A 58,334-nucleotide genomic window follows, 5' to 3' on the forward strand; every position below is an offset into this window, starting at 1 on the left:
CTAGCAGTGGGTAAATATTTGAAAGCTCCATTGTATAAACAATTGTATTTATCCTGTGTGCATGTTTTACATCCATGTTGGATCCACTGATTTCAAACAATTAGAGAATAGTTGTCCTTATCACATCTTCCTCAAATTCTGTCTTTAATTCTGTCCTGGATTTACAATCAAAACAACTTGGCTAACATTATGGTTGAGATGGAAACCTGTTCTTAAATGAATAGATGAAAGCCTTTCTATTTGGGAAATACCAAATATAACTCCTGTTACTTTAACACTTTCACCTTTCTGGGTGTAACGTTGTGAAGTTCCAATCCTGACGAGTGGATTGACAAAAATAGAGGGTTTTAGGGTCTGGATGACGATGACAGATTTACATGTTGAGGTGCGAGGATAGTTAGAAACCAGATGTTCTCTACTCTCAGATTTACATGTTGAGGATAGTTAGAAACCAGATGTTTTCTACTCTCAGATTTACATGTTGAGGATAGTTAGAAACCAGATGTTCTCTACTCTCAGATTTACATGTTGAGGATAGTTAGAAACCAGATGTTCTCTACTCTCAGATTTACATGTTGAGGATAGTTAGAAACCAGATGTTTTCTACTCTCAGATTTAGATGTTGAGGATAGTTAGAAACCAGATGTTCTCTACTCTCAGATTTACATGTTGAGGATAGTTAGAAACCAGATGTTCTCTACTCTCAGATTTACATGTTGAGGATGGTTAGAAACCAGATGTTCTCTCATGTCAGATTTACATGTTAAGGATAGTTAGAAACCAGATGTTTTCTCCTGTCAGATTTACAAGTTGAGGATAGTTAGAAACCAGATGTTTTCTCCTGTCAGATTTACATGTTGAGGATAGTTAGAAACCAGATGTTCTCTACTCTCAGATTTACATGTTGAGGATAGTTAGAAACCAGATGTTTTCTACTCTCAGATTTACATGTTGAGGATAGTTAGAAACCAGATGTTCTCTACTCTCAGATTTACATGTTGAGGATAGTTAGAAACCAGATGTTCTCTACTCTCAGATTTACATGTTGAGGATAGTTAGAAACCAGATGTTCTCTCCTGTCAGATTTACATGTTAAGGATAGTTAGAAACCAGATGTTTTCTCCTGTCAGATTTACAAGTTGAGGATAGTTAGAAACCAGATGTTCTCTACTCTCAGATTTACATGTTGAGGATAGTTAGAAACCAGATGTTCTCTACTCTCAGATTTACATGTTGAGGATAGTTAGAAACCAGATGTTCTCTCCTGTCAGATTTACATGTTAAGGATAGTTAGAAACCAGATGTTTTCTCCTGTCAGATTTACAAGTTGAGGATAGTTAGAAACCAGATGTTTTCTCCTGTCAGATTTACATGTTGAGGATAGTTAGAAACCAGATGTTTTCTCCTCTCAGATTTACATGGCGAGGATAGTTAGAAACCTGATGTTTTCTCCTGTCAGATTTACATGTTGAGGAGCGAGGATAGTTAGAAACCAGATGTTCTTTCCTGTCAGATTTACATGTTGAGGAGCGAGGATAGTTAGAAACCTGATGTTTTCTCATGTCAGATTTACATGGCGAGGAGCGAGGATAGTTAGAAGCCTTCCACAAGCTTCCCACAATAAGTTGGGTAAATTTTGGTCCATTCCTCCTGACAGAGCTGTTGTAACTGAGGCAGATTTGTAGGCCTCCTTGCTCGCACACACTTTTTCAGTTCTGCCCACAAATGTTGTATGTGATTGAGGTCAGGGCTTTGTGATGGCCAGTCCAATACCTTGACTTTGTTGTCCTTAAGCCATTTTGCTACAATTTTGGAAGTATGCTTGGGGTCGTTGTCCATTTGAAAGACCCATTTACGACCAAGCTTTAACTTCCTGACTGAAATTTTGAGATTTTGTTTCAATATATCCACATAATTTTCCTGCTTCATGATGCCATCTATTTTGTGAAGGGAACTAGTCCCTCCCTCCCTTTGTGAATTTATGTAACCTGTGCTGGTGGAAAAATATTTCTATGTGGGGCGCCGTCCTCAAACAATCGCATGGCATGCTTTCGCTGTAAAGCCTATTGTAAATCGGACAGTGCAGTTAGATTAACAGGAATTTAAGCTTTTATTCGATATAAGACACTTGTATGTTCCTAAGTGTTTAATATTCGTTATTTTTATGATTATTTATTTGAATTGCGTGCCCTCCAGTTTCACCAGAAGATGTCCTGCTAGCGGGACACCTAGCCTGAAGTTTTAATGAGTAACTTAATTTATTTCACCCTTCCACCAGATAACACACAGACTGTACAAAACATTAGGCACACCTTACTAATGTTGAGTTGCACCCCCTTTTGCCATCAGAACAGCCTACATTCGTCGGGGCATGGACTCTACAAGGTGTTGAAAGCGCTCCACAGGGATGCTGGTCCATGTTGACTCCAATGCTTCCCACAGTTGTGTCAAGTTGGCTGGATGTTCTTTGGGTGGTGGACCATCCTTGATACACACAGGAAAACTGAGCATGAAAAATTACTTAACTTTTTATGGCTGCAGGGGCAGTATTGTGTAGCTTGGATGAAAAGGTGCCCATTGTAAACGGCCAGCTCCTCAGTCTCAGTTGCTAATATATGCATGCTATTATCATTATTAATGCTTTGTGTGCTGGGCGCTGTCCTCAGATAATCACATGGTGTGTTTTCGCGGTAAAGCCTTTTTGAAATTGAACAATGCGGCTGAATTAACAAGAAGTTAAGCTTTTAAATTATGTATGACACTTGTATTTTCATGAATGTTTAATATTACGATTTCTGTAATTTGAATTTCGCCCTCTGCAATTTCACCGGATGTTGTCAACATGAGACGCTCGCGTCCCAGTGATCCGTAAGAAGTTAATGGACCCCAGGAGGAGTAGCTCCTGCATGTTCAGTAGGTAATGGACCCCAGGAAGAGTAGCTGTTGCATATTCAGTAGGTAATGGACCCCAGGAAGAGGGGCTGCTGCATGTTCAGTAGGTAATGGACCCCAGGAAGAGTGGCTACTGCATGTTCAGTAGGTAATGGACCCCAGGAAGAGTGGCTACTGCATATTCAGTAGGTAATGGACCCCAGGAAGAGTAGCTGCTGCATATTCAGTAGGTAATGGATCCCAGGAAGAGTAGCTTCTGCCTATTCAGTAGGTAATGGACCCCAGGAAGAGTAGCTTCTGCCTATTCAGTAGGTAATGGACCCCAGGAAGAGTAGCTTCTGCCTATTCAGTAGGTAATGGACCCCAGGAAGAGTAGCTTCTGCCTATTCAGTAGGTAATGGACCCCAGGAAGAGTAGCTTCTGCCTGTTCAGTAGGTAATGGACCCCAGGAAGAGTAGCTTCTGCCTATTCAGTAGGTAATGGACCCCAGGAAGAGTAGCTTCTGCCTGTTCAGTAGGTAATGGACCCCAGGAAGAGTGGCTGCTGCATGTTCAGTAGGTAATGGACCCCAGGAAGAGTGGCTGCTGCATGTTCAGTAGGTAATGGGCCCCAGGAAGAGTAGCTGCTGCATATTTAGTAGGTAATGGACCCCAGGAAGAGTAGCTGCTGCATATTCAGTAGGTAATGGACCCCAGGAAGAGTAGCTTCTGCCTGTTCAGTAGGTAATGGACCCCAGGAAGAGTAGCTGCTACATGTTCAGTAGTTAATGGACCCCAGGAAGAGTAGCTGCTGCATATTCAGTAGTTAATGGACCCTTGGAAGAGTTGCTGCTGCATTTTCAGTCGTTAATATTTCAGTGCACGGTCTAGTTTCCTGAATTTCCGCCTGTCTGACGTGCCCAAAGTAAACTGCCTGTTACTCAGGCCCAGAAGCTAGGATATGCATATACAGTGCCTTGCGAAAGTATTCGGCCCCCACTTTGCGACCTTTTGCCACATTTCAGGCTTCAAACATAAAGATATAAAACTGTATTTTTTTGTGAAGAATCAACAACAAGTGGGACACAATCATGAAATGGAACAACATTTATTGGATATTTCAAACTTTTTTAACAAATCAAAAACTGAAAAATTGGGCGTGCAAAATTATTCAGCCCCTTTACTTTCAGTGCAGCAAACTCTCTCCAGAAGTTCAGTGAGGATCTCTGAATGATCCAATGTTGACCTAAATGACTAATGATGATAAATACAATCCACCTGTGTGTAATCAAGTCTCCGTATAAATGCACCTGCACTGTGATAGTCTCAGAGGTCCTTTAAAAGCGCAGAGAGCATCATGAAGAACAAGGAACACACCAGGCAGGTCCGAGATACTGTTGTGAAGAAGTTTAAAGCCGGATTTGGATACAAAAAGATTTTCCAAGCTTTAAACATCCCAAGGAGCACTGTGCAAGCGATAATATTGAAATGGAAGGAGTATCAGACCACTGCAAATCTACCAAGACCTGGCCGTCCCTCTAAAATTTCAGCTCATACAAGGAGAAGACTGATCAGAGATGCAGCCTGCTGATGGTCTGGTCCTGGTGCTGGCTGCTGACGGGCTGGCTTCTGATGGGTTGGTCCTGGGGCTGGCTGCTGATGGGCTGGTCCTGAGGCTGGCTGCTGACGGGCTGGTCCTGGGGCTGGCTGCTGACGGGCTGGTCCTGGGGCTGGCTGCTGACGGGCTGATCCTGGTCCTGGGGCTGGTTGCTGACGGGCTGGTCCTGGGGCTGGCTGCTGCCGGGCTGGTCCTGGAGCTAGCTGCTGACGGGCTGTTCCTGGGGCTGGCTGCTGACGGGCTGGCTGCTGACGGGCTGGTCCTTAGGCTTTCTGCTGCCGGGCTGGTCCTGGGGCTAGCTGCTGCCGGGCTGGTCCTGGAGCTAGCTGCTGACGGGCTGTTCCTGGGGCTGGCTGCTGACGGGCTGGCTGCTGACGGGCTGGCTGCTGATGGGCTGGTCCTGTGGCTGGCTGCTGACAGGCTGGTCCTGGGGCTGGGGCTGGTTGATGACGAGCTGGCTGCTGACGGCTGGTCCTGGGGCTGGCTGCTGAAGGGCTGGTCCTGAGGCTTTCTGCTGCCGGGCTGTTCCTGGGGCTGGCTGCTGACGGGCTGGCTGCTGACGGGCTGGCTGCTGATGGGCTGGTCCTGTGGCTGGCTGCTGACAGGCTGGTCCTGGGGCTGGGGCTGGTTGATGACGAGCTGGCTGCTGACGGCTGGTCCTGGGGCTGGCTGCTGAAGGGCTGGTCCTGAGGCTTTCTGCTGCCGGGCTGTTCCTGGGGCTGGCTGCTGACGGGCTGGCTGCTGACGGGCTGGCTGCTGATGGGCTGGTCCTGTGGCTGGCTGCTGACAGGCTGGTCCTGGGGCTTGTGCTGGTTGCTGACGAGCTGGCTGCTGACGGTTGGTCCTCGGGCTGGCTGCTGAAGGGCTGGTCCTGGGGCTAGCTGAAGGTCAATCTCATCCTCTTCTTACAACTCACTGTCAGACTCCGAATTGACAGAGACATGATCATCATATTCTTAAAAATCTTAATCTTGCAAAGTGGAAGACGCTCCTTCCACACTAGCATCTCTATCTGCAAAGATGATTTCTAAGGCCCTCTGAGCAGAGATTATTTTTGCCATACTGATTGATTGTGGAAAGGAGCCACACATGCAAAGCTATTGATTTGTTGTGTTCCTCCTCCAATTTGCACCGGGCCGGGGTAGAGTGTTTTACAATGTATTGGAATAATGTATTGAAGTAATGTATTGTAATAACATCGAAAAGGTTCCTGCAAGACATTGTGTAGTTTCTCACACTACAACGGGTAAAGAGTGTGAGAAAAACGGTAGACCAGCAGACAAGGCAGGGAGACAAACAGACAAGGCAGGGAGACAAGCAGACAAGGCAGGGAGACAAGCAGACAAGGCAGGGAGACAAACAGACAAGGCAGGGAGACAAGCAGACAAGGCAGGGAGACAAACAGACAAGGCAGGGAGACAAACAGGTTCTTGGTGCTCTGTTGAAACAGCAGGCCCAGGGAAGAGGAAGACAGAGTGTCGGCACACTGCATACATTTGTTTCATTTGTACTTGTTTTCACCTACATACACACACACACACACACACACACACACACACACACACACACACACACACACACACACACACACCTACACACACACACACACACACACACACACACACACACACACACACACACACACACACACACACACACACACACACACACACACACACACACACACACACACCTACACAAACACACACACACCTACACACACACACACACACACACACACACACACACACACACACACACACACACACACACACACACACACACACACACACACACACACACACACACACACACACCTACACACACCTACACACACCTACACACACACACACACCTACACACACCTACACACACACACACACACCTACACACACCTACACACACACACACACACCTACACACACACACACACACACACACACCTACTCACACCTACACACACACACCTACACCTACACACACACACACCTACACCTACACACACACACACACACACACACACACACACACACACCTACACACACACCTACACACCCACACACACACCTACACACCCACACACACACCTACACACACACACACACACACACCTACACACACACACCTACACACACACACACACACACACACACACCTACACACCCACACACACACACACACCCACACACACAAACCTACACACCTACACACACACCTACACACACACACACACACACACACACACACACACACTTTTATTACCCTCTGGTCCAGTGGACCCAAACACCACATATGTACTATAAATGATCAGAATGTTTTATTTGAATTAAAACGTTTTATTTGTCACAGAAAATGACAAAAATATATATAATTGTGTAATCTTTCTTCTGGTAAAAATTGAAAATGGGTCAGACAGACCCGAACACCACACAAGGGTTACGCATCCTCATCACCATCTCTACACACCCTGCTTTCATGCTAACTTTTACTGTGGTTTCAACCACATGGAATGCAGCCCAGCAGATGCTGTTAAAGGAGATCTACCTCTACATTGTTATTGTCAGAACATTAAAGTCTCTCCCTACTATTATAATTGAGACAGAAAGGCCTAGCAGGGTGCAACGTACTTCAATTCCTTTACATACTATTATAATTGAGACAGAAAGGCCTGTGGGGGTTCAACTTGTCAAGAAGATACATGCCTGTGGGCAACACCCAATCATGCGATGTCATGCAAATATAACACTGGCTTACAAACTTCTACATGTCAACTTCAACCTGAAGAGGAGCAGAAATCTACCGGGTTAGTTGACAAAGTCCTGGTACTTTAAACACAGGTTCCTGTTATTCGTAATATCATGTTACAGCGATGACATTATATATTACAGAGATGTTACTAGTGGTGGGCACCAATATTGATCCTTCTGTAACAGTGGGGACCAGAATTACTGGATCCCTTGATAAAGATGAACTAAAAAGACTGTATGAAATAAATAATACCAATACTGCTCTATATTCTCTATGTTCTCTATATTCTCTATGTTCCCTATATTCTCTATATTCTCTATGTTCTCTATGTTCTCTATATTCTCTATATTCTCTATGTTCTCTATGTTCTCTATGTTCTCTATATTCTCTATGTTCTCTATGTTCTCTATATTCTCTATGTTCTCTATGTTCTCTATGTTCTCTATATCCTCTATGTTCTCTATATTCTCTATATTCTCTATGTTCTCTATATTCTCTATATTCTCTATGTTCTCTATATTCTCTATGTTCTCTATGTTCTCTATGTTCTCTATGTTCTCTATGTTCTCTATATTCTCAGCTCCAAGTGTATTTTTTATACATTTGCTTTGAGAAATACATTTTGTTCAACAAGAAATAAAGACCAATCGAATAAAGGTAGGGGTCATAATGATTGTTACCCCTTGTTTACAATAGTCTAGCACCCTCCCCTTGTGAGGATAACCCCACTGAGCCTTGTTTTCAATAGTCTAGCACCCTCCCCTTGTGAGGATAACCCCACTGAGCCTTGTTTTCCATAGTCTAGCACCCACCCCTTGTGAGGATAACCCCACTGAGCCTTGTTTTCAATAGTCTAGCACCCTCCCCTTGTGAGGATAACCCCACTGAGCCTTGTTTTCAATAGTCTAGCACCCTCCCCTTGTGAGGATAACCCCACTGAGCCTTTTACTAAAATGATTGTTACCCCTTGTTTTCAATAGTCTAGCACCCTCCCCTTGTGAGGATAACCCCACTGAGCCTTGTTTTCAATAGTCTAGCACCCTCCCCATGTGAGGATAACCCCACTGAGCCTTTTACTAAAATGATTGTTACTCCTTGTTTTCAATAGTCTAGCACCCTCCCCTTGTGAGGATAACCCCACTGAGCCTTGTTTTCAATAGTCTAGCACCCTCCCCTTGTGAGGATAACCCCAATGAGCCTTGTTTTCAATAGTGTGTTGCCAAAGAGCTCTATTTTCCTCTCATCTGTCCATTGAACCTGGTTCCAATCCAATGACGTTTATCGAACTCCTGGCCTTTACATGTGTTGGTTGATCTCAATGAAGGCTTTTTCCTCACCTGGCAACCCTTCCAAATAACCTATTGGCACGGAGGTGGCGTCTAAATGGAGATTTGTAGACGCCACGATACAGCAAACCTTCCGTCCTCTTCCAGGCTAGTTTACCTCTGTTCCAGTGGGTTTAAACTGCTCTATTGTTGCCCTGATAATAGTGGTTAGTGTTTGATTCAGTAGTTTTTCTGTTCTCAGTCAACAGCCATTTGTTTCCTTCCATGTGTTCTTTGTCTTTCACATACAAAAGCTGAAGAACACATGCACATCCAGGTGCTTTCAGCAGGTGCTGGATTTGTAGGTGAACTCATGGAAAACAGAAAGGAGAACGCAGCACACTGCTGCTCGTGGTCCCAGGTGCTGGAGTTGTAGGTGAACTCATGGAAAACAGAAAGGAGAACGCAGCACACTGCTGCTCGTGGTCCCAGGTGCTGGAGTTGTAGGTGAACTCATGGAAAACAGAAAGGGGAACGCAGCACGCTGCTGCTCGTGGTCCCAGGTGATATTTATTTACAACGTTTCGACCCTGTAGGTCTTCATCAGGCGTCCATATCCCAGGTGGGGGTGGAAGTTCCTATATATAGGAGCAGTACTCAGTGACATCACTTCCTGAAACAGGAGGTAAAAATGTATAACGTAGTTTCACGATATTAACATTCAACGTATCGAAATATATGATCGTACACGGAGAATGTGATCAATATTTATAGTAATATACACACACAATATTTGATCAGGATACAAAAACAGTATTTAGAGTTATTGAAACTATAAGAACGGTTTCTTTGTCTTTCCCCATGGGGATGGATCAGTGATGGATTTTACATGTGTGTTACCTCATTTTTATACCCCAGTGAAACAGGAAGCCATGAAAGGCCACAATACAGTTCCTTCAACTGAGATTAAGAGTTGAATGTTAATCCAGATAACATTTTGTTGGATTTAATTTACATTAATTGTTAGGAGTGCCAATATTTTCAGATCTGACTGTAATTATTTAAGGTCCCAGCTAGCACATTTGGTTCCTTGTCAGTTGTGGGAACGTTTGTTTTTGGTTTTACATTGGTTGTGGGAACGAAGCCATACGTTTCCTGACTGGAAAAACAGAACGTTTTTAAACGTTCTGAGAACAGAAGTGAACACATCACCTGTTCTGGGAACGTTAATTTTTAGGTTGCAGGGAGGTTCTGAGAACGTCTAACTATGGTTCGAGGGAGGTTCTGAGAACATCTTACTATGGTTCCAGGGAGGTTCTGAGAACGTCTTACTATGGTTCCAGGGAGGTTCTGAGAACGTCTAACTATGGTTCCAGGGAGGTTCTGAGAACGTCTAACTATGGTTCCAGGGAGGTTCTGAGAACGTCTTAATATGGTTCCAGGGAGGATCTGAGAACATCTTAATATGGTTCCCTGAAAGTTTTGATGGGAGGATTTATTAACGCTCAGAGAATACACATTTTTGATCATTTGAAGGTTTTTGAGTGTCCCCTCAATAGCTATCTTTTCACGTGGCGCCGACTGGTAGGACGATTTAGGAGGGCGGTTAGCAAGGCAGAGGTACTCGTCAAGCAGCGTGACGTCCTTAACCCCACTGAGCCTTGTTTTCAATAGTCTAGCACCCTCCCCTTGTGAGGATAACCCCACTGAGCCTTGTTTTCAATAGTCTAGCACCCTCCCCTTGTGAGGATAACCCCACTGAGCCTTGTTTTCAATAGTCTAGCACCCTCCCCTTGTGAGGATAACCCCACTGAGCCTTGTTTTCAATAGTCTAGCACCCTCCCCTTGTGAGGATAACCCCACTGAGCCTTGTTTTCAATAGTGTGTTGCCAAAGAGCTCTATTTTCCTCTCATCTGTCCATTGAACCTGGTTCCAATCCAATGACGTTTATCGAACTCCTGGCCTTTACATGTGTTGGTTGATCTCAATGAAGGCTTTTTTCCCCACCTGGCAACCCTTCCAAATAACCTATTGGCACGGAGGTGGCGTCTAAATGGAGATTTGTAGACGCCACGATACAGCAAACCTTCCGTCCTCTTCCAGGCTAGTTTACCTCTGTTCCAGTGGGTTTAAACTGCTCTATTGTTGCCCTGATAATAGTGGTTAGTGTTTGATTCAGTAGTTTTTCTGTTCTCAGTCAACAGCCATTTGTTTCCTTCCATGTGTTCTTTGTCTTTCACATACAAAAGCTGAAGAACACATGCACATCCAGGTGCTTTCAGCAGGTGCTGGAGTTATAGGTGAACTCATGGAAAACAGAAAGGGGAACGCAGCACACTGCTGCTCGTGCTCCTAGGTGCTGGAGTTGTAGGTGAACTCATGGAAAACAGAAAGGAGAACGCAGCACACTGCTGCTCATGCTCCCAGGTGCTGGAGTTGTAGGTGAACTCATGGAAAACAGAAAGGAGAACGCAGCACACTGCTGCTCGTGCTCCCAGGTGCTGGAGTTGTAGGTGAACTCATGGAAAACAGAAAGGAGAACGCAGCACACTGCTGCTCGTGCTCCCAGGTGCTGGAGTTGTAGGTGAACTCATGGAAAACAGAAAGGAGAACGCAGCACGCTGCTGCTCGTGGTCCCAGGTGATATTTATTTACAACGTTTCGACCCTGTAGGTCTTCATCAGGCATCCATATCCCAGGTGGGGGTGGAAGGTCCTATACAGGAAGCCATGAAAGGCCACAATACAGTTCCTTCAACTGAGATTAAGAGTTGAATGTTAATCCAGATAACATTTTGTTGGATTTAATTTACATGAATTGTTAGCAGTGCCAATATTTTCAGATCTGACTGTAATTATTTAAGGTCCCAGCTAGCACATTTGGTTCCTTGTCAGTTGTGGGAACATTTGTTTTTGGTTTTACATTGGTTGTGGGAACGAAGCCATACGTTTCCTGACTGGAAAAACAGAACGTTTTTAAACGTTCTGAGAACAGAAGTGAACACATCACCTGTTCTGGGAACGTTAATTTTTAGGTTGCAGGGAGGTTCTGAGAACATCTTACTATGGTTCCAGGGAGGTTCTGAGAACGTCTAACTATGGTTCCAGGGAGGTTCTGAGAACGTCTAACTATGGTTCCAGGGAGGTTCTGAGAACGTCTAACTATGGTTCCAGGGAGGTTCTGAGAACGTCTAACTATGGTTCCAGGGAGGTTCTGAGAACGTCTAACTATGGTTCCAGGGAGGTTCTGAGAACGTCTTAATATGGTTCCAGGGAGGTTCTGAGAACATCTTAATATGGTTCCCTGAAAGTTTTGATGGGAGGATTTATTAACGCTCAGAGAATACACATTTTTGATCATTTGAAGGTTTTTGAGTGTCCCCACAATAGCTATCTGTTCACATGGCGACGACTGGTAGGACGATTTAGGAGGGCGGTTAGCAAGGCAGAGGTACTCGTCAAGCAGCGTGACGTCCTTAAGGGCTGAGACACAACATTGTTGTTAGAATGCAGTGGGAGTTGACCATTCCCTTTTTATTCAACATCTGTTTCCTCATTTCATTTCTATTATTACTGAGGTAAAAGGCCTGGGGGGGTGCAACTTGTCAAGAAGATAAACATTATGGGACAGGCTGTGTCCCAAGTGGCACCCTATTACCTATGGACCCTGGTCAAAGGTAGTGGACTGCACTATGTAGGGAATAGGGTGCCATTTGGAACGCAGGGAGTCCCCTGACTACCCTCTACCTGCTCTTTCTCTCAATCAGCATTTTTACCAGCTAGGAGAGAGTGTCTTTGAGGAGCTGAGGCAGGTAGTGCTGAATTAATGGAGGCTGACTTCTAATGTCGACCAATCTTTATATTTGGCGCCCTCATGTGGTAGTCAAGGTGCATTTCAGGTATAACTATAAATTATGGACCTTCGTGATTTGGACAGTTCTAATATTACTGTCATCAAGTGTAGAGAAAAACACATATTATAACTTTAAATGGAGGGGATATATTACATAACATACATTTTATTTAGCTTTGTTGTATGAAGTGCATGATATGGGAGTGGGAATAGTGCACAACAACATTTTATGTACGCCGTCATATAGTGCATTCAGAAACTAGGCTGTGTAAGGGCTATTCGACCAAGAAGAAGAGTGATGGATGCACCAGATGACCTGGCCTCCACAATCACCAAACCTCAACCCAATTGAGATTGTTTTGGATGAGTTGGACGGCAGAGAAGTAAAATCAACCAACAAGTTATCATCATATGGGAACTCCTTCAAGACTGTTGGAAAAGTGTAACAGGTGAAGCTGGTTGAGAGAATGCCAAGACTGTTGGAAAAGTGTAACAGGTGAAGCTGGTTGAGAGAATGCCAAGACTGTTGGAAAAGTGTAACAGGTGAAGCTGGTTGAGAGAATGCCAAAACTGATCAAAGCTGTCTTCAAGGCAGAGGGAGGCTACTTTGAAAAATCTCAAATATTAAATATATTTTGATTTGTTTAACACTTTTTTGGTTACTACATGATTCCATATGTGTTATTTCATAGTGTTGATGTCTTCACTATTATTCTACAATGTAGAAGATGTTACAAATAAAGAAATAACCCTTGAATGAGCAGAAACCTTTGACTGCTGTCTGTATGTAAGTACATATATATGTTTTATGTAAATTTGCAAAGACCTGTTTTCGATTTGTCATTATGGAGTCTGTGTGGTCATTTTGGGGGATAGTGATGTAATTTTGGGGGGTCTTGTGATGTCATTATGGGGTCATGTGATGTCATTATGGGGTGTTGTGATGTCATTATGGAGTCTGTGTGGTCATTTTGGGGTATAGTGATGTAATTTGGGGGTCTTGTGATGTCATTATGGGGCGTTGTGATGTCATTATGGGGTGTTGTGATGTCATTATGGGGTCTTGTGATGTCATTATGGGGTCTCGCGATGTCATTATGGGGTCTCGCGATGTCATTATGGGGTCTCGCGATGTCATTATGGGGTCTCGCGATGTCATTATGGGGTCTTGTGATGTCATTATGGGGTATTGTGATGTCATTATGGGGTATTGTGATGTCATTATGGAGTATTGTGATGTCATTATGGGGTATTGTGATGTCTTTATGGGGTATTGTGATGTCATTATGGGGTATTGTGATGTCATTATGGGGTATTGTGATGTCATTATGGAGTGTGGCTGTAATGTAACTTAATGTGGAAAACGTCAAGTGGTCTGAATACTTTCTGAATGCACTATATGACGGTGTACATAAAATGTTGTTGTGCACTATTCCCACTCCCATATCATGCACTTCATACAACAAAGCTAAATAAAATGTATGTTATGTAATATATCCCCTCCATTTAAAGTTATAATATGTGTTTTTCTCTATACTTGATGACAGTAATATTAGAACTGTCCAAATCACGAAGATCCATAATTTATATGTATACCTGAAATGCACCTTGACTACCACACGAGGGCGCCAACTATAAAGATTGGTCGATAACAGCATTCGGACTGCATTAATTCACCCCTAACTGCCTCAGCTCCTCAAAGACACTCTCTAGCTGGCAAAAATGCTGATTGAGAGAAAGAGCAGGTAGTGGGTAGTCAGGGGACTCCTGCGTTCCAAATGGCTCAGATATGATGAGGGTTTACATCCACCCAGTGTCTATAGAGAACCAACGGCTAAACATATATGATGTAGGTTTACATCCACCCAGTGTCTATGGAGTACAACACCAAAGGCTAAAATAGATACGATGTAAGGTTACATCCACCCAGTGTCTATAGGGAACCAACGGCTAAATAAAATATGATGTAGGTTAAGATCCACCCAAACGATATCCATATTATACCGAAGGATCAATATTGGTGCCCACCACTAGTAACATATGGTACAGAAGGATCAATATTGGTGCCTACTAGTAACATCTCTGTAATATAATGTCATCGCTGTAACATGATATCATGGATGATAGGAAACAAGTGTTTAAAGTACCATGACTTTGTCAACTAACCTGGTGGTCCTCTGCTCCTCTTCAGGTAGAAGTTGACATGTAGAAGTTTGTAAGCCAGTGTTATATTTGCATGAATTTGCATGAGAGGGTGTGGCCCACAGGCATTTATCTTCTTATCCAGTTGCCCCCCCCCACCCCCCAGGCCTTTTACCTCAGTAATAATAGAAATTAAATGAGGAAACAGATGTTGACTAGCAAGGGAATGGTCAACTCCCACTGCATTCTAACAACAATGTTGTGTCTCAGCCCTTAAGGACGTCACGCTGCTTGACGAGTACCTCTGCCTTGCTAATCGCCCTCCTAAAACATCCTACCAGTCGGCGCCATGTGAAAAGATAGCTATTGTGGGGACACTCAAAGACCTCCAAATGATCAAAAATGTGTATTCTCTGAGCGTTAATAAATCCTCCCATCAAAACTTTCAGGGAACCATATTAAGAAGTTCTCAGAACCTCCATGGAACCATAGTTAGATGTTCTGCGAACCTCCCTGGAACCATAGTTAGATGTTCTCAAGAACCTCCCTGGAACCATAGTAAGATGTACTCAGAACATCCCTGGAACCAGAGTAAGACGTTCTCAGAACCCCAGAACCTCCCTGGAACCATAGTAAGACATTCTCAGAACCTCTCTGGAACCATAGTTAGACGTTCTGAGAACCTCCCTGGAACCATAGTTAGACGTTCTCAGAACCTCCCTGGAACCATAGTTAGATGTTCTGCGAACCTCCCTGGAACCATAGTAAGACGTACTCAGAACCTCCCTGGAACCATAGTAAGACGTTCTCAGAACCTCAGAACCTCCCTGGAACCATAGTAAGACGTTCTCAGAACCTCCCTGGAACCGTAGTAAGACGTTCTCAGAACCTCCCTGGAACCATAGTAAGATGTTCTCAGAACCTCCCTGGAACCAGTTAGACGTTCTCAGAACCTCCCTGGAACCACAGTTAGACAATCTCAGAATCTCCCTGGAACCATAGTTAGACGTTCTCAGAACCTCCCTGGAACCATAGTTAGACGTTCTCAGAACCTCCCTGGAACCATAGTAAGACATTCTCAGAACCTCCCTGGAACCATAGTTAGACGTTCTCAGAACCTCCCTGGAACCATAGTTAGACATTCTCAGAACCTCCCTGCAACCATATTAAGACGTTCTCAGAACCTCCCTGGAACCATAGTAAGATGTTCTCAGAACCTCCCTGGAACCAGTTAGATGTTCTCAGAACCTCCCTGGAACCATAGTTAGACGTTCTCAGAATCTCCCTGGAACCATAGTTAGACGTTCTCAGAACCTTCCTGGAACCATAGTTAGACGTTCTCAGAACCTCCCTGGAACCATAGTAAGACATTCTCAGAACCTCCCTGGAACCATAGTTAGATGTTCTCAGAACCTCCCTGGATCCATAGTTAGACGTTCTCAGAACCTCCCTGGAACCATAGTAAAACGTTCTCAGAACCTCCCTGGAACCATAGTAAGACAGTCTCAGAACCTCCCTGGAACCATAGTTAGACGTTCTCAGAACCTCCCTGGAACCATAGTTAGACGTTCTCAGAACCTCCCTGGAACCATAGTAAGACATTCTCAGAACCTCCCTGGAACCATAGTTAGACGTTCTCAGAACCTCCCTGGAACCATAGTTAGACGTTCTCAGAACCTCCCTGAAACCATAGTTAGACGTTCTCAGAACCTCCCTGGAACCGTAGTAAGACGTTCTCAGAACCTCCCTGGAACCATAGTAAGATGTTCTCAGAACCTCCCTGGAAACAGTTAGACGTTCTCAGAACCTCCCTGGAACCATAGTTAGACGTTCTCAGAATCTCCCTGGAACCATAGTTAGACGTTCTCAGAACCTCCCTGGAACCATAGTTAGACGTTCTCAGAACCTCCCTGGAACCGTAGTAAGACGTTCTCAGAACCTCCCTGGAACCATAGTAAGATGTTCTCAGAACCTCCCTGGAACCAGTTAGATGTTCTCAGAACCTCCCTGGAACCATAGTTAGACGTTCTCAGAATCTCCCTGGAACCATAGTTAGACGTTCTCAGAACCTTCCTGGAACCATAGTTAGACGTTCTCAGAACCTCCCTGGAACCATAGTAAGACATTCTCAGAACCTCCCTGGAACCATAGTTCGATGTTCTCAGAACCTCCCTGGATCCATAGTTAGACGTTCTCAGAACCTCCCTGGAACCATAGTAAAACGTTCTCAGAACCTCCCTGGAACCATAGTAAGACATTCTCAGAACCTCCCTGGAACCATAGTTAGACGTTCTCAGAACCTCCCTGGAACCATAGTTAGACGTTCTCAGAACCTCCCTGGAACCATAGTTAGACGTTCTCAGAACCTCCCTGGAACCATAGTAAGACATTCTCAGAACCTCCCTGGAACCATAGTTAGACGTTCTCAGAACCTCCCTGGAACCATAGTTAGACGTTCTCAGAACCTCCCTGGAACCGTAGTAAGACGTTCTCAGAACCTCCCTGGAACCATAGTAAGATGTTCTCAGAACCTCCCTGGAACCAGTTAGACGTTCTCAGAACCTCCCTGGAACCATAGTTAGACGTTCTCAGAATCTCCCTGGAACCATAGTTAGACGTTCTCAGAACCTCCCTGGAACCATAGTAAGACATTCTCAGAACCTCCCTGGAACCATAGTTAGACGTTCTCAGAACCTCCCTGGATAAATAGTTAGACGTTCTCAGAAACCTCCCTGCAACCTAAAACTTAACGTTCCCAGAACAGGCTTACTCTTCACTTCCGTTTTCAGAACGTTTAAAAAAGGCTCAGTTTTACCAGGCAGTAAAGTTATGGTTTCCTCCCAAGAACCAATGGAAAACCAAAAATGTATGTTCCCACAACTTTCAATAAACCATATGCGCTAGTTGCGATTACACTTCTTGTACTCCATGTCATGTCAAATTATGTTGACAAGGAGTAGAATGTTATCACAATATAGACTGGTGCCTAGGCTAAGAAGATCCCGTAGGGCTCAGAGCCAGTTTTGAGAGGGAGACCTGGCAAGACTTGATTAGCGGGACCAGGCTAACTGTAGAATTAGATATCAGGACAAGGCTAACTGTAGAATTAGATAGCAGGACCAGGCTAATTGTAAACTTGATTAGCAGGACCAGGCTAACTGTAAACTTGATTAGCAGGACCAGGCTAACTGCAAACTTGATTAGCAGGACCAGGCTAACTGTAAACTTGATTAGCAGGACCAGGCTAACTGTAAACAAAGATAGCAGGACCATGCTAACAGCATTCGTAAGTTAGGCTAACTGTAGACCTAAGTCAGGCTAACTGTAGAGCTAAGTCAGGCTAACTGTAGACCTAAGTCAGACTAACTGTAGACCTAAGTCAGACTAACTGTAGACCTAAGTCAGGCTAACCGCACCTGGTGGTGAAGAGAGCCTTCTCGTTGATCATCTGGACTCTGAAGATGTTGACAGCCTTGTAGACGTCTATCACATCCTGGTACTTCTCCAGTAGATGCCTGGAGAGAGAGACAGGATAGAAAAGAGTCACTCCACAATATCACCACATTTGACAAGATTAAAACACAACAATGTGGAGTTCAGACACTATAAACTTCCATTGGCAATCAATGTCATCAATATCAACCAGCATACCTCATATCATCAATATCAATCAGCATACCTCATATCTTCAATATCAATCAGCATACCTCATATCATCAATATCAACCAGCATATATTATATCATCAATATCAATCAGCATACCTCATATCATCAATATCAATCAGCACATCTCATATCATCAATATAAATCAGCATACATTATATTGTATCAGTTGTATTACATTATAATATCCTTAATATACCTGTAATATGTCCCAGACTCATCCTTCTGGTTCCTCTGGTCTGGCTTCATGTCCTCTCTCCCCCACTGGTAGCAGGGGCAGGGGAAGAGGTTTAGCCAGGGGTAGAGGCAGGGGCTGGGGCCTGGTCTGGTCCTCTCTCCCAGGGGCAGGTTCTGTGCCAGGTAAGGTCTGAGCAGGGCTCTGGGCAGCAGAGATGGGCTCCTCATTCACAATGTCATGGAAGCTCTGGAGGTACTGACGCACAGCTGCAGAGGGCTGGATGGAGGACAGGTTCTTTAGGCAGGAAGAGGAAGAGAAAGAGATGGAGGAAGTGAGATAAAGAGTTTACTATGTGGTTGTGGCTAAGCTTAGCCGAATACATTTCAACTCAGTTTCACAGTTCCTGACATTTAATAAAAAGTTCAAATTCCATGTCTTAGGATCACCACTTTATTTTAAGAATGTGAAGTGTCAGCATAATAGTAGAGAGAATGATTTATTTCAGCTTTTATTTATTTCATCACATTCCCAGTGAGTCAGAAGTGTACATACACTCAATTAGTATTTGGTAGCATTGCCTATAAATTGTTTAACTTGGGTCAAACATTTCGGTTAGCCTTCCACAAGCTTCCCACAAGTAGGTGGGTAAATTTTGGTCCAGTCCTCCTGACAGAGCTGGTGTGACTGAGTCAGGTTTGTAGGCCTCATTGCTCGCACATGCTTTTTCAGTTCTGCCCACATATTTTCTATAGGATTGTGGTCAGCGCTTTGTGATGGCCACTCCAATACCTTGACTTTGTTGTCCTTTAGTCATTTTGCCACAACTTTGGAAGTATTATTGGGGTCATTGTCCATTTGGAAGACCCATTTGCAACCAAGCTTCAGCTTCCTGACTGATGTCTTGAGATATTGCTTCAATATATCCACATAATTGTCCTGACTCATGATGGCATCTATTTTGTGAAGTGCACCAGTCCCTCCTGCATGTCATGAATAAATACGTCACTCAAGCTAACATCAGGTCCAGACTCCACAGACCAGAGGTTCGGTTGGTGCAAAGCACCCCCACAACATGACGATGCCACCCCCGTGCTTCAAGGTTGGGATGGTGTCCTTCGGCCTGCAAGCCTCCCCCTTTTTCCTCCATGGTCATTATGGCCAAACAGTTCTATTTTTGTTGCATCATACCAGAGGACATTTCTCCAAGAAGTACAATCTTTGTCCCCATGTGCAGTTGAAAACCGTAGTCTGGCATTTTTTTAAATGTTTTGGAGCAGTGGCTTCTGCCTTATATCCACTCGTTTCACTGTGGATATAGATACTTTTGTACCTGTTTCCTCCAGCATCTCCACAGGGTCCTTTGCTGTTGTTCTGGGGTTGATTTGCACTTTTCTCACCAAAGTACGTTCATCTGAATGGATCTGAATGCATATGGGTTTCTCAAGTATCCTGTAAATTAAAACATTCCCTGTCATGTTGTCCTGCACCAGGTTGGATCTGAATGCATATGGGTTTCTCAAATATCCGGTAAATTAAAACATTCCCTGTCATGTTGTCCTGCACCAGGTTGGATCTGAATGTATATGGGTTTCTCAAATATCCGGTAAATTAAAACATTCCCTGTCATGTTGTCCTGCACCAGGTTGGATCTGAATGTATATGGGTTTCTCAAATATCCTGTAAATTAAAACCTTCCCTGTCATGTTGTCAGGCACCAAATGTTCTTAAAGGAAACTCTGAAGTGGCTTACTGATTATATGAAGATGTTTTAATATTCCCAGATGACTGAAACCAGCTATAAACTGTAATGCTAAAAGACCTTGAACTGAATGGAGTCAAAAAGGGAAAAGATAGAAGATATGATTGGTTTACGTTTTGGGGGTGTGTCTAAATACACCAAAACCTGGGTAACCGAAATTGAACTAGAAATTAACCAAAACAAAAAAAGTTAAATATGAGTATTTGAAAATGTTTATGGAAGGTTTTTGGAATTGATAAATCACCTACTACGTTCTAGTTGAATTTTCTTGCTATAAATCCTCTTAAATTATATATTAATATATATTATCTTAAATTGTATAAATATATATATTATCTTAAATTGTATAACATATATTATCTTAAATTGTATAAGATATATTATCTTAAATTGTATAAGATATATTATCTTAAATTGCATTTGAAGATATATTATCTTAAATTGTATAAATAGATAGATTATCTTAAATTGCATATTAAGATATATCTTAAATTGTATATTACGGGTGATTGTTATAACAGCTTCCTACCAGGTGTGGTGGAGTTTGGATCTGGGCCTCCTTCATAGACTCCTGGTAGCGTTGATGTGTTCTCCGGAGAAACATCATGATGTCTGGAGGACCCTGGACTGTTCTGATCAGCACCTGGCCCACACACACATTTACACTGTTATACAGAGCAACTTATCTTAAGATAGCTAGGGACGACAATCACGTATCACAGTCATAGTAAGTAAATCTTTATGGTATTGGTTTTATGTAATGTATTTTCTTTTCACCTGCAGCATGGTGGTGACTCTGTCCAGGTATAGCACCTCCTGGTGGCAGAAGTCAGCATAGCAGCGGCATACATCCCCCTGAGGAAGGCTGTGTCGAGGATCTCATCTGCTACTCTCTCACTGGTCTCCCACAGGACGTCATAAATACTCACCTCTTCAACCAGCTCTGGGGGAGGGAGGGGCAGTGTTCACAACTACTACTGTGGTACAGTTTAGCAATGATTAGTACAAAACCCAAAACAGATCATAAAAAAAACCCAGTTGTTTCAACACTCTGAGCACATTGAGCACATTTTGTGGAATTTCTTTCCTTCTTAATGCATTTGAGCCAATCAGTTGTGTTGTGACAAGGTAGGGTGGTATACAGAAGACAACCCTATTTGGTAAAAGACCAAGTCCATATTATGGCAAGAACAGCTCAAATAAGCAAAGAGAAACGACAGTCCATCATTATTTTAACTTTTTAGGGATAGGGGGCAGTATTTGGAAGTTTGGATGACTGTGGTGCCCAAAGTAAACTGCCTTTTACTCAGGCTATTCTAGAAATCCTCTTCCTCTTTAACGGGATATCTTTAACATTCTAAATCTCCCTTGATTTAAATCTCCCATTTTAATAAATCTGACTTCCAACATTCTATTCACTCTAAACAATCTGACATTCTGAATAGGAATGTTGATGATGGTACTTGCGAATGCCCTTTCAAGCTTTCAAACATGTTGAACCGATCTGGAATTAAGCTTTTTATCCTCCTAGAAAACCTCATCCTCTTTAATAAGGATCCGCCTCTTTTTTTTTCAATTTCGCCTGTAATGACACACACATCTAACTGCCTGTAGCTCAGGCCTTGATCAATGTCCAGCTCATCCCAAATCATCCAAATTGGGTTGAGGTCGGGTGATTGTGGAGGCCAGGTCATCTGATGCAGCACTCCATCACTCTCCTTCTTGGTCAAATAGCCCTTACACAGCCCGGAGTTGTGTTGGGTCTTTATAGTCCCACTAAGTGAAAACCAGGGATGGCGTATCACTGCAGAATGATGTGGTAGCCATGCTTGTTGAATGTGCCTTGAATTCAAACTGAATCACTGACAGTGTCACCAGCAAAGCACCATCACACCTCCTCCTCCTTGCTTCACGGTGGGAACCACACATGCAGAGATCATCCATTCACCTACTCTGCGTCTCACAGATACACGGCGGTTGGAACCAATAATCTAAAATCGAATGTCCATTGCTCGTGTTTCTTGGCCCAAGCAAGTCTCTTCTTGCTACCTTTAGTAGTGGTTTCTTTGCAGCAATTTGACCATGGAGGCCTGATTCCCGCAGTCTCTTCTGAACAGTGGATGTTGAGATGTGTCTGTTACTTGAACTCTGTAAAACATTTATTTGGGCTGCAATTTCTGAGGACGGTAACTCGAATGAACTTATCCTCTGCAGCAGAGGTAACTCTGGGTCTTCCATTCCTGTTGCGGTCCTCATGAGAGCCAGTTTCATCTTAGCGCTTGATGGTTTTTGCGACTGCACTTGAAGAAACTTTCAAAGTTCTTGAAATTTTCCACATTGACTTGCTTAATTTCTTAAAAACATTTTCCAAAAAAGCAGATGAATCGATTACCTTTGAAGATCTTCATCTTTTTGCAATCCCAAATGTCCCAGTTACACAAAGTCCTTCTTTATACCCCCCTCCAAAAATATATATTTTTTATTTGGTGCGTTTGATTCAGAAATACACCAGTTTGAACTCACCCAACATGCCTACAAAGGAATGTAAAAAGTAACTTGGTCCAAACATTTCAAACAACGTTTCTAATCCTCAGGTACCCTAATATGTAAATAATCGATCAATTTAAGACGGAATAAACTGTTTTCAATACTGGAGAAAAACAACGAGTCATTCACGCTCACCAAAATAGTAGAGTCCTTCTGAGTGACACTTAGATAAGAAAACGATCACTTCTTAATTTTTCCCATAAAAAAACATTGAACAATTTCTAAAGACTGTCGGCATCTAGTGGAAACCAGAGGAACTGCAATCCTAATAATTTGGCTTTCCCATAGAAAAGCATTTTGACCTCAAAAAAACAAATTTCCTAGGTAGTTTTGCCTACCAAATCAGTTCTGTTATACTCAGAGACATTATTTTAACAGCTTAAGAAACTCTCAGAGTGTTTTCTATCAAATACTACCATGCATATGCATATCCTAGCTTCCTAGCTTAGTCTATCCGAGGCAATGGGCCAAGACATTCCTACCTCTCTCGTGTTTTTTCTTCTGACTTGGCAATGATGCTAAACCAGATCTAAAAGAAAATGAAATAAAAAAGACATGAATGTAATTGAGTTTTAATATGGTGCCTGTATAAAACATGTCCAGATACAAGACAGTGTTAGACCTGCTACCTTGTCTCCATAGAACACACATAGAACCTCAGCTCTGCACAGGACACGTCATTCCAGCCCTGCCCACCTGTTGTCAAGACAAATCTCACTTCAGTTATTTCAATGTGCTCAGAGAGTGTGTGTGTGTGTGTGTGTGTGTGTTTGTGTGTACCTCCAGTGTGTAGCTCCATACAGTTCTCCCCCTGTCCAGAGTTACTGGGCTCATCCTCCTCCCAGTAGAAACTGTCAACAGCTGAGCCGTCACTCCACAGCCACATCCCCTCCTTATCACAGAAACACATTGATTGATGGATTGAAACCACTTCATTGTTTTTAAACAGAAAGTACGTTGACCTTTTGCCTCTGTAAACTGTAGACATTTGACAGACTGACTGACTGACTGATTAATTATTGACCCAGTGTACCTGAGCTGCATCGTAGCCTCCTATCCAGACCGGCTGGTCTGTGTGTCTCCTGACCAGATCCTGGACAAACACCTGTTGACCCGGGCTGTGAACCGACACCAGGTTCCCTCTGTGCTGGGAGCAGTACAACTAGAGAGACAGTCAGAGAACACTGTGTTAGCCCGCTGAGCTAAAGCCCTGGCAGTACCTCATGGAGCGAAGATCAATGCAGGCTAGAAATGGAAATTTCCTGATTTAAATGTGTGCTAGTCTTGAAGTATCAATGGTTGTGAAATAGTATTAGTTGTAGGAGTGACAGCAGTAGAAGTGGTAGTATTGGTGACAGAAGTAGTACTACTAGTAGTAGTAGTAGTTTTTAATTTAACTAGATTTTAAAGTATACAATTTTATGTGAAAAACGGATTTTAGCTTCATTCTTTTACCATGGAATTGCCCTAAATCAATTCCTAACCAACTCTACTACAGCAACAGAACAAGGTGACCTTTAGTTTCTCAGTCTCTCCCAATTACAAGAGTTACCTCTGCAGTGGCCCAGGTGGCCCAGACGGGGTAGAAGGAGAAGCAGCGATGCTCATTCTGATGCCACCCGGCTGGGCATGGTGACTGGGAGTCCACGCCTTCCACCTCCTCCTCTGCAGTGTTCACCACCCCCGGGGCAGCATCCAACCCTGGAACAACAACACACACCGACAGTATGTACTGTTCAAGAGCTGTGCTTGACTTAGTTTACCTGGTACATTGGAAGCAACTAATCCCAAAAGTGCAAACTAAGCTAGATCAAGTTGCACCTCAAATACTGTATAGCATCTAGAGTTGGGTTTGACTAGATACAATGCTATTTTACAGTAAACAAATTGACAACAGACTTTCAGCACTCTTATAGGGAAGGACATTCAACATGCAAACGGACCCTACACAGATGGTTGATGATTGCCCGAGTGAAATTGATGATTAAAAGATTGCTGGAGTTGTTTTGTTAGACTTCAGTGCAGCTTTTGACATTATCAATCGTAGTCTGATGCTGGAAAAACGTGTCTGTTTTGGCTTTACACCTCCTGCTATAATGTGGATAAATAGTTACCTGTTTAAATAAATAACAATTTGTTCTCAACTCACCTGCCGAGTTAAATGAAGGTTAAATCAAATAGAAAAATGACAGAACACAGAGGGTGTTTTTTATCATTGAATTAAACTATTTACACACACCGTCTGTTTTTCAAGTTTCATATTCACCTGTTGCGAGGTGCAGAGCCATCACTATACAACAAAGCAGCAGAGACATTCTGCCAACCGACCTACAGAGGAAACAATGATATTACTTTACATAACAACTCTACATTTAACAACCTCTAATAGTGTTAAAGGGATCCTGGATACCATTTTAATGTCTCCGTGTGCATTAGGAAGGAAGGTAGTGGTTGTTTCACGAGCAAATGCTATCTAGCAGTAGCACAATGACTGGAAGTCTACAGGTATGGTAGCATTGCTAATACACCTGTAGACTTCCAGTCGTTGAACTAGAATCGTACATTATGCATTTAACATAACTTATTTTAAAATGACATCGCTTAACATGACAAAACAACACAAATTAACTTTTAAGTGACATAAGTTAACATGACATAACAGAGCAGCTCCATCTGTAACGTAGCACATTACCTGGACATGAATCAGAGAATGTTGAGAGTAACACAGTGACAGTAGTAGTAGCAGCTTGGTCTTTGTAGTGTAGCTCAGAATCAGAGAATGCTGACAGTACCTGAGCTGGCTAGAAACACAGTGACAGTAGTAGTAGTAGCTTGGTCTTGGTAGGATAGCTCAGAATCAGAGAATGTTGAGAGTACCTGAGCTGGCTAGAAACACAGTGACAGTAGTAGTAGTAGCTTGGTCTTGGTAGGATAGCTCAGAATCAGAGAATGTTGAGAGTACCTGAGCTGGCTAGAAACACAGTGACAGTAGTAGTAGTAGCTTGGTCTTGGTAGGATAGCTCAGAATCAGAGAATGTTGAGAGTACCTGAGCTGGCTACTGCTTCTGGCTTGAATTAGTCACTGTTGAGGAGGAGGAGGAGGAGTGAAATTAGGTGATGTAAGGAGAAGAGATGAGGAAATGATGAGGTACTGCAGAACAGCAACCAGCCCATATCCTCCTCTCTACACTAGTGGGTGTGTCCTAAAAGCCTCAGCCCCCCCCACTCTCATTATCAGTCAGACTAGAATCACACCAACAACCTGCTAGTTCTAACAACACATCTCCTGTTCTGACAGACTAGAATCACATCAACATCCTGCTAGTTCCAACAACACATCTTCTGTTCTGACAGAAGACACAGAGTAAACCGCTCAGACACACACTCTCTCTCTCTGTTTTACACTTAAAAATTATAGTGCATGTAAATGAACGAAGACAATTGTTTGCAAAAAAAACAACATCTTTGCATCCCAACAAATTATTATTTAGGATTGAAAAAGGACTTCAGGCTACTCTTGAATGTCTGCAATCAGATAGATGCATTGACAAATGATGATGGACCTGCAAATTGATTTGGACAAACAAATCAGTCCAAAATGTCATTTTAATTTCACCTTTATTTAACCAGGTAGGCTATTTGAGAACAAGTTCTCATTTACAACTGCGACCCTGCCAAGATAAAGCATAGCAGTGTGAACAGACAACAACACAGAGTTCCACATGGAGTAAACAATAAACAAGTCAATAACAAAGTGGGAAAAAAACGAGTCTATATACATTGTGTGCAAAAGGCATGAGGAGGTAGGCGAATAATTACAATTTTGCAGATTAACACTGGAGTGATAACTGATCAGTTGGTGTGCAAAAGAGCAGAAAAGTAAATAAATAAAAACAGTATGGGGATGAGGTAGGTAAATTGGGTGGGCTATTTACCGATGGACTATGTACAGCTGCAGCGATCGGTTAGCTGCTCAGATAGTAGATGTTTGAAGTTGGTGAGGGAGATAAAAGTCTCCAACTTCAGGGATTATTGCAATTTGTTCCAGTCACAGGTAGCAGAGAACTGGAAGGAAAGGCGGCCAAATGAGGTGTTGGCTTTAGGGATGATCAGTGAGATGCACCTGCTGGAGCGCGTGCTACGGGTGGGTGTTGCCATCGTGACCAGTGAACTGAGATAAGGCGGAGCTTTACCTAGCATGGACTTGTATATGACCTGGAGCTAGTGGGTCTGGCGACGAAAATGTAGCGAGGGCCAGCCGACTAAAGCATACAGGTCGCAGTGGTGGGTGGTATAAGGTGCTTTAGTAACGAAACGGATGGCACTGTGATAAACTGCATCCAGTTTGCTGAATAGAGTATTGGAAGCTATTTTGTAGATGACATCGCCGAAGTCAAGGATCGCTAGGATAGTCAATTTTACTAGGGTAAGTTTGGCGGCGTTAGTGAAGGAGGCTTTGTTGCGGAATAGAAAGCCGACTCTAGATTTGATTTTAGATTGGAGATGTTTGATGTGAGTCTGGAAGGAGAGTTTACAGTCTAGCCAGACACCTAGGTACTTATAGATGTCCACATATTCTAGGTCGGAACCATCCAGGGTGGTGATGCGGGTGCAGGCAGCGAACGGTTGAAAAGTATGCATTTGGTTTTACTAGCGTTTTAGAGCAGTTGGAGGCCACGGAAGTAGTGTTGTATGGCATTGAATCTCGTTTGGAGGTTAGCTAGCACAGTGACCAAGGACGGGCCAGAAGTATACAGAATGGTGTCGTCTGCGTAGAGGTGGATCAGGGAATCACCCGCAAGAAGAGCAACATCATTGATATATACAGAGAAAAGAGTCGGCCTGAGAATTTAACCCTGTGCCACCCCCATAGAGACTGCGAGAGGACCTGACAACATGCCCTCCGATTTGACACACTGAACTACTGAAGTAGTTGGTGAACCAGGCAAGGCAGTCATTAGAAAAACCGAGGCTACTGAGTCTGCCGATGAGAATATGGTGATTGACAGAGTCGAAAGCCTTGGCCAGGTCGATGAAGACGGCTGCACAGTACTGTCTTTTATTGATGGCGGTTATAATATTGTTTAGTACCTTGAGCGTGGCTGAGGTGCACCCGTGACCGGCTCGGAAACCAGATTGCACAGCGGAGAAGGTACGGTGGGATTCGAGATGGTCAGTGATCTGTTTGTTGACTTGGCTTTCGAAGACCTCAGATAGGCAGGGCAGGATGGATATAGGTCTGTAACAGTTTGGGTCCAGGGTGTCTCCCCCTTTGAAGAGGGGGATGACTGCGGCAGCTTTCCGATCCTTGGGGATCTCAGACGATATGAAAGAGAGGTTGAACAGGCTGGTAATAGGGGTTGTGACAATGGCGGCTGATAGTTTCAGAAATTGAGGGTCCAGAGTGTCAAGCCCAGCTGATTTGTACGGGTCCAGGTTTTGCAGCTCTTTCAGGACATCTGCTATGTGGATTTGGGTAAAGGAGAAGCTGGGAAATGTTGAGAAATGCTTGAAGTTTTCGATAATCATGGATTTATCGGTGGTGACCGTGTTACCTAGCCTCAGTGCAGTGGGCAGCTGGGAGGAGGTGCTCTTGTTCTCCATGGACTTTACTGTGTCCCTGAACTTTTTGGAGTTCGCACTACAGGATGCAAATTTCTGCTTGAAAAAGCTGGCCTTTGCTTTCCTGACTGACTGGATGTATTTGTTCCTGACTTCCCTGAACAGTTGCATATCGCGGGGACTATTCAATGCTATTGCAGTCTGCCACAGAATGTTTTTGTGCTGGTTGAGGGCAGTCAGGTTTGGAGTGAACCAAGGGCTATATCTGTTCTTAGTTCTGCATTTTTTGAACGGAGCTAAGATGGTGAGGAAGAAAAAAAACGGTCTCTCTGTTAAATTTCAAAGTCCCCATGTGGCCCTTGAGACAAAAATATGATGTAAAGGGACAACAGGAGAGAGAGAGTGTAACGGTTTTCTGTACGTGAAAGAGAGTCAGACCAAAATGCGGCGTGTAGATTGCGATCCATGTTTATTAAACTGAAGCAACACGAATCTAAATACAAACACTACAAAGCAATAAACGTAACGAAAACCGAAACAGCCTAATACTCGTGCACATAAACACAGAACAAGGACATCAGGACACTAAGGACAATCACCCACGAAACACTCAAAGAATATGGCTGCCTAAATATGGTTCCCAATCAGAGACAACGATAAACACCTGCCTCTGATTGAGAACCACTTCAGACAGCCATAGACTTAACTAGAACACCCCACTAAGCTACAATCCCATTACCAACACACCACATACAAAAACCCATGCCACACCCTGGCCTGACCAAATAAATGAAGATAAACACAAAATACTTCGACCAGGGCGTGACAGAACCCCCCCCTAAGGTGCGGACTCCCGGACGCACATCAAAACAATAGGGAGGACCCGGGTGGGCGTCTGTCCATGGTGGCGGCTCCGGCGCGGGACGTGGACCCCACACTATCAATGTCTTAGTCCCTCCTCCTCGCGTCCTAGGATAGTCCACCCTCGCCTCTGACCATGGCCTAGTAGTCCTCACCCAGAATCCCACTGGACTGAGGGGCAGCTCGGGACTGAGGGGCAGCTCGGGACTGAGAGGAAGCTCGGGACTGAGAGGAAGCTCAGGCAGGTAGTTGGATCCGGCAGATCCTGGCTGAATGGCGGATCTGGAAGAGTCTGGTTGACTGGCGGATCTGGAAGAGTCTGGCTGACTGGCGGATCTGGAAGAGTCTGGCTGACTGGCGGATCTGGAAGAGTCTGGCTGACTGGCGGATCTGGAAGAGTCTGGCTGACTGGCGGATCTGGAAGAGTCTATTTGACTGGCGGATCTGGAAGAGTCTATTTGACTGGCGGATCTGGAAGAGTCTGGCTGACTGGCGGATCTGGAAGAGTCTGGCTGACTGGCGGATCTGGAAGAGTCTGGCTGACTGGCGGATCTGGAAGAGTCTGGTTGACTGGCAGATCTGGAAGAGTCTGGCTGACTGGCAGATCTGGAAGAGTCTGGCTAACTGGCAGATCTGGAAGAGTCTGGCTGACTGGCAGTTCTGACTGCTCCATGCTGACTGGCTGCTCCATGCTGACTGGCGGCCCTGGCTGCTCCATGCTGACTGGCGGCCCTGGCTGCTCCATCCTGACTGGCGGCTCTGGCTGCTCCATCCTGACTGGCGGCTCTGGCTGCTCCATCCTGACTGGCGGCTCTGGCTGCTCCATCCTGACTGGCGGCTCTGGCTGCTCCATCCTGACTGGCGGCTCTGGCTGCTCCATCCTGACTGGCGGCTCTGGCTGCTGCATTCTGACTGGCGGCTCTGGCTGCTCCATGCTGACTGGCGGCTCTGGCGGCTCCTTGCAGACTGGCAGCTCTGGCGGCTCCTTGCAGACTGGCAGCTCTGGCGGCTCCTTGCAGACTGGCAGCTCTGGCGGCTCCTTGCAGACTGGCAGCTCTGGCGGCTCCTTGCAGACTGGCAGCTCTGGCGGCTCCTTGCAGACTGGCAGCTCTGGCGGCTCCTTGCAGACTGGCAGCTCTGGCGGCTCCTTGCAGACTGGCAGCTCTGGCGGCTCCTTGCAGACTGGCAGCTCTGGCGGCTCCTTGCAGACTGGCAGCTCTGGCGGCTCCTTGCAGACTGGCAGCTCTGGCGGCTCCTTGCAGACTGGCAGCTCTGGCAGCTCCTTGCAGACTGGCAGCTCTATGCAGACTGGCAGCTCTATGCAGACTGGCAGCTCCTTGCAGACTGGCAGCTCCTTGCAGACTGGCAGCTCCATGCAGACTGGCAGCTCCATGCAGACTGGCAGCTCCATGCAGACTGGATTCTCCGGCAGCGCTGTAGAGACGGAAGGCTCTGGCAGCGCTAAATCAAATCAAATTTATTTATATAGCCCTTCGTACATCAGCTGATATCTCAAAGTGCTGTACAGAAACCCAGCCTAAAACCCCAAACAGCAAGCAATGCAGGTGTAGAAGCACGGTGGCTAGGAAAAACTCCCTAGAAAGGCCAAAACCTAGGAAGAAACCTAGAGAGGAACCAGGCTATGTGGGTTGGCCAGTCCTCTTCTGGCTGTGCCGGGTAGAGATTATAACAAAACATGGTCAAGATGTTCAAATGTTCATAAATGACCAGCATGGTCGAATAATAATAAGGCAGAATAGTTGAAACTGGAGCAGCAGCACAGTCAGGTGGACTGGGGACAGCAAGGAGTCATCATGTCAGGTATTCCTGGGGCATGGTCCTATGGCTCAGGTCCTCCGAGAGAGAGAAAGAAAGAGAGAATTAGAGAGAGCATATGTGGGATGGCCAGTCCTCTTCTGGCTGTGCCGGGTGGAGATTATAACAGAACATGGCCAAGATGTTCAAATGTTCATAGATGACCAGCATGGTCGAATAATAAACCTAAACCAACCTTACCTGGTTGAATGCTCTCGGTCGCCCTGCCAGTGCGGCGAGGTGGAATAGCCCGCACTGGGCTATGCAGGCGAACCGGAGACACCGAGCGCAAGGCTGGTGCCATGTAAGCCGGCCCAAGGAGACGCACTGGGGACCAGATGCATAGAGCCGGCTTCATGGCACTTGGCTCGATGCTCACTCTAGCCCGGCCGATACACGGAGCTGGAATGTACCGCACCGGGCTATGCACCCGCACTGGAGACACCGTGCGCACCACAGCATAACACGGTGCCTGCCCGGTCTCTCTAGCCCCCCGGTAAGCACAGGGAGTTTGCGCAGGTCTCCTACCTGGCGTAGCCATACTCCCTGTTAGCCCCCCCCCAAGAAATGTTTGGGGCTGACTCTCGGGCTTCCATCCGCGTCGCCGTGCTGCCTCCTCATACCAGCGCCTCTCCGCTTTCGCCGCCTCCAGTTCTTCTTTGGGGCGCCGATATTCTCCTGGCTGAGCCCAGGGTCCTCTTCCGTCAAGGATCTCCTCCCAAGTCCAGAATTCCTTATTTCGTATCTCCTGCTGCCGCTGTTGCTTCTCCTGCTGCTCCTGCCTGTTGACACGCCACTTGGTCCTGTTGTGGTGGGTGATTCTGTAACGGTTTTCTGTACATGAAAGAGAGTCAGACCAAAATGCGGCGTGTAGATTACGATCCATGTTTATTAAACTGAAGCAACACGAATCTAAATACAAACACTACAAAACAATACATTTAACGAAAACCGAAACAGCCTAATACTCGTGCATATAACCACGGACATCAGGACACTAAGGACAATCACCCACGAAACACTCGAAGAATATGGTTGCTTAAATATGGTTCCCAATCAGAGACAACGATAAACACCTGCCTCTGATTGAGAACCACTTCAGACAGCCATAGACTTCACTAGAACACCCCACTAAGCTACAATCCCGATACCAACACACCACCTACAAAAACCCATGCCACACCCTGGCTTGACCAAATAAATGAAGATAAACACAAAATACTTTGACCAGGGCGTGACAGAGAGAAAAATTACATTCAAATCAACGTTTATTTGTCACGTGAGCCGAGTACAACAGGTTTAGTACACCTTACACCCACCCTTTACCCCCCCATACCGACCACCCTTTACCCCCCCCCCCCCCCCCCCCATGCCAACCACCCTTTCCCAGCCTGACTTTGGAACACCAGGCTACATTATTATTCACCACCGGCACCAACAACCTGCGGGAGGAGCAGGAAAGAGTAGGCAGCCTGGTCAACAGAGTAGCAGAGAGGGCCTCCGAGTGGTTCCCCAAATACCACTCAAATACCCCAATTACCATCTCCACTCTGCTGCCCCGCAAAGACTTTCATCCCCGTACCATTCATAAAGTCAACGCTGACATCACCAGAGGGTGTGGCCTACTCCCGAACGTGCACGTTGCTCACCACCCAACAATCACCCCAGAGCACCTGCACGACCACTCCCACCTGAGGAAGCAGACAGTAGGGATGTTTGCCAAGTCTCTAAAGGACGTGGTACTTGGTAGGCAAACACCCCCTATGCTGCGCTGGACAGAGGACCACCAACCAGACCCAGTGCCCCCCACAGGCCCCACCCATCACCAGGGCATCATCACCTCCATCAGCTTAGCCAGACTGGACCGGGCCCAGCCTTCTACCCTGCAGCAGACCACCACCTCTACCAGACCAGAGAGGAAGTCCGTCTGGCCCAGACCTGGCCCTCGTCCACTCCACAGGGACCAGCCTACTACCCTGCAGCAGACCACCACCTCTACCAGACCAGAGAGGAAGTCCGTCTGGCCCAGACCTGGCCCCCGTCCACTCCACAGGGCCCAGCCTACTACCCTGCAGCAGACCACCACCTCTACCAGACCAGAGAGGAAGTCCGTCTGGCCCAGACCTGGCCCCCGTCCACTTCACAGGGCCCAGCCTACTACCCTGCAGCAGACCACCACCTCTACCAGACCAGAGATGAAGTCCGTCTGGCCCAGAAATGGCCCCCGTCCACTCCACAGGGACCAACGCAGCAACACAGAGGTCCTCAGAGGACGTTAGAACTCTGTAGGATTGAGTGAGATTAAACAGCTGTTACTGTAATTTAATTCTGAGTGGTTAAAAAATGAGTTTTCGTGGCTCCAACAAAATATATATTTTCTTAGAAGTGGAGAACGTTATTATCCCCAAACTACAACAGTGACTGATAAATAGTGCATTTAAAATAGTGTTTTTTTGTCTGTAGAGGATACAATTGGAGTCGGAAGTTTACATACACTTAGGTTGGAGTCATTAAAACTCGTTTTTCAACCACTCCACAAATTTCTTGTTCACAAACTATAGGTTTGGCAAGTCGGTTAGGACATCTACTTTGTGCATGACAGAAGTAATTTTTCCAACAATTGTTTACAGACAGATGATTTCACTTATAATTCATTGTATCACAATTCCAGTGGGTCAGAAGTTTACATACACTAAGTTGACTGTGCCTTTAAACAGCTTGGAAAATTCCCGACAATGATGTCATGGCTTTAGAAGCTTCTGATATGCTAATTGACATAATTTGAGTCAGTTGGTGCCTCTTTGCTTGACATCATGAGAAAATCAAAAGAAATCAGCCAGGACCCATACAAAAATTGTAGACCTCCATAAGTCTGGTTCATCCTTGGGACCACGCAGCCGTCATACCGCTCAGGAAGGAGACACATTCTGTCTCCTAGAGATGAACGTAATTTGGTGCAAAAAGTGCAAATCAATCCCAGAACAACAGCAAAGGACCGTGTGAAGATGCTGGAGGAAACAGAAACAAAAGTATCTATATCCACAGTACAACTAGTCCTGTATTGACATTACCTGAAAGGCCGCACAGCAAGGAAGAAGCCACTGCTCCAAAATCCACCATAAAAATCCAGACTACGGTTTGCAACTGCACATGGGGACAAAGATCGTACTTTTTGGAGAAATGTCCTCTGGTCTGATGAAACAAAAATAGGACTGTTAGGCCATATTGACCATCGTTATGTTTGGAGGGAAAAAGGGGGAGGCTTGCAAGCTGAAGAACACCATCCCAACCATCCCAATCTACTGCAGAGATAGCCTGCAAAGATCTGTCATACTTTCCAGGTCTATGCCCAAACAGTCCGAGCTTCTAATTTTAAAAAGTAATCTCTCCAGAAATGAGTCTCTCACTGTTGCTGCCGGTAATAGTTTCCCCTCAGCTCCCAGCTGTACCCTGGACACCATATGTGAATTGATTGCCCATCTATCTTCACTGTTCGTTCTGTTACGGTTTGCAAATGCACATGGGGACAAAAAAAAACAAATTTAATTCATCAGCAGCTATCTGATCAGCTTACCGATCACTGCAGCTGTACATAGCCCATCTATAAACAGCCCATCGAACTACCTACCTCATCCCCATATTGTTTTTATTAACTTTTCTGCTATTTTGCACACCAGTATTTCTACTTTTACATTATCATCTGCACATCTATCACTCTAGTGTTTATTTGCTCAATTGTAATTACTTCGCTACTATGGCCTATTTATTGCTTTGCCTCCTTACTCCATTTGTATATATATTTTTCTATTGTGTTATTGACAGTACATGTGTTTATCCCATGTGTAACTGTCTTGTTGTTTTTGTAGCACTGCTTTGCTTTAACTTGGCCAGGTTGTAAATGAGAACTTGTTCTCATCTGACCTACCTGGTTAAATAAGGTGAAAAAAACAACAACAAAAACAGCATTCCACATGCCACAATCAACAGCCTGATCAAATGATGGTCACACGAGATACACCAGTTGTCTGATACACGCCCCTACCTTTTTAAAAGTCATCTTCGACCAACAGATGCATATCTGTATTTCCAGTCATGTGAAATCAACAGATTAGTGCCTGGTGAATTTATTTCCATTGACTGGTTTCCTTATAAGAACTGTAACTCAGTAAAATCAATAACCCAAACCTCAGTGAAGATATACTTGAACTTAACCTAACATTAACCCAAACCTCAGCGAAGCTATACCTGAACTTAACCTAACATTAACCCAAACCTCAGTGAAGCTAAACCTGAACTTAACCTAACCTTACCCCAAACCTCAGTGAAGCTATACTTGAACTTAACCTAACATTAACCCAAACCTCAGCGAAGCTATACCTGAACTTAACCTAACATTAACCCAAACCTCAGTGAAGCTATACCTGAACTTAACCTAACCTTAACCCAAACCTCAGTGAAGCTATACCTGAACTTAACCTAACATGAACCCAAACCTCAGTGAAGCTATACCTGAACTTAACCTAACCTTAACCCAAACCTCAGTGAAGCTATACCTGAACTTAACCTAACATGAACCCAAACCTCAGTGAAGCTATACCTGAACTTAACCTAACCTTAACCCAAACCTCAGTGAAGCTATACCTGCACTTAACCTATCCTTAACCCAAACCTCAGTGAAGATATACCTGAACTTAACCAAACATTAACCCAAACCTCAGTGAAGCTATACCGGAACTTAACCTAACCTTAACCCAAAACTCAGTGAAGCTATACCGGAACTTAACCTAACCTTAACCCAAACCTCAGTGAAGCTATACCTGAACTTAACCTAACATTAACCCAAACCTCAGTGAAGCTATACCTTAACTTAACCTAACCTTAACCCAAACCTCAGTGAAGCTAAACCTGAACTTAACCTAACATTAACCCAAACCTTAGTGAAGCTATACCTGAACTTAACCTAACATTAACCCAAACCTCAGTGAAGCTATACCTGAACTTAACCTAACATTAACCCAAACCTCAGTGAAGCTATACCTGAACTTAACCTAACCTTAACCCAAACCTCAGTGAAGCTAAACCTGAACTTAACCTAACCTTAACCCAAACCTCAGTGAAGCTATACCTGAACTTAACCAAACATTAACCCAAACCTCAGTGAAGCTATACCTGAACTTAACCTAACATTAACCCAAACCTTAGTGAAGCTATACCTGAACTTAACCTAACCTTAACCCAAACCTCAGTGAAGCTAAACCTGAACTTAACCTAACATTAACCCAAACCTTAGTGAAGCTATACCTGAACTTAACCTAACATTAACCCAAACCTCAGTGAAGCTATACCTGAACTTAACCTAACATTAACCCAAACCTCAGTGAAGCTATACCTGAACTTAACCTAACCTTAACCCAAACCTCAGTGAAGCTAAACCTGAACTTAACCTAACCTTAACCCAAACCTCAGTGAAGCTATACCTGAACTTAACCAAACATTAACCCAAACCTCAGTGAAGCTATACCTGAACTTAACCTAACATTAACCCAAACCTTAGTGAAGCTATACCTGAACTTAACCTAACCTTAACCCAAACCTCAGTGAAGCTATACCTGAACTTAACCTAACATTAACCCAGTCCAGGCACGGTGTCCAGTTCAGCTCCATGGCCGGAGCCTTCCTCGGCGGGCCCAGTCCGGGCACAGTTGCAAACAGTAGTCTGGCTTTTTTATGGCGGTTTTTGTGGAGTTGTTGAAATATGAGTTTTAATGACTCCAACCTAAATGTATGTATTTAGGTATATTTATTGACATTGTTCCCAGTAATCAACATACAGTAGATAGGCTACATAATACAGGATGAATAAGGTAATAAAAATATATATTTTCTTAGAAGTGAAGAATGTTATTATCCCCAAACTACAACAGTGACTGATAAATAGTGCATTTAAAATAGTCGTTTTTTGTCTGTAGTGTATACAATTGAAGTCGGAAGTCTACATACACTTAGGTTAAAACTCGTTTTTCAACCACTCCACAAATTTCTTGTTAACAAACTATAGTTTTGGTAAGTCGTTTAGGACATCTACTTTGTGCACGACACAAGTAATTTTCCAACAATTGTTTACAGACAGATTATTTCACTTATAATTCACTGTATTACAATTCCAGTGGGTCAGAAGTTTACATACACTATGTTGACTGTGCAGTACGAGCTTCTAATTTTAAAAATTAATCTCTCCAGAAATAAGTCTCTTACTGTTGCTGCCGGTAATAGTTTCCCCTCAGCTCCCAGCTGTACCCTGGACACCATATGTGAATTGATTGCCCATCTATCTTCACAGTTCGTTCTGTTAGGTGACCTAAACTGGGATATGCTTAACACCCCGGCCGTCCTACAATCTAAACTTGATGCCCTCAATCTCACACAAATTATCAAGGAACCCACCAGGTACAAACCTAAATTCGTAAACATCGGCACCCTCATAGATATTATCCTGACCAACTTGCCTTCCAAATTCACCTCTCCTGTTTTCAATCAGGATCTCAGCGATCACTAACTCATTGCCTGTATCCGTTATGGGTCCGCGGTCAAACGACCTCCACTCATCACTGTCAAACGCTCCCTAAAACACTTCTGCGAGCAGGCCTTTCTAATTGACCTGGCCCGGGTATCCTGGAAGGATATTGACCTCATCATGTGAGTAGAGGATGCCTGGTTGATCTTTGAAAGTAATTTCCTCAGCATTTTAAATATGCATGCCCCTTTCAAAAAATGCAGAACTAAGAACAGATGTAGCCCTTGGTTCACTCCAGACCTGACTGCCCTCGATCAGCACAACATCCTGTGGCGTACTGCTCTAGCATCGAAAACTCCCAGCGATATGTAACTTTTCAGGGAAGTCAGGAACCAATACACACATTCAGTTAGGAAAGCAAAGGCTAGCTTTTTAAAACAGAAATTTGCATCCTGAAGCTCTAACTCCAGAAAGCTCTGGGACACTGTAAAGTCCAGGGAAAATAAAGGCACCTCCTCCCAGCTGCCCACTGCACTGAGGCTAGAAAACGTTGTCCCCACCAATAAATCCACGATAATCGAGAATTTCAATTAGTATTTCTCTACGGCTGGTCATGCTTTCATCCTGGCTACCCCAACCCCGGCCAATAACTTCGCACGATGGACCCGTACAAATCAGCTGGGCTAGACAATCTGAACCCTCTCTTTCTAAAATTATCCGTCGCCATTGTTGCAAGCCTTATTACCTATCTGTTCAACCTCACCTAAAGATTGGAAAGCTGCTGCGGTCATCCCCCTCTTCAAAGGGGGTGACACTCTACATCCAAACTGTTACAGATCTATATCCACCCTGCCCTGCCTTTCTAAAGTCTTCGAAAGCCAAGTTAACAAACAGATCACTGACCATTTTGAATCCCACCACACCTTCTCTGCTGTGCAGTCTGGTTTCCGAGCTGGTCACGGGTGTAGCTCAGCCACGCTCAAAGTACTAAACGATATCATAACCGCCATCGATAACACCTTACTCCATTTGCACACACTGTATATATATTTTTCTATTGTGTTATTGACGGTACATTTGTTTATCCCATGTGTAACTGTGTTGTTGTTTTTGTCGCACTGCTTTGCTTTAACTTGGCCAGGTTGTAAATGAGAACTTGTTCTCATCTGACCTACCTGGTTAAATAAGGTGAAAAAAACAACAACAAAAACAGCATTCCACATGCCACAATCAACAGCCTGATCAAATGATGGTCACACGAGATACACCAGTTGTCTGATACACGCCCCTACCTTTTTAAAAGTCATCTTTGACCAACAGATGCATATCTGTATTTCCAGTCATTTGAAATCAACAGATTAGTGCCTGGTGAATTTATTTCCATTGACTGGTTTCCTTATAAGAACTGTAACTCAGTAAAATCAATAACCCAAACCTCAGTGAAGCTATACTTGAACTTAACCTAACATTAACCCAAACCTCAGCGAAGCTATACCTGAACTTAACCTAACATTAACCCAAACCTCAGTGAAGCTATACCTGAACTTAACCTAACCTTAACCCAAACCTCAGTGAAGCTATACCTGAACTTAACCTAACATGAACCCAAACCTCAGTGAAGCTATACCTGAACTTAACCTAACCTTAACCCAAACCTCAGTGAAGCTATACCTGAACTTAACCTATCCTTAACCCAAACCTCAGTGAAGCTATACCTGAACTTAACCTAACATTAACCCAAACCTCAGTGAAGCTATACCTGAACTTAACCAAACATTAACCCAAACCTCAGTGAAGCTTTACCTGAACTTAACCTAACCTTAACCCAAAACTCAGTGAAGCTATACCGGAACTTAACCTAACCTTAACCCAAACCTCAGTGAAGCTAAACCTGAACTTAACCTAACATTAACCCAAACCTTAGTGAAGCTATACCTGAACTTAACCTCAGTGAAGCTATACCTGAAATTAATCTAACCTTAACCCAAACCTCAGTGAAGCTAAACCTGAACTTAACCTAACATTAACCCAAACCTTAGTGAAGCTATACCTGAACTTAACCTAACCTTAACCCAAACCTCAGTGAAGCTATACCTGAACTTAACCTAACCTTAACCCAAACCTCAGTGAAGCTATACCTGAACTTGACCTAACCTTAACTCAAACCTCAGTAACGCTATACCTGAACTTAACCTAACATTAACCCAAACCTCAGTGAAGCTAAACCTGAACTTAACCTAACATTAACCCAAACCTCAGTGAAGCTATACCTGAACTTAACCTAACATTAACCCAAACCTCAGTGAAGCTATACCTGAACTTAACCTAACATTAACCCAAACCTCAGTGAAGCTATACCTGAACTTAACCAAACATTAACCCAAACCTCAGTGAAGCTATACCTTAACTTAACCTAACCTTAACCCAAAACTCAGTGAAGCTATACCTGAACTTAACCTAACCTTAACCCAAACCTCAGTGAAGCTATACCTGAACTTAACCTAACCTTAACTCAAACCTCAGTAACGCTATACCTGAACTTAACCTAACATTAACCCAAACCTCAGTGAAGCTATACCTGAACTTAACCTAACCTTAACCCAAACCTCAGTGAAGCTATACCTGAACTTAACCTAACATTAACCCAGTCCAGGCACGGTGTCCAGTCCAGCTCCATGGCCGGAGCCTTCCTCGGCGGGCCCAGTCCGGGCACAGTTGCAAACAGTAGTCTGGCATTTTTATGGCGGATTTTGTGGAGTTGTTGAAAAATGAGTTTTAATGACTCCAACCTAAATGTATGTATTTAGGTATATTTATTGACATTGTTCCCAGTAATCAACATACAGTAGATAGGCTACATAATACAGGATGAATAAGGTAATAAAAATATATATTTTCTTAGAAGTGAAGAATGTTATTATCCCCAAACTACAACAGTGACTGATAAATAGTGCATTTAAAATAGTCGTTTTTTGTCTGTAGTGTATACAATTGAAGTCGGAAGTCTACATACACTTAGGTTAAAACTCGTTTTTCAACCACTCCACAAATTTCTTGTTAACAAACTATAGTTTTGGTAAGTCGTTTAGGACATCTACTTTGTGCACGACACAAGTAATTTTCCAACAATTGTTTACAGACAGATTATTTCACTTATAATTCACTGTATTACAATTCCAGTGGGTCAGAAGTTTACATACACTATGTTGACTGTGCAGTACGAGCTTCTAATTTTAAAAATTAATCTCTCCAGAAATAAGTCTCTTACTGTTGCTGCCGGTAATAGTTTCCCCTCAGCTCCCAGCTGTACCCTGGACACCATATGTGAATTGATTGCCCATCTATCTTCACAGTTCGTTCTGTTAGGTGACCTAAACTGGGATATGCTTAACACCCCGGCCGTCCTACAATCTAAACTTGATGCCCTCAATCTCACACAAATTATCAAGGAACCCACCAGGTACAAACCTAAATCCGTAAACATCGGCACCCTCATAGATATTATCCTGACCAACTTGCCTTCCAAATTCACCTCTCCTGTTTTCAATCAGGATCTCAGCGATCACTAACTCATTGCCTGTATCCGTTATGGGTCCGCGGTCAAACGACCTCCACTCATCACTGTCAAACGCTCCCTAAAACACTTCTGCGAGCAGGCCTTTCTAATTGACCTGGCCCGGGTATCCTGGAAGGATATTGACCTCATCATGTGAGTAGAGGATGCCTGGTTGATCTTTGAAAGTAATTTCCTCAGCATTTTAAATATGCATGCCCCTTTCAAAAAATGCAGAACTAAGAACAGATGTAGCCCTTGGTTCACTCCAGACCTGACTGCCCTCGATCAGCACAACATCCTGTGGCGTACTGCTCTAGCATCGAAAACTCCCAGCGATATGTAACTTTTCAGGGAAGTCAGGAACCAATACACACATTCAGTTAGGAAAGCAAAGGCTAGCTTTTTAAAACAGAAATTTGCATCCTGAAGCTCTAACTCCAGAAAGCTCTGGGACACTGTAAAGTCCAGGGAAAATAAAGGCACCTCCTCCCAGCTGCCCACTGCACTGAGGCTAGAAAACGTTGTCCCCACCAATAAATCCACGATAATCGAGAATTTCAATTAGTATTTCTCTACGGCTGGTCATGCTTTCATCCTGGCTACCCCAACCCCGGCCAATAACTTCGCACGATGGACCCGTACAAATCAGCTGGGCTAGACAATCTGAACCCTCTCTTTCTAAAATTATCCGTCGCCATTGTTGCAAGCCTTATTACCTATCTGTTCAACCTCACCTAAAGATTGGAAAGCTGCTGCGGTCATCCCCCTCTTCAAAGGGGGTGACACTCTACATCCAAACTGTTACAGATCTATATCCACCCTGCCCTGCCTTTCTAAAGTCTTCGAAAGCCAAGTTAACAAACAGATCACTGACCATTTCGAATCCCACCACACCTTCTCTGCTGTGCAGTCTGGTTTCCGAGCTGGTCACGGGTGTAGCTCAGCCACGCTCAAAGTACTAAACGATATCATAACCGCCATCGATAACACCTTACTCCATTTGCACACACTGTATATATATTTTTCTATTGTGTTATTGACGGTACATTTGTTTATCCCATGTGTAACTGTGTTGTTGTTTTTGTCGCACTGCTTTGCTTTAACTTGGCCAGGTTGTAAATGAGAACTTGTTCTCATCTGACCTACCTGGTTAAATAAGGTGAAAAAAACAACAACAAAAACAGCATTCCACATGCCACAATCAACAGCCTGATCAAATGATGGTCACACGAGATACACCAGTTGTCTGATACACGCCCCTACCTTTTTAAAAGTCATCTTTGACCAACAGATGCATATCTGTATTTCCAGTCATGTGAAATCAACAGATTAGTGCCTGGTGAATTTATTTCCATTGACTGGTTTCCTTATAAGAACTGTAACTCAGTAAAATCAATAACCCAAACCTCAGTGAAGCTATACTTGAACTTAACCTAACATTAACCCAAACCTCAGCGAAGCTATACCTGAACTTAACCTAACATTAACCCAAACCTCAGTGAAGCTATACCTGAACTTAACCTAACCTTAACCCAAACCTCAGTGAAGCTATACCTGAACTTAACCTAACATGAACCCAAACCTCAGTGAAGCTATACCTGAACTTAACCTAACCTTAACCCAAACCTCAGTGAAGCTATACCTGAACTTAACCTATCCTTAACCCAAACCTCAGTGAAGCTATACCTGAACTTAACCTAACATTAACCCAAACCTCAGTGAAGCTTTACCTGAACTTAACCTAACCTTAACCCAAACCTCAGTGAAGCTATACCGGAACTTAACCTAACCTTAACCCAAACCTCAGTGAAGCTAAACCTGAACTTAACCTAACATTAACCCAAACCTCAGTGAAGCTATACCTGAACTTAACCTAACCTTAACCCAAACCTCAGTGAAGCTATACCTGAACTTAACCTAACCTTAACCCAAACCTCAGTGAAGCTATACCTGAACTTAACCTAACCTTAACCCAAACCTCAGTGAAGCTATACCTGAACTTAACCTAACCTTAACCCAAACCTCAGTGAAGCTATACCTGAAATTGACCTAACCTTAACTCAAACCTCAGTAACGCTATACCTGAACTTAACCTAACATTAACCCAAACCTCAGTGAAGCTATACCTGAACTTAACCTAACTTTAACCCAAACCTCAGTGAAGCTAAACCTGAACTTAACCTAACATTAACCCAAACCTCAGTGAAGCTATACCTGAACTTAACCTAACCTTAACCCAAACCTCAGTGAAGCTATACCTGTACTTAACCTAACCTTAACCCAAACCTCAGTGAAGCTATACCCGAACTTAACCTAACATTAACCCAAACCTCAGTGAAGCTATACCTGAACTTAACCTAACCTTAACCCAAACCTCAGTGAAGCTATACCTGAACTTAACCTAACATTAACCCAAACCTCAGTGAAGCTATACCTGAACTTAACCTAACATTAACCCAAACCTCAGTGAAGCTATACCTGAACTTAACCTAACATTAACCCAAACCTCATTGAAGCTATACCTGAACTTAACCTAACATTAACCCAAACCTCAGTGAAGCTAAACCTGAACTTAACCTAACCTTAACCCAAACCTCAGTGAAGCTATACCTGAACTTAACCAAACATTAACCCAAACCTCAGTGAAGCTATACCTGAACTTAACCTAACCTTAACCCAAAACTCAGTGAAGCTATACCGGAACTTAACCTAACCTTAACCCAAACCTCAGTGAAGCTATACCTGAACTTAACCTAACATTAACCCAAACCTCAGTGAAGCTATACCTGAACTTAACCTAACCTTAACCCAAACCTCAGTGAAGCTATACCTGAACTTAACCTAACCTTAACCCAAACCTCAGTGAAGCTATACCTGAAATTGACCTAACCTTAACTCAAACCTAGAAAACGCTATACCTGAACTTAACCTAACATTAACCCAAACCTCAGTGAAGCTATACCTGAACTTAACCTAACTTTAACCCAAACCTCAGTGAAGCTAAACCTGAACTTAACCTAACATTAACCCAAACCTCAGTGAAGCTATACCTGAACTTAACCTAACCTTAACCCAAACCTCAGTGAAGCTATACCTGAACTTAACCTAACATTAACCCAAACCTCAGTGAAGCTATACCTGAACTTAACCTAACCTTAACCCAAACCTCAGTGAAGCTATACCTGTACTTAACCTAACCTTAACCCAAACCTCAGTGAAGCTATACCCGAACTTAACCTAACATTAACCCAAACCTCAGTGAAGCTATACCTGAACTTAACCTAACCTTAACCCAAACCTCAGTGAAGCTATACCTGAACTTAACCTAACATTAACCCAAACCTCAGTGAAGCTATACCTGAACTTAACCTAACATTAACCCAAACCTCAGTGAAGCTATACCTGAACTTAACCTAACATTAACCCAAACCTCATTGAAGCTATACCTGAACTTAACCTAACATTAACCCAAACCTCAGTGAAGCTAAACCTGAACTTAACCTAACCTTAACCCAAACCTCAGTGAAGCTATACCTGAACTTAACCAAACATTAACCCAAACCTCAGTGAAGCTATACCTGAACTTAACCTAACCTTAACCCAAAACTCAGTGAAGCTATACCGGAACTTAACCTAACCTTAACCCAAACCTCAGTGAAGCTATACCTGAACTTAACCTAACATTAACCCAAACCTCAGTGAAGCTATACCTTAACTTAACCTAACCTTAACCCAAACCTCAGTGAAGCTAAACCTGAACTTAACCTAACATTAACCCAAACCTTAGTGAAGCTATACCTGAACTTAACCTCAGTGAAGCTATACCTGAACTTAACCTAACCTTAACCCAAACCTCAGTGAAGCTAAACCTGAACTTAACCTAACATTAACCCAAACCTTAGTGAAGCTATACCTGAACTTAACCTAACCTTAACCCAAACCTCAGTGAAGCTATACCTGAACTTAACCTAACCTTAACCCAAACCTCAGTGAAGCTATACCTGAACTTGACCTAACCTTAACTCAAACCTCAGTAACGCTATACCTGAACTTAACCTAACATTAACCCAAACCTCAGTGAAGCTATACCTGAACTTAACCTAACTTTAACCCAAACCTCAGTGAAGCTAAACCTGAACTTAACCTAACATTAACCCAAACCTCAGTGAAGCTATACCTGAACTTAACCTAACCTTAACTCAAACCTCAGTAACGCTATACCTGAACTTAACCTAACATTAACCCAAACCTCAGTGAAGCTATACCTGAACTTAACCTAACCTTAACCCAAACCTCAGTGAAGCTATACCTGAACTTAACCTAACCTTAACCCAAACCTCAGTGAAGCTATACCTGAAATTGACCTAACCTTAACTCAAACCTCAGTAACGCTATACCTGAACTTAACCTAACATTAACCCAAACCTCAGTGAAGCTATACCTGAACTTAACCTAACTTTAACCCAAACCTCAGTGAAGCTAAACCTGAACTTAACCTAACATTAACCCAAACCTCAGTGAAGCTATACCTGAACTTAACCTAACCTTAACCCAAACCTCAGTGAAGCTATACCTGAACTTAACCTAACATTAACCCAAACCTCAGTGAAGCTATACCTGAACTTAACCTAACCTTAACCCAAACCTCAGTGAAGCTATACCTGTACTTAACCTAACCTTAACCCAAACCTCAGTGAAGCTATACCCGAACTTAACCTAACATTAACCCAAACCTCAGTGAAGCTATACCTGAACTTAACCTAACCTTAACCCAAACCTCAGTGAAGCTATACCGGAACTTAACCTAACCTTAACCCAAACCTCAGTGAAGCTAAACCTGAACTTAACCTAACATTAACCCAAACCTCAGTGAAGCTATACCTGAACTTAACCTAACCTTAACCCAAACCTCAGTGAAGCTATACCTGAACTTAACCTAACCTTAACCCAAACCTCAGTGAAGCTATACCTGAACTTAACCTAACCTTAACCCAAACCTCAGTGAAGCTATACCTGAACTTAACCTAACCTTAACCCAAACCTCAGTGAAGCTATACCTGAAATTGACCTAACCTTAACTCAAACCTCAGTAACGCTATACCGGAACTTAACCTAACATTAACCCAAACCTCAGTGAAGCTATACCTGAACTTAACCTAACTTTAACCCAAACCTCAGTGAAGCTAAACCTGAACTTAACCTAACATTAACCCAAACCTCAGTGAAGCTATACCTGAACTTAACCTAACCTTAACCCAAACCTCAGTGAAGCTATACCTGAACTTAACCTAACATTAACCCAAACCTCAGTGAAGCTATACCTGAACTTAACCTAACCTTAACCCAAACCTCAGTGAAGCTATACCTGTACTTAACCTAACCTTAACCCAAACCTCAGTGAAGCTATACCCGAACTTAACCTAACATTAACCCAAACCTCAGTGAAGCTATACCTGAACTTAACCTAACCTTAACCCAAACCTCAGTGAAGCTATACCTGAACTTAACCTAACATTAACCCAAACCTCAGTGAAGCTATACCTGAACTTAACCTAACATTAACCCAAACCTCAGTGAAGCTATACCTGAACTTAACCTAACATTAACCCAAACCTCATTGAAGCTATACCTGAACTTAACCTAACATTAACCCAAACCTCAGTGAAGCTAAACCTGAACTTAACCTAACCTTAACCCAAACCTCAGTGAAGCTATACCTGAACTTAACCAAACATTAACCCAAACCTCAGTGAAGCTATACCTGAACTTAACCTAACCTTAACCCAAAACTCAGTGAAGCTATACCGGAACTTAACCTAACCTTAACCCAAACCTCAGTGAAGCTATACCTGAACTTAACCTAACATTAACCCAAACCTCAGTGAAGCTATACCTGAACTTAACCTAACCTTAACCCAAACCTCAGTGAAGCTATACCTGAACTTAACCTAACCTTAACCCAAACCTCAGTGAAGCTATACCTGAAATTGACCTAACCTTAACTCAAACCTAGAAAACGCTATACCTGAACTTAACCTAACATTAACCCAAACCTCAGTGAAGCTATACCTGAACTTAACCTAACTTTAACCCAAACCTCAGTGAAGCTAAACCTGAACTTAACCTAACATTAACCCAAACCTCAGTGAAGCTATACCTGAACTTAACCTAACCTTAACCCAAACCTCAGTGAAGCTATACCTGAACTTAACCTAACATTAACCCAAACCTCAGTGAAGCTATACCTGAACTTAACCTAACCTTAACCCAAACCTCAGTGAAGCTATACCTGTACTTAACCTAACCTTAACCCAAACCTCAGTGAAGCTATACCCGAACTTAACCTAACATTAACCCAAACCTCAGTGAAGCTATACCTGAACTTAACCTAACCTTAACCCAAACCTCAGTGAAGCTATACCTGAACTTAACCTAACATTAACCCAAACCTCAGTGAAGCTATACCTGAACTTAACCTAACATTAACCCAAACCTCAGTGAAGCTATACCTGAACTTAACCTAACATTAACCCAAACCTCATTGAAGCTATACCTGAACTTAACCTAACATTAACCCAAACCTCAGTGAAGCTAAACCTGAACTTAACCTAACCTTAACCCAAACCTCAGTGAAGCTATACCTGAACTTAACCAAACATTAACCCAAACCTCAGTGAAGCTATACCTGAACTTAACCTAACCTTAACCCAAAACTCAGTGAAGCTATACCGGAACTTAACCTAACCTTAACCCAAACCTCAGTGAAGCTATACCTGAACTTAACCTAACATTAACCCAAACCTCAGTGAAGCTATACCTTAACTTAACCTAACCTTAACCCAAACCTCAGTGAAGCTAAACCTGAACTTAACCTAACATTAACCCAAACCTTAGTGAAGCTATACCTGAACTTAACCTCAGTGAAGCTATACCTGAACTTAACCTAACCTTAACCCAAACCTCAGTGAAGCTAAACCTGAACTTAACCTAACATTAACCCAAACCTTAGTGAAGCTATACCTGAACTTAACCTAACCTTAACCCAAACCTCAGTGAAGCTATACCTGAACTTAACCTAACCTTAACCCAAACCTCAGTGAAGCTATACCTGAACTTGACCTAACCTTAACTCAAACCTCAGTAACGCTATACCTGAACTTAACCTAACATTAACCCAAACCTCAGTGAAGCTATACCTGAACTTAACCTAACTTTAACCCAAACCTCAGTGAAGCTAAACCTGAACTTAACCTAACATTAACCCAAACCTCAGTGAAGCTATACCTGAACTTAACCTAACCTTAACTCAAACCTCAGTAACGCTATACCTGAACTTAACCTAACATTAACCCAAACCTCAGTGAAGCTATACCTGAACTTAACCTAACCTTAACCCAAACCTCAGTGAAGCTATACCTGAACTTAACCTAACCTTAACCCAAACCTCAGTGAAGCTATACCTGAAATTGACCTAACCTTAACTCAAACCTCAGTAACGCTATACCTGAACTTAACCTAACATTAACCCAAACCTCAGTGAAGCTATACCTGAACTTAACCTAACTTTAACCCAAACCTCAGTGAAGCTAAACCTGAACTTAACCTAACATTAACCCAAACCTCAGTGAAGCTATACCTGAACTTAACCTAACCTTAACCCAAACCTCAGTGAAGCTATACCTGAACTTAACCTAACATTAACCCAAACCTCAGTGAAGCTATACCTGAACTTAACCTAACCTTAACCCAAACCTCAGTGAAGCTATACCTGTACTTAACCTAACCTTAACCCAAACCTCAGTGAAGCTATACCCGAACTTAACCTAACATTAACCCAAACCTCAGTGAAGCTATACCTGAACTTAACCTAACCTTAACCCAAACCTCAGTGAAGCTATACCTGAACTTAACCTAACATTAACCCAAACCTCAGTGAAGCTATACCTGAACTTAACCTAACATTAACCCAAACCTCAGTGAAGCTATACCTGAACTTAACCTAACATTAACCCAAACCTCATTGAAGCTATACCTGAACTTAACCTAACATTAACCCAAACCTCAGTGAAGCTAAACCTGAACTTAACCTAACCTTAACCCAAACCTCAGTGAAGCTATACCTGAACTTAACCAAACATTAACCCAAACCTCAGTGAAGCTATACCTGAACTTAACCTAACCTTAACCCAAAACTCAGTGAAGCTATACCGGAACTTAACCTAACCTTAACCCAAACCTCAGTGAAGCTATACCTGAACTTAACCTAACCTTAACCCAAACCTCAGTGAAGCTATACCTGAACTTAACCTAACCTTAACCCAAACCTCAGTGAAGCTATACCTGAAATTGACCTAACCTTAACTCAAACCTCAGTAACGCTATACCTGAACTTAACCTAACATTAACCCAAACCTCAGTGAAGCTATACCTGAACTTAACCTAACTTTAACCCAAACCTCAGTGAAGCTAAACCTGAACTTAACCTAACATTAACCCAAACCTCAGTGAAGCTATACCTGAACTTAACCTAACCTTAACCCAAACCTCAGTGAAGCTATACCTGAACTTAACCTAACATTAACCCAAACCTCAGTGAAGCTAAACCTGAACTTAACCTAACATTAACCCAAACCTTAGTGAAGCTATACCTGAACTTAACCTAACATTAACCCAAACCTCAGTGAAGCTATACCTGAACTTAACCTAACATTAACCCAAACCTCAGTGAAGCTATACCTGAACTTAACCTAACCTTAACCCAAACCTCAGTGAAGCTAAACCTGAACTTAACCTAACCTTAACCCAAACCTCAGTGAAGCTATACCTGAACTTAACCAAACATTAACCCAAACCTCAGTGAAGCTATACCTGAACTTAACCTAACATTAACCCAAACCTTAGTGAAGCTATACCTGAACTTAACCTAACCTTAACCCAAACCTCAGTGAAGCTAAACCTGAACTTAACCTAACATTAACCCAGTCCAGGCACGGTGTCCAGTTCAGCTCCATGGCCGGAGCCTTCCTCGGCGGGCCCAGTCCGGGCACAGTTGCAAACAGTAGTCTGGCTTTTTTATGGCGGTTTTTGTGGAGTTGTTGAAAAATGAGTTTTAATGACTCCAACCTAAATGTATGTATTTAGGTATATTTATTGACATTGTTCCCAGTAATCAACATACAGTAGATAGGCTACATAATACAGGATGAATAAGGTAATAAAAATATATATTTTCTTAGAAGTGAAGAATGTTATTATCCCCAAACTACAACAGTGACTGATAAATAGTGCATTTAAAATAGTCGTTTTTTGTCTGTAGTGTATACAATTGAAGTCGGAAGTCTACATACACTTAGGTTAAAACTCGTTTTTCAACCACTCCACAAATTTCTTGTTAACAAACTATAGTTTTGGTAAGTCGTTTAGGACATCTACTTTGTGCACGACACAAGTAATTTTCCAACAATTGTTTACAGACAGATTATTTCACTTATAATTCACTGTATTACAATTCCAGTGGGTCAGAAGTTTACATACACTATGTTGACTGTGCAGTACGAGCTTCTAATTTTAAAAATTAATCTCTCCAGAAATAAGTCTCTTACTGTTGCTGCCGGTAATAGTTTCCCCTCAGCTCCCAGCTGTACCCTGGACACCATATGTGAATTGATTGCCCATCTATCTTCACAGTTCGTTCTGTTAGTTGACCTAAACTGGGATATGCTTAACACCCCGGCCGTCCTACAATCTAAACTTGATGCCCTCAATCTCACACAAATTATCAAGGAACCCACCAGGTACAAACCTAAATCCGTAAACATCGGCACCCTCATAGATATTATCCTGACCAACTTGCCTTCCAAATTCACCTCTCCTGTTTTCAATCAGGATCTCAGCGATCACTAACTCATTGCCTGTATCCGTTATGGGTCCGCAGTCAAACGACCTCCACTCATCACTGTCAAACGCTCCCTAAAACACTTCTGCGAGCAGGCCTTTCTAATTGACCTGGCCCGGGTATCCTGGAAGGATATTGACCTCATCACGTGAGTAGAGGATGCCTGGTTGATCTTTGAAAGTAATTTCCTCAGCATTTTAAATATGCATGCCCCTTTCAAAAAATGAAGAACTAAGAACAGATGTAGCCCTTGGTTCACTCCAGACCTGACTGCCCTCGATCAGCACAACATCCTGTGGCGTACTGCTCTAGCATCGAAAACTCCCAGCGATATGTAACTTTTCAGGGAAGTCAGGAACCAATACACACATTCAGTTAGGAAAGCAAAGGCTAGCTTTTTAAAACAAAAATTTGCATCCTGAAGCTCTAACTCCAGAAAGCTCTGGGACACTGTAAAGTCCAGGGAAAATAAAGGCACCTCCTCCCAGCTGTCCACTGCACTGAGGCTAGAAAACGTTGTCCCCACCAATAAATCCACGATAATCGAGAATTTCAATTAGTATTTCTCTACGGCTGGTCATGCTTTCATCCTGGCTACCCCAACCCCGGCCAATAACTTCGCACGATGGACCCGTACAAATCAGCTGGGCTAGACAATCTGAACCCTCTCTTTCTAAAATTATCCGTCGCCATTGTTGCAAGCCTTATTACCTATCTGTTCAACCTCACCTAAAGATTGGAAAGCTGCTGCGGTCATCCCCCTCTTCAAAGGGGGTGACACTCTACATCCAAACTGTTACAGATCTATATCCACCCTGCCCTGCCTTTCTAAAGTCTTCGAAAGCCAAGTTAACAAACAGATCACTGACCATTTCGAATCCCACCACACCTTCTCTGCTGTGCAGTCTGGTTTCCGAGCTGGTCACGGGTGTAGCTCAGCCACGCTCAAAGTACTAAACGATATCATAACCGCCATCGATAACACCTTACTCCATTTGCACACACTGTATATATATTTTTCTATTGTGTTATTGACGGTACATTTGTTTATCCCATGTGTAACTGTGTTGTTGTTTTTGTCGCACTGCTTTGCTTTAACTTGGCCAGGTTGTAAATGAGAACTTGTTCTCATCTGACCTACCTGGTTAAATAAGGTGAAAAAAACAACAACAAAAACAGCATTCCACATGCCACAATCAACAGCCTGATCAAATGATGGTCACACGAGATACACCAGTTGTCTGATACACGCCCCTACCTTTTTAAAAGTCATCTTTGACCAACAGATGCATATCTGTATTTCCAGTCATGTGAAATCAACAGATTAGTGCCTGGTGAATTTATTTCCATTGACTGGTTTCCTTATAAGAACTGTAACTCAGTAAAATCAATAACCCAAACCTCAGTGAAGCTATACTTGAACTTAACCTAACATTAACCCAAACCTCAGCGAAGCTATACCTGAACTTAACCTAACATTAACCCAAACCTCAGTGAAGCTATACCTGAACTTAACCTAACATTAACCCAAACCTCAGTGAAGCTATACTTGAACTTAACCTAACATTAACCCAAACCTCAGTGAAGCTATACCTGAACTTAACCTAACATTAACCCAAACCTCAGTGAAGCTAAACCTGAACTTAACCTAACCTTAACCCAAACCTCAGTGAAGCTATACCTGAACTTAACCAAACATTAACCCAAACCTCAGTGAAGCTATACCTGAACTTAACCTAACCTTAACCCAAAACTCAGTGAAGCTATACCGGAACTTAACCTAACCTTAACCCAAACCTCAGTGAAGCTATACCTGAACTTAACCTAACATTAACCCAAACCTCAGTGAAGCTATACCTTAACTTAACCTAACCTTAACCCAAACCTCAGTGAAGCTAAACCTGAACTTAACCTAACATTAACCCAAACCTTAGTGAAGCTATACCTGAACTTAACCTCAGTGAAGCTATACCTGAAATTAATCTAACCTTAACCCAAACCTCAGTGAAGCTAAACCTGAACTTAACCTAACATTAACCCAAACCTTAGTGAAGCTATACCTGAACTTAACCTAACCTTAACCCAAACCTCAGTGAAGCTATACCTGAACTTAACCTAACCTTAACTCAAACCTCAGTAACGCTATACCTGAACTTAACCTAACATTAACCCAAACCTCAGTGAAGCTATACCTGAACTTAACCTAACCTTAACCCAAACCTCAGCGAAGCTATACCTGAACTTAACCTAACCTTAACCCAAACCTCAGTGAAGCTATACCTGAACTTAACCTAACATTAACCTAAACCTCAGTGAAGCTATACCTGAACTTAACCTAACCTTAACCCAAACCTCAGTGAAGCTATACCTGAACTTAACCTAACCTTAACCCAAACCTCAGTGAAGCTATACCTGAACTTAACCTAACCTTAACCCAAACCTCAGTGAAGCTATACCTGAACTTAACCTAACCTTAACCCAAACCTCAGTGAAGCTATACCTGAACTTAACCTAACATTAACCCAAACCTCAGTGAAGCTATACCTGAACTTAACCTAACCTTAACCCAAACCTCAGTGAAGCTATACCTGAACTTAACCTAACATTAACCCAAACCTCAGTGAAGCTATACCTGAACTTAACCTAACATTAACCCAAACCTCAGTGAAGCTATACCTGAACTTAACCTAACCTTAACCCAAACCTCAGTGAAGCTATACCTGAACTTAACCAAACATTAACCCAAACCTCAGTGAAGCTATACCTGAACTTAACCTAACCTTAACCCAAAACTCAGTGAAGCTATACCGGAACTTAACCTAACCTTAACCCAAACCTCAGTGAAGCTATACCTGAACTTAACCTAACATTAACCCAAACCTCAGTGAAGCTATACCTTAACTTAACCTAACCTTAACCCAAACCTCAGTGAAGCTAAACCTGAACTTAACCTAACATTAACCCAAACCTTAGTGAAGCTATACCTGAACTTAACCTCAGTGAAGCTATACCTGAAATTAATCTAACCTTAACCCAAACCTCAGTGAAGCTAAACCTGAACTTAACCTAACATTAACCCAAACCTTAGTGAAGCTATACCTGAACTTAACCTAACCTTAACCCAAACCTCAGTGAAGCTATACCTGAACTTAACCTAACCTTAACTCAAACCTCAGTAACGCTATACCTGAACTTAACCTAACATTAACCCAAACCTCAGTGAAGCTATACCTGAACTTAACCTAACCTTAACCCAAACCTCAGCGAAGCTATACCTGAACTTAACCTAACCTTAACCCAAACCTCAGTGAAGCTACACCTGAACTTAACCTAACATTAACCCAAACCTCAGTGAAGCTATACCTGAACTTAACCTAACATTAACCCAAACCTCAGTGAAGCTATACCTGAACTTAACCTAACCTTAACCCAAACCTCAGTGAAGCTATACCTGAACTTAGCCTAACCTTAACCCAAACCTCAGTGAAGCTATACCTGAACTTAACCTAACATTAACCTAAACCTCAGTGAAGCTATACCTGAACTTAACCTAACCTTAACCCAAACCTCAGTGAAGCTATACCTGAACTTAACCTAACCTTAACCCAAACCTCAGTGAAGCTATACCTGAACTTAACCTAACCTTAACCCAAACCTCAGTGAAGCTATACCTGAACTTAACCTAACCTTAACCCAAACCTCAGTGAAGCTATACCTGAACTTAACCTAACATTAACCCAAACCTCAGTGAAGCTATACCTGAACTTAACCTAACCTTAACCCAAACCTCAGTGAAGCTATACCTGAACTTAACCTAACATTAACCCAAACCTCAGTGAAGCTATACCTGAACTTAACCTAACATTAACCCAAACCTCAGTGAAGCTATACCTGAACTTAACCTAACCTTAACCCAAACCTCAGTGAAGCTGTACCTGAACTTAACCTAACATTAACCCAAACCACAGTGAAGCTATACCTGAACTTAACCTAACCTTAACCCAAACCTCAGTGAAGCTATACCTGAACTTAACCTAACCTTAACTCAAACCTCAGTAACGCTATACCTGAACTTAACCTAACATTAACCCAAACCTCAGTGAAGCTATACCTGAACTTAACCTAACCTTAACCCAAACCTCAGTGAAGCTAAACCTGAACTTAACCTAACATTAACCCAAACCTCAGTGAAGCTATACCTGAACTTAACCTAACCTTAACCCAAACCTCAGTGAAGCTATACCTGAACTTAACCTAACATTAACCCAAACCTCAGTAAAGCTATACCTGAACTTAACCTAACATTAACCCAAACCTCAGTGAAGCTATACCTGAACTTAACCTAACATTATCCCAAACCTCAGTGAAGCTATACCTGAACTTAACCTAACATTAACCCAAACCTCAGTGAAGCTATACCTGAACTTAACCTAACATTAACCCAAACCTCAGTGAAGCTATACCTGAACTTAACCTAACATTAACCCAAACCTCAGTGAAGCTAAACCTGAACTTAACCTAACCTTAACCCAAACCTCAGTGAAGCTATACCTGAACTTAACCTCAGTGAAGCTATACCTGAACTTAACCTCAGTGAAGCTATACCTGAACTTAACCTAACATTAACCCAAACCTCAGTGAAGCTATACCTGAACTTAACCTAACATTAACTCAAACCTCAGTGAAGCTATACATGAACTTAACCTAACCTTAACCCAAACCTCAGTGAAGCTATACCTGAACTTAGCCTAACCTTAACCCAAACCTCAGTGAAGCTATACCTGAACTTAACCTAACATTAACCCAAACCTCAGTGAAGCTATACCTGAACTTAACCTAACATTAACCCAAACCTCAGTGAAGCTATACCTGAACTTAACCTAACATTAACCCAAACCTCAGTGAAGCTATACCTGAACTTAACCTAACATTAACCCAAACATCAGTGAAGCTAAACCTGAACTTAACCTAACCTTAACCCAAACCTCAGTGAAGCTATACCTGAACTTAACCTCAGTGAAGCTATACCTGAACTTAACCTCAGTGAAGCTATACCTGAACTTAACCTAACATTAACCCAAACCTCAGTGAAGCTATACCTGAACTTAACCTAACATTAACTCAAACCTCAGTGAAGCTATACATGAACTTAACCTAACCTTAACCCAAACCTCAGTGAAGCTATACCTGAACTTAGCCTAACCTTAACCCAAACCTCAGTGAAGCTATACCTGAACTTAACCTAACATTAACCCAAACCTCAGTGAAGCTATACCTGAACTTAACCTAACCTTAACCCAAACCTCAGTGAAGCTATACCTGAACTTAACCTAACCTTAACCCAAACCTCAGTGAAGCTATACCTGAACTTGACCTAACCTTAACTCAAACCTCAGTGAAGCTATACCTGAACTTAACCTAACTTTAACCCAAACCTCAGTGAAGCTAAACCTGAACTTAACCTAACATTAACCCAAACCTCAGTGAAGCTATACCTGAACTTGACCTAACCTTAACTCAAACCTCAGTGAAGCTATACCTGAACTTAACCTAACTTTAACCCAAACCTCAGTGAAGCTAAACCTGAACTTAACCTAACATTAACCCAAACCTCAGTGAAGCTATACCTGAACTTAACCTAACCTTAACCCAAACCTCAGTGAAGCTATACCTGAACTTAACCTAACATTAACCCAAACCTCAGTGAAGCTATACCTGAACTTAACCTAACCTTAACCCAAACCTCAGTGAAGCTATACCTGTACTTAACCTAACCTTAACCCAAACCTCAGTGAAGCTATACCTGAACTTAACCTAACATTAACCCAAACCTCAGTGAAGCTATACCTGAACTTAACCTAACATTAACCCAAACCTCAGTGAAGCTAAACCTGAACTTAACCTAACCTTAACCCAAACCTCAGTGAAGCTATACCTGAACTTAACCTCAGTGAAGCTATACCTGAACTTAACCTCAGTGAAGCTATACCTGAACTTAACCTAACATTAACCCAAACCTCAGTGAAGCTATACCTGAACTTAACCTAACATTAACTCAAACCTCAGTGAAGCTATACATGAACTTAACCTAACCTTAACCCAAACCTCAGTGAAGCTATACCTGAACTTAACCTAACATTAACCCAAACCTCAGTGAAGCTAAACCTGAACTTAACCTAACCTTAACCCAAACCTCAGTGAAGCTATACCTGAACTTAACCTCAGTGAAGCTATACCTGAACTTAACCTCAGTGAAGCTATACCTGAACTTAACCTAACATTAACCCAAACCTCAGTGAAGCTATACCTGAACTTAACCTAACATTAACCCAAACCTCAGTGAAGCTATACCTGAACTTAACCTAACATTAACCCAAACCTCAGTGAAGCTATACCTGAACTTAACCTAACATTAACCCAAACCTCAGTGAAGCTATACCTGAACTTAACCTAACATTAACCCAAACCTCAGTGAAGCTATACCTGAACTTAACCTAACATTAACCCAAACCTCAGTGAAGCTATACCTGAACTTAACCTAACCTTAACCCAAACCTCAGTGAAGCTATACCTGTACTTAACCTAACCTTAACCCAAACCTCAGTGAAGCTATACCCGAACTTAACCTAACATTAACCCAAACCTCAGTGAAGCTATACCTGAACTTAACCTAACCTTAACCCAACCCTCAGTGAAGCTATACCTGAACTTAACCTAACATTAACCAAAACCTCAGTAAAGCTATACCTGAACTTAACCTAACATTAACCCAAACCTCAGTGAAGCTATACCTGAACTTAACCTAACATGAACCCAAACCTCAGTGAAGCTATACCTGAACTTAACCTAACATTAACCCAAACCTCAGTGAAGCTATACCTGAACTTAACCTAACATTAACCCAAACCTCAGTGAAGCTATACCTGAACTTAACCTAACATTAACCCAAACCTCAGTGAAGCTAAACCTGAACTTAACCTAACCTTAACCCAAACCTCAGTGAAGCTATACCTGAACTTAACCTCAGTGAAGCTATACCTGAACTTAACCTCAGTGAAGCTATACCTGAACTTAACCTAACATTAACCCAAACCTCAGTGAAGCTATACCTGAACTTAACCTAACATTAACCCAAACCTCAGTGAAGCTATACCTGAACTTAACCTAACATTAACCCAAACCTCAGTGAAGCTATACCTGAACTTAACCTAACATTAACCCAAACCTCAGTGAAGCTATACCTGAACTTAACCTAACCTTAACCCAAACCTCAGTGAAGCTATACCTGAACTTAACCTAACCTTAACCCAAACCTCAGTGAAGCTATACCTGAACTTGACCTAACCTTAACTCAAACCTCAGTAACGCTATACCTGAACTTAACCTAACTTTAACCCAAACCTCAGTGAAGCTAAACCTGAACTTAACCTAACATTAACCCAAACCTCAGTGAAGCTATACCTGAACTTAACCTAACCTTAACCCA

General features: G+C 43.0%; 1 protein-coding gene and 2 long non-coding RNA genes across 3 annotated transcripts; all 3 read right to left on the reverse strand.

The window, feature by feature from the left end:
- Positions 1–9,108: 9,108 nt before the first annotated feature.
- Positions 9,109–18,548, reverse strand: LOC139395739 (uncharacterized). Its single transcript, XR_011630577.1, has 3 exons — positions 18,361–18,548; positions 17,913–18,011; positions 9,109–9,174 (listed from the first exon to the last, which is right to left on the reverse strand). It is a non-coding gene; the product is annotated as an uncharacterized lncRNA (long non-coding RNA).
- A 3-nt stretch (positions 18,549–18,551) lies between these two features.
- LOC139395740 (uncharacterized) lies at positions 18,552–20,942 on the reverse strand. The gene is made up of 3 exons (XR_011630578.1): positions 20,876–20,942; positions 20,628–20,741; positions 18,552–18,633 (listed from the first exon to the last, which is right to left on the reverse strand). It is a non-coding gene; the product is annotated as an uncharacterized lncRNA (long non-coding RNA).
- A 2,328-nt stretch (positions 20,943–23,270) lies between these two features.
- Positions 23,271–24,578, reverse strand: LOC139395737 (ladderlectin-like). The gene is made up of 5 exons (XM_071143084.1): positions 24,545–24,578; positions 24,198–24,346; positions 23,679–23,807; positions 23,426–23,537; positions 23,271–23,341 (listed from the first exon to the last, which is right to left on the reverse strand). Exons 1-5 carry the CDS (start codon positions 24,576–24,578, stop codon positions 23,271–23,273), a joined length of 495 nt encoding a protein of 164 aa, XP_070999185.1.
- Between the last annotated feature and the right edge of the window lie 33,756 nt (positions 24,579–58,334).

Source organism: Oncorhynchus clarkii, unplaced genomic scaffold (genome assembly GCF_045791955.1).
Source record: "Oncorhynchus clarkii lewisi isolate Uvic-CL-2024 unplaced genomic scaffold, UVic_Ocla_1.0 unplaced_contig_13971_pilon_pilon, whole genome shotgun sequence".
In the NCBI taxonomy this organism is placed as follows: domain Eukaryota; kingdom Metazoa; phylum Chordata; class Actinopteri; order Salmoniformes; family Salmonidae; genus Oncorhynchus; species Oncorhynchus clarkii.

What these genes read in the sequence shown, in the direction of transcription:
- LOC139395737 (XM_071143084.1), bottom strand. Translation starts at nt 24,578, where the DNA reads ATGTTGAATGTCCTTCCCTATAAGAGTGCTGAAA. An exon ending in CCACCTGGGCCACTGCAGAG is followed by an intron (nt 23,808 to 24,197) that starts GTAACTCTTGTA and finishes CTGTCTCTCTAG; the next exon opens with TTGTACTGCTCCCAGCACAG. An exon ending in TATGGAGCTACACACTGGAG is followed by an intron (nt 23,342 to 23,425) that starts GTACACACAAAC and finishes TCTTGACAACAG; the next exon opens with GTGGGCAGGGCTGGAATGAC.